Source organism: Choloepus didactylus, chromosome 17, assembly GCF_015220235.1.
Source record: "Choloepus didactylus isolate mChoDid1 chromosome 17, mChoDid1.pri, whole genome shotgun sequence".
Lineage (NCBI taxonomy): Eukaryota > Metazoa > Chordata > Mammalia > Pilosa > Megalonychidae > Choloepus > Choloepus didactylus.
The window spans coordinates 75,734,785-75,806,569 of record NC_051323.1 but is presented as its reverse complement, the minus strand read 5'-3'; the positions used below and the strand labels follow the sequence as shown (position 1 = coordinate 75,806,569).

The 71,785-nt window shown below is 46.9% G+C and overlaps 1 protein-coding gene and 1 pseudogene across 1 annotated transcript; both read right to left on the bottom strand.

Moving 5' to 3' along the window:
- Nucleotides 1-23,121: 23,121 nt before the first annotated feature.
- LOC119512355 lies at nucleotides 23,122-25,339 on the bottom strand (annotated as a pseudogene).
- Nucleotides 25,340-35,568: 10,229 nt separating this feature from the next.
- STARD7 (StAR related lipid transfer domain containing 7) lies at nucleotides 35,569-70,674 on the bottom strand. The gene is made up of 9 exons (XM_037807538.1): nucleotides 70,477-70,674; nucleotides 69,999-70,361; nucleotides 59,047-59,255; nucleotides 58,687-58,736; nucleotides 56,170-56,280; nucleotides 56,009-56,091; nucleotides 47,624-47,723; nucleotides 38,267-38,351; nucleotides 35,569-37,461 (listed from the first exon to the last, which is right to left on the bottom strand). Exons 2-9 carry the CDS (start codon nucleotides 70,304-70,306, stop codon nucleotides 37,277-37,279), a joined length of 1,131 nt encoding a protein of 376 aa, XP_037663466.1. The 5' UTR covers nucleotides 70,307-70,361; nucleotides 70,477-70,674; the 3' UTR covers nucleotides 35,569-37,276.
- Nucleotides 70,675-71,785: the final 1,111 nt, after the last annotated feature.

Genomic DNA, 71,785 nt, shown 5'->3' with positions numbered 1-71,785 from the left:
ATATAACGAGCTGTGGGAGCCTTAACTGTCCACTGGACACAAATGACCTCCCAGCGCCAGCACAGACGACAGGCTCGTCCCGTGCGGTCCCCACAGAACACGCCTCTGCATCGTCTCCTAAGTCCCCAGGACACGTCCCCACAGGGCCCCTGGGTGTCCCTGCCTGTCAGTCGGAGGGCGATGCCCCTGGGCACTGGGGGCTTCCGCAGGCACTGGGCGGGGGAGCCACCGGGAGGGCCCAGTTCATTTCCGCCACTTCCCAGCCCCTCCAGGCCCAGCCTCCTCCTCCTCCCCGGGCGAGGGCCACCCTGGGACCCGAGCAGAGGGTCCCGCACTCCTGTGTTCCCCCAGCTGGGCGAGGGGGCTGTCGGGTCAGAGGGGAGCCCCCAGGTCCCTGCTTCTCCCCAGCCTGGGTGGCTGCGTGCACACTGCCCGGCAGGAGGGACAGCATGGGGGGCCCCGGTACTGGGGATCCCTCGGGACACAGCACCCGGGTCTTGAACTGCAGCTGCCCCCCATGAAACTGCAGCTGGGGGCGTGACTCCCCGGTGTGGCTTGGCCAAGTCGAAGGCCTCGTCCAGGCCCAGGGGAGGGGAGGGCCTGGAGCTGGGGCCACCCCCTTTCCCAGGGGCACCCACGGCCTCTGGGAAGCAGGCGCCGAGGGCAGCACCCGGCTGTCCTCCCCGGGGACCCCTGGAAGGGGTCAGGGGCTGGCAGAGATGCTGAGCAGGCCGCAGGGGCAGCTAGAGGGGGAAGGCAGGGGCTCCGGGGCGCCCCGAGGGGAGGGGAGCTGTGGTGAGGGCCCCTCAGGAGCACCCCCAGCCGGCCCCAGACCTGGAGCCCCCGGCGTCCTGCCCAGGGATGCGGCTGGAACCCCCAGGCCACACACACAGACACACAGGCCCCCAGGCCCCCCAATCCCTGGCGGCTGCGACCGCACACGCGTCCACTCTCATGCTCATAAGGCGATTCTGTCCCCAGAGGTGTCTGTCCGGCTGGGGAGGGGGGTGCGGGCCGCGTCCCAACTCACCCCCTCATAGACGCGAGCCCTGGGGTGGGGCGCTGGCCTCCAGCGGGGCGGGGGCCCGGAGCCCTCGAAGCCCCCCGCGGGGCGCACGGGAGTGAGCGGCAGGGGCCGGCTGGGGGCCCAGGAAGGCGGTGGGGGGGCTCGAGGAGCAGCTGTGACGGAAGAGCTGGGGCGTGGGCCGGACGCCCCCAACACACACACCTCCCTGCCTTTGCGCCCCAGCCGGGGAGAGCGCTCTCCCCCTCGCCCTGCCCCAAGCTTCCCACTCCCCGTCCGGGAGACCCCCGCCCCTGCGGCCTCCCCCCCCCCACCAGGAGTTTGTTTCAACAAAGACTGACCTGGGCCGGCTGCGGGGTGGTCTGCGCACGGCAGGATGGGGCAGTGCCCAGGTGTCCTTTTTCTCCTCTGGAGACTCCGGAACCAGGCGGTGATATGTTTCTGCCGTGGTCCCTGGATCTTCCTCCAGCGGCCCTGAGAGCAGACCCCACCGAGACGGCTGCAGGGTTTCCCCACGGAGGGCTCCCCCCGTTTCCAGCCCACTGGATATAAAAATAAAATATGAAAGTCTAGTAATCCTTGAAGTGTGGTTCCAGTATGGAAATGTGCAAATGGATCCTTGGAGCAGACCAGAAAGTCCGGAACAAAGCAGGAGGTGACGGTGACGTGTCAACTCGACAGGGCAGAGATTGGACTGTCCAACCCAGATCACGCATCGTTTACACACGTCCATTCCATGTGGATCAAGTAACTTAAAATAAAACCAGAATACCCAAGTGTTAGAGGGACGTATACACCAGGACACGTTTGTCACTTTGGTGAAGGAAAACCTTAGGCAAAACGTAAACTACATGAGCCGCGTGGGAAAAAAACTGACACATGACAGCACGTCAATTTCACTCAGACTCACCACAACCAAAGGGAAAGGGCAAGTGAAAGACCTGGGAAATATGTGCCAACAAATGACGGACAAAAGGCTGTTCTCCAACAGCCACTGGGTTATTAGCAGGTGCCACAAAGCACGTGCCGGAGCCGCCGTGGGCACTGTCACCGGTGCCGGACACGCGGCCCTCCGGGTCCTCCGGGTCAGCGGGGCGGGGAGGACGGGCAGTGAAGGAACGAACAACACATCAGAGGCCGGTTACGGAGACAAGTAAAATGGGGAAGGAGGAGAGGGGGCGCGGGGAGCTGGGGAGAGGGGGGAGCAAAGATGCAAAGCCCCCCAAAAATCAATAAGAAAAAGTCGAACCACACAGTGGAAAAATGGGCAAAAACAGCAACATAAAATTCACAAATCAAGAAATTCAGATATCCAGCAAATACATGAAACACATGCTCTGCTGACTGGAACAGGGTGACACCGTCTCCCACCCTTCAGGTCGGCACGCGTTTGGGTGCTGGCTGGGACAGGCAAATGGCAACCCCAAGCCCTTCTCGTGGGCAGGTAAGTGGGCGATTCGGCAGGACCCATACAAAGGTCAGAAGCACATGCCCTTTGACCCGCAACCCCTCTTCTGGGTATTGACTCTGCAAAGAGAGACTTGTACAAAGATTTCCAATGCAGCATGGTTTGTCCTGGGGACAGGGAGACTGGAACACACAGTACATACAGTGTCTTTAGTTCTACCAAGTATCTGTTAAACAAATATATGTATATATATGTATATATATCTGCATGTGATACAGAGCAAGCCCCAAGCAAAGTGGCGAAAGTGGGTTGCAAAATAAGTTCACATATATGACACCATTTCTATAAAGATTTTTTAAAAAGAAAACTGTATATTCTACATACACCAAAATTGTATGAAAATGCTATAGGAGAGAAGTCTGGAAAATTACCAACCAAGGGAAAAGGTGTCTAATCACCAGGAAGCTGACACTGACCTTGGCCAGGGCGGGGGGCAGCGCCTCATTTCAGCTGGGCGGGAAGTTTGGGGTTTGCCTTCCAAGACTGAGGGAAGGAGCCCCCCGGTTTGCTGGTGGGGAGAGTGGAGGCGGGGGGGTGTCTGACAGAAAGAAACGAAGGTGTCACTGCTGGTGAGACGCCGGCCGGGGGGAGGTTATCGACGCCGAGGAGGGGGACGCCTTGAGAGGCTCGAGCAGGCCCGAGGGGTGGCCCTGCCGCAGTGACAAGGACCCGCGCCCGCAGGCTGCATCTCCCAGTGTCCTGGGCCGGCCGACCCCTGCTGGGGGGCCTGCCCCTCCCTCCCCGGCTCCTCCTCTGAGACGCCCCCAGACCTCGCTTGCTGCAGGAAGCCTTCCCAGATGCACGGCCACCTCCGCCCTCCCCAGGCCCCGGCACTGGCCGCCCCAGGCCCCCCTGAGGTCTGGGAGTGGGCTCGGACATTGCACTTTCCTGTCCTGTCTCGGCGCTGGCTGGACGGTGGCACGTGAGCAGGGGCCCCGTGTCCCCTTCATCTGGCCCTTGGGGACCAGGTTTCCCTGAGGGCGGGAGCTCTCCTTAATATTCAGCCGCGTCTCCCTCGAGGCCTGCCCCCCACCTGCCCCCACCACCCGGGAGTTTTCCCCCAAGGGGGGTCAAGATCTGCTCGGGCCAGGCGCCGAGGGTCAGGGCTGGGTGAGGCATGTGGGGGCGGGAGGCGCCCACAACTCCCACCGGCAGGGGCTTTCTCCAGGGAGCCAGCAATGCCGTTCCGGGGGCCTCCATCCTCACGCCCATCCCCAGCCCACAAAGGACACCACTGAGCCCCAACCTCTGGGCCTGCCCCACAGCTGGTTCCTGGGCTGGTGGGTGGGTACCAAGGCATACTGTGGGCTGGACTCCTGAGGGGCTGAAGGCTTGGCCTTGGTCTGCTGCCTGGAGGGGACGTCTCAAATGGGGCGAATGTCTGCTTTGCACGGGTTACAATGGAGCAGATCAGGGCCAGCACCCAGGGGATGGGCGGGGGCGGGGGAAGGGGCAGGGGTCTGGGGCGGGATCCTGGTTTCCCACCAACATGGCCCATGGCCTGGCACAGCCAGGTAGCAGCCTGAACCCACTTTCCTTGGGGGTCCTGGAGATTCCCAAGTTGGGGTGAAGGGGCACCCCCATCCCCCCAGGCAGGGGCCTCTCACCCACTTTTATCACACATTTGTCACTTTCCCTAACTGCAGGAGTCCTGGCGTCCACCCACGTTGTAGGCGGCAGCCGAGCGTGCCCAGGCCATCCCGGGACGGCCTCCTCCGGGCTCCAAGCCCGGCCCGACTGACGCGGCTCCCAGGGCTCCTTAGACACTTCCGGGGAGATGGCGGAGTGGGTGAGGCACAGCCCGCTTCTCCTCCGAGAAAGCAACTAGAGAGGGGCCGGAGGACGCCAGGACCGTGGTTCCAGGGTGTGACTGGACATAGAGCCCCACAGTACGTGGAGGGGATGAGGACAAACACGCGAGAGGGACAGCAGGCAACAGACGGCGCGTGTGTGGGGCTGGGGCTGCCTCCTGGGCGGGCAGCAGCGAGACCCCCGCCGGCACGGGAGTGAGCAGCGACTCTCCGCTCCAGAGCACCCACCCTGGCAGGCAGCTGGGGCGGGACCCTCCACAGTCACACCGAGGGGAGCGCCCATTAGGGAACCCGGGAGGCAGCATTTACTGTCCCTGGAAGTCCTGGGGGTGCAGCGGCGAGCACCCAGGAAAGCAGAGGCGCCATACCAGTGCATACCACACCCCAGAGGCTCCAGGGCACACAGCAGGCAGGGATTTGATCCGGCTCCTGCCTGCCTGCTCGGGGCCCAGGCATCAGCTCCAGGACCAGGATTCCCCAGAGCACACGGAGATTCCCTGCACTGATTGGTTCCCCACCTGGTTTACACTCCGCCCACTGCACAGATGTAGACAGAAGACCTACTTGAGGGGGCCACCTGCTGACAGGTAAGGGAAACTGCACTCCAGCAAGCTGTGCATTGAGTGCCACCTGCTGGTAGATAGGAAAACTGCACCCCAGCAAGCTGTGCCTTGAATGCCACCTGCTGGTAGAAAGGGAAACTGCACTCCAGCTAGCTGTAACTTTACCAAATTTTATATAAATGCTCCAAAAATCCTGCATTTCCCAAAACAACCTCATCAAGACAAGCAAATACCCTGAAGCCAACAGAAAATTACAAAAACACTTGAAAAATCTAGAAGGTATGAACAAACCAAATGAACAAATTAAAAAGCTGGAAGAGACACAATTTGGTACAATTAATTAAAGAACTATAAACAAATCTTCAAAACAACTTCAACAAGATGGATAAAGACATAAAAGAAATCAATAAGCCTCTAAAAGAGCATAAAGAAGAATTTGAAAGAGTAAATTTTAAAATAGCAGACCTTATGAAAATAAGACACTGTGGATCAAATTAAAAATATGCGGGTTGCTGGTGCTGAGTTCCGACTTGGCGGGCCGGGGCCAGGGGACCTGGCCAGCCCCTGGGGAGGGTAGTGGGCACGGGCAGTATTACCCTCCACAGCCCCCCGGGCCTGAGAAAGTGGAGCCGGCCACAGGCCCCATCTCCCCCACCCAAAATACAACCGTTAAGGGAAGCTTGCCAGAGAAAACCGCCCCCCTTATCTTGCCCGCCACCCCCGTTGCCAGAGCAACTCCCGCCACCGCCAGTGCGCATGCACCGTTGCCAGAGCAACTCCCGCCCCTTTTTCAAACGACCTCCGCGCCCTCTCAGAACCAATCCTAGCCTTTATCCCCTCAGCATTGCCATGTAAGGACCCCACACCCCTAACACCGACCCCGCCCTCTATGCCACCCTATATAACTTGTGCTCACCCCTAAATAAAGGCTTTTTGGTTCAACCCTCCTGAAGAGAGATTGTCTCGCGTTCCTCTCTCGCCGCCCTCCACACCTTGCACGCCTCCGCCGGGGACTCGGCCAAGTCCCCCGCCTCACCTTCGCCTCCGGGAAGAGCTGCCGCCGGTACCCCTTAAGCAACCCTGAGCGCAGAGGGTTCCGTGGGTGCCCGCCCCTAGCTGCGACCGCAAAAATATACTAGAGACACATAATAGCAGATTTGAAGAGTCAGAAGAAACGAGAAGTGAACTTCAGGACACAGTAATTGAATGTGAGCCCACAAAAGAACATACGGGAAAAAATCAGAAAATTTGAAATGGATCTCAGAGAAATTAAAGATTTCTGTTCATCAAACAATATCAGTTACAGATGGGTGATGGCTTGGAAGAAAATATTTGCAATGTCTAAAACTGGTTATTATATGCATATTATAGTTAACTTAGTAAATAAAATAAACACAAATTATTAAGGAATTCTTATCTGATTCTTACTTTCCTGGCTGCTGGAACAGACCCCCCACAATGGGTTGTCTGAAACAACAGGGATTTATTGGCTCCTGGGTGCAGAGGCCGAAGGTTGGCTTCCTCTCAGAGTTGGGACCTCCTGGCCGGCAGGCCCTGGGGTCCCTTGGCTTTTCCGTCACAGGTGATGCCCGTGGGCGTCTCCTCCTTCTTCCTCTGGGTTCTGTTGACTCTGGCTCCTGCTCTTCCCGGACGCCTCTCCCTCTGCGGCCTTCCCTAGAAGCTCCCAGTAACAAGGTGAAGACCCATCTGGACTCAGCTGGGCCACACTCAGGAACAAATTAAGATTAAGAACAAATTTTTCTGGGTGTACATAGCTCCAAGCTACCACAGGAATTATTAAAAATCAAGAAGAAAAATAGAGTAATTATAGAAAATTATCAGTGGAAAAATGGATAATTTAGTCATAATAGGCAATTCATTTATGGGATCACAGATCTAAATGTAAAACCTAAAACAATAAGATATGTAGAAGAAAGCATAGGAGAAAATATTTGCATCCTTGGCTTAGACAAAAGTTTCTCTGATAGAACACAAAAAGCATAAAACATAAAGGAAAATGTTGATAAACTGGACTTCATTAAAGTTCAAATCTTTGCTTGGTGAAAGACACCATAAGAAAAAAATGCAAGCCACAAACAGGGAGAAAATATTCCCAATACATAGACAGAGGACTTGGGTCCAAAATATATATACAACTCAAGAACAAAAAAAAGAGACAATCCAATTTAAAAATGGGCAAAGGATTTGAATGAACATTCTTCCAAAGAAGATATACGAATGGTCAACAAGCACATGAAAGGATGTTCAACATCATTAATCATTAGGGAAATGCAAATCAAAACCACAATGAGAAACCAGTTCACACCCACTAGGATGGCTGAATTAACAAGGTGGACAATAACAACTGTTGGAGTGGAAGTGGAGAAACTGGAACCCTCATACACTGCAAGTGGGAATATAAAATGATGCAGCTATTTTGGAAAAAAGTTTGGCAGGTTCTCAAAAAGTTAAACATAGAGCTACCATATTCCCAAGAAAACTGAAAACCTGTGTTCACGCAAAACCTTGTCTGTAAATGTTCATACCGACACAAAGTGGAAACACTCCAAACATCCATCACGTGATGAATGGATAACCAAAATATGACATATCCATACCACAGAGTATTATTATGCCATGAAAAGGAACAAAGTACTCATTCATGCTCAACCTGGAGGAACCCTGAAACGTGTTGCTGAGTGAAGGAGGCCAGTCACAGAAGCCACATAGTGTCCGATTTCACTTATCTCAAATGCCCAGAATAGGCAAATCTATAAAAACAGAGCAGGTTAGTGGTTGCTGGGGCTGGGAGGAAAGGGGATAGGGAGTGGCTGCTGATGAGTCTGGGGTTTCTTTCTGGAGTAATTACAATGTTCTGGAATTACACAGTAGTGACTGCACAACTTTGTGAATATACTAAAAACCATGGAGTTGAACACTTTAAAATTTAGGGTTAACTTTTTGGTAAGTAAATTATATCACAACTTTAAAAAAGAGGAGAAAAAATATAAATACTCTTAATATGTAATAAGAAAAAGACAAACAACCCAATACAAAATGGGCAAAAGATTTCAAATGACACTCATAGAAGATTTATAAATGGCCAGTAAGCACCGAAAAGATTCTCAACATCATTAGTCATTAGGGAAATGCAAATCAAAACCACAATGAGATACTATTTTACAACCTTTAGATTGGCTAAAATTAAGAAGACTGGCCATAACAAGGTTTGCCAAAGAGGTAGAGCAATTGAGCTCTCCTACGCTGCTAGCAGATAAATAAAATGATACAACTGTTTTGGAAAAATTTGGCAGTTACTTACAAATTTTTAAACACACTACTACCACATGACCTGGACATTCCACTCCTAGGTGTTCACCTAAAAAAACTGAAAGTGTCTGTCCACACAAAGACTTATACATGGATGTTCACAGCTGCTCTATTTGTAATTGACAGAAACTGGAAACAACCCCAACCTCTGCTAATGGGTGAAGGTGGTGCAGCCATTCGATGGAATAATGCAACAAGGATGATTCTCAGTATCATTATTGCGGGATACTGATTACGTGCTTCAACTTGGCGGGCCTGGGCTGGGGGACCTGATCAGCCCCTGGGGAGGGTGGTGGGCACGGGCGACAGCGCCCTCCACTGCCCCCCAGGCCTGGGAAAGTGGAGCCGGAGGCAGGCCCCATTTCCTCACCCAAAATACCACCGTTAGGGGAGGCTTGCCGGAGGGAACCGCCTTTTCCCCACCCCCTTATCTTGCCCCTGACACTCCCCATTGCCAGAGCAACTCCCCCACCGTCAGTGCGCATGCGCAGTTACCAGAACAACTCCCGCCCCTTGTCTATCAACCTCCGCGCCCTCTCCGAACCAATCCAAGCCTTCGACCTCTACAGCTACCCCGCCCTCTAATCGCCCAATATAAGCTTGTGCTCTCGCCTAATAAAGCTCTCTCTTAGTTTTCTTCTATTACCCTAAAAGAACCGTGTCCTGCCTGTTCTTTTTCGCCGCCCTCCACACCTTGCACGCCCCCCCGCCGGGGACCTGGCCAAGTCCCCCGCCTCGCCCTCGCCTCCGGGAAAGAGCCCCCGCCGCCGGTACCCTCAGAGCAAGCCTGGGAGCCTAGGATTTAGCAACCGGCCGCCACCCCCCCCCCAGTCGAGTCAACTGCGACCGCAACTGGCGCCCAACGTGGGGCCCCTGCAATTCGACGTCCTCTCCACGCAGCGGTCCCGTGAAGCCACTCGCTCGCCCGGACGCCTCTCCAGCTCTCCTTTTCCTCGCCTGCAAGGTAAGGGCCGCCTCTCCCTCGCCGCTCCCGGAGCCGCTTCTCCCTCGCCGCTCCGCGTCAGGGGCCGCCTCTCCCTCGCCGCTCCGGAGCCGCTCCTCCCTTCCCCACTACCCATTCTTCCGTCTGCCTCTCGTCCTTTTCTTCTATGACCCCCATTCCTCCTAACGCTCTCCCTCTTCCCCTCCATTACTTTGCTGTAGTTCTTTGTGCCTTTGTCTCTTTGTTTGGTGCCCTCTGCCTCTTTGCAACCGCCCCCCCAGATTGCTCACGCTGCCACAGGGTCCTGCTTTCTGCTCTCGCCGTCTCCTTCGGCCTTGCGGCCACGATTTATCTCATTTTCTTCACTCACTAATTAACCTCTCTTTTTTTCTTTTCTTTTTTCCTCTTTTCTTTCTTCGCTATGGGTAATCGTCTATCAGCACGACAAGCACCCCAGGTTCGTGCTTTGGCGGGTCTCCTAGACACACACCGCTGTAAAGTCTCTGTCCGGCAGTTGCAAGTATACTGGGACCTCCTGCTGCCTTTTAACCCATGGCTCACCACTTGCCATCTTTGGGACCCTGTTACTTATGATCACCTTATTGATCGGGTCACCAACGCCATAGAACATGAGGGCAAGCGCTTCCCTCCCGGTTTGCTCCCCACCTTAATAACCATCCGCTCCTGCCTTCAAGGCTCCTTCCCCCCTGATCGAGGCCCCATTAAAGCTAAGGAGGCCCTATCAACCCAGTCAACAGATTCAGACAGCGATACTAATGTGGACCACGATTCGGACACAGAATCCTTAGTCGAGCAGATTAACAACGCGCTCGACGTGACTCCCAAAAAACAAAATAACACTGCGCCATGCCAAGATGGCGAACTTCCTCCTTCTTCTTCTATCGAAGGGAGGAAATGCTCCGGCGATGACGTCAGCCTTAAGCTGGGTCAGAAGCCGCATGCGCTTTACCCCGCCCTTTCACAGGGCGGAGCTAGTCCGCCATCTTATGCCTTAGACCCCGCCCTTTCACAGGGCGGAGCTAGTCCGCCATCTTATGCCTTAGACCCCGCCCTTTCACAGGGCGGAGCTAGTCCGCCATCTTGTGCCTTGGACCCCGCCCTTTCACAGGGCGGGGCTGGTCCGCCATCTTGTGTCTTGGCCACGCCTACCGCGCCGCCATCTTGCGACGCTTGGGGCCTCCCACTTTCACCTCCCCCTTCGACAAGCTCCCCCACGGAGCCGCTGCCGGCAGCTGCCGCTGCTCCTCCCACCCTGCCGACTAACAACCCCTGGCTGCCTTCTACACCTCAAGGCAACCCTTGGGGCAACACTCCCTCTACCCCCACTCCCGCGCCAGGCCCTCTGCAAGCGCGTCCTCCTTTCTCTCGTGCTTTTCGCTGCTTTCCTCTTAACCCTACCCCCACCCCACAGAAACCGTATGACTGGTATCCCATTGACTCTGATACTATCAAGCAGCTTCGCAGGGCCGTCAAGGAGGATGGGTTAGGTAGCCCATATGCTTCCCAAATACTGCAGGATCTCGCCATGAACTATTGCCTCCCCCAAGACTGGGCCTCGCTTGCCCGTTCAATTTTTAACCCCGGTCAATTTGTTGACTAGCGTGCTCACTTCCAGTCAGAAGCAGCTAAGCAAAGTGAGCAAGACGCAGCCATTGAAGTCTATCATCCCCCCGAAGCCTATTTGGGCACTGGAGCGTTTCTAAATGCGTCTGCTTATATTAATGCCCCTGCTGCCTTCTGGACTGTCCTCAGAGGCATCGCATTACGCGCGTTTGCCAACTGCTCTGCCCGTCGACCTGACAACTTTACCAAGCTCCTCCAGAAGCCAAACGAACCTTTCGCCACTTTCGTTTCCAGGGTTGAAGAAGCCTGTGCTAGAAAAGTTACCAACCCCCAAGCCCAGCTAGCGCTCACCCGGGAACTCATTCTAGAAGGGACTAACTCCCCCTGTAAGCAAGCCATTCTCCCCTTGCGGGAAAAAACTCTTAATGACTGGGTTCTCGCCTGCAGTGCCTTTGACCCAGCTACCGCGTCCCTAGCCCAGGCTGTCTCTGGCGCTGTCACTGCCGCCTTAGCCGCCACCACCGGTTGCTTTAAGTGCGGGCGGAGCGGTCATTTTGCCCGGGAGTGCCCCAATGCGGAGGTCAAACGCCCGCCTTACATGCAGCGCAATGGGCGCCCTCCTCCCACTCCCTGCCCACGCTGCCAGCGTGGCTATCACTGGGCGCGCGATTGCAAGAGCAGGCCCAGAAATCTTAGCAAGGATAGCTTAAAAAACCTCTATTATCCATGGTGCCCTAACGGCAGTCAGCGCCAGGGCACTGAGCACGCTTTAAACTCCAAGCGAGGCGAGCCTCAGCCCCGCCCCTGAGAGGCAGCGTGCCGGCCGGTTCTAATAAAACTAATCACTTCACCGGCAGTAAAACGCTTCTCTGGACAGTCCCTATCACTCCAAAAAAGCCTACTCGTAAGTTAAGAATAGAGGGACAATGGTACACGGGCACGCTTGATTCAGGGGCAGAAGTCTCTTGCATGCCCGCTCAGTATGCCACCATGTGCATGGTTCTCGATGGTCCCTCGGTAGTGGGAGCCACCGGTACCTCTACTTCTCTTCAGGCCATGAGACCCATTAAGTGGGAAGATGAAGAGGGCCACTCAGGCACCTTCCGCCCGTTATTTCTGCACACCATAGACCAAATTTTATGGGGCCGTGATATCCTTGCCGCTTTTGGGGCAGTGCTTACCGCGCAGCCCCCCCAATAATGTGCGCCACTGCTCGTTTAACACCTCCAACGCCTGTTCCTCTGCAGTGGGATACCGAGGAACCTATATGGGTGAAGCAGTGGCCCCTTCCCACGCATAAATTAGTAGCACTCCAAGCCCTTGTCCAGGAACAGTTGGACACTGGCCACATAGAGCCTTCTACTAGTCCCTATAATTCGCCAGTGTTTGTTATTCATAAAAAGGCCACAGGGAAATTTAGGCTCCTCAATGATCTGCGGGAAATCAATAAGCATATTCTTCCCATGGGTTCCCCGCAGCCTGGCCTCCCCCATCCGGTGGCCATCCCGGCCCATTATCATGTAGCCACCATTGACATCAAAGACTGTTTCTTTTCCATCCCGCTACATGAGCGAGACCGCCCGCGCTTTGCCTTTACAGTCCCCGTCCCCAATCACGCGGGCGCGGCTAGTAGGTATCAATGGAAAGTCCTCCCTCAAGGGATGCGTAACAGTCCGGCCATCTGCCAAATGTATGTTAATCACGCAGTGGCCCCCCTGCGAAAGCGGGCCATGCTCATCCATTACATGGATGACATCTTGGTGGCCTCTGAGGACGCCGAGGCGCTTCCTCTAATCCTCAGAGACCTCACCACTAACTTAGCTGACCTCGGCCTTACAGTTCAGCCCGAAAAAGTTCAAATTGTGCCTCCATTAGCCTTCTTAGGATTTAGTATTGATAAAACCATTGCCCCGTCCGCTCCCCAGCTGGACATACCGGATCGGGTCACTATCACTGAGCTCCAACAGCTCTGTGGCCAGATCAATTGGCTCCGCTCTGCGTTGCCGATCACCACCGCGCAGCTCCAACCACTTTTTATGCTGCTGAGTGTCCCTGAAGCCCCGCCGCTAGCAATCTCTCGGCGCATTAAGCTCACCCAGGAGGCAAAGAAAGCCATTGCTGCCATTAACAAGGCGCTTGCTGCCTGTTGTCTCAACAGGTTTAGCACTAAAGAGGGCAATCTTATAGCACTCATCCTTCCTACGCCCGGCACACCCATGGGCTGCCTGTGGCAGGAAGGCCCTCTGCTTTGGGTGCACCCTGCTAAAAGCCGGCTTAGGAAAATTTGCCCCGCAGTGCGGCTCTGGATCAGCCTAGCTTCAGATCTAGTCACCCTGGCTGTTCATGTATTTGGAGCGCCGCCGGAAAAAATTGTTTGGCCCCTGGATGCAGGCCAAACCCGCCTGCTCATACGTGATAACCCGGACATGCACATCCTCTTAGAAGGATTTCAGGGGGAATTCAGCTGCCATTATCCTAGCCATCGACTGTTACAGGGGCTCGCCAAGCTTCCCTTCCGCAGCCCCTTCCATCCTTTCCCTTCCTCTGTACCCATCCCGGGTGCCACTACCGTCTTCACTGACGCCTCCAAAACCCGTTTTGCCTTCCTCTCTTATTCCCAGGACCACCCGGAACCCCGCCTATTCAGTTATGTCAACCTTCATTCAGTCCAAGTGGGGGAAATTATGGCAGTGTCATACGCGCTGAACGCCCACTGCAACCACCCAGTAAACATTTTCACAGACAGCCTCTACACGTATCAGGTCTGCCGAGTCCTCGCGTTTTCCACCTTTTTCCCAGGAGACTCGGCCATTGATAAAGCACTTTCTGACCTCAGAAGCATCCTGGAGCATCGACAGGATCCTTGGTTCATTAGCCACGTTCGTAGCCACTCAGGCCTTCCGGGGCCCCTGGCTAATGGCAATAGTATAGTGGACCAAGCGGTCTCAGCTCAGAATACCCAAGCTATGCTAACTCACACGGCTGCCCCTCCGGGGGATGCTGTTAACCAGGCCAAGTTATTGCATTCCAGGTTTCACTTTTCGGCTACGTCGTTGCATCATCTATGTGGCCTCCCCCTAGATACCTGTAAACATCTTGTCCGCAATTGTGCAACTTGTGCGCCCTTTGCGCCGCTTGGCCCCCTGCAACCTCAGGGAGTCAACCCACGAGGCCTAAAGCCCAATTCTAGATGGCAAATGGACGTAACTCACGTTCCGTCCTTTGGACGCCTCAAATATGTGCATGTAATAATTGACACCTTCTCGGCCATGTGTTATGCAGTCCCCCTTGCTGGGGAAACGGCCAAACACTGTATCAAGGCCCTGAGACAAGGAATTCTCTTCATGGGAATTCCCTGGGACCTAAAAACGGACAATGGGCCTGCCTATCGCAGTGCCTCCTTTGCGGCCTTTCTTCAATTATATAACATCACCCATCATTTCGGCATCCCCTATAATCCACAGGGGCAAGCCATTGTGGAAGCAGTCCATCGCCGCTTAAAGACACAAATTGAAAAAGAAAGGGCAATGCTCCCCCAGGCAACTCCAGGGGACCTTATCATAGCAGCCCTTATTCACCTTAATCTACTCACATTCAATAAAGAAGGGCTTTCGCCCCTACATAAACATTGGGGGCCCTCGTATAGGCCCACCCAGGCCCCGATGCTTTACTGGAAGGACCCAGAGAATAATGCCTGGAAGGGTCCCTCCCCACTCCTCGCCCAGGGGCGCGGGTTTGCTTGTGTTTTCCCAGATGATGCAGCACAACCAATCTGGATCCCAGGAAGAGCAATCCAGCCCGCCACCAGCGACCACGCGTCTCATGAGACGAGAACGCCGTCGTCTCCGCAACTTGGTGCATCAGATGTCAACAGTACATCTGAGCCTGGATCCCAGCCCGAGTGAAGCCCCAGAGAAACAAGAGATCAGAGAAATCATACGCCTCTATAGACAGGCAAAAGTCAGCCCCCTACACCTCCACAACCCTCACCCAAGCATAGCTTCCCTTCTAATGGTCATGTTGGCCCTCGCCTCTTCTACCCAGGCCAACCCCCACCAGCCTTGGAAGTGGACCCTCGCGCGTTGGGAGGACTCCAAAATAATTCTTTACATTACCACAGCAGGATCCCCCTCCTTTGTTTTTAAGGCCACTGATCTGTTCCCCCCTCCTAATCCAAAACCTATTGGTTATCCAGGCAGCCTAAATACACAAAATTATTATATGTGTCCATCTTCAAATCCTGGAAAATCATACTGCAATTCCCCCTATGAGTACTACTGTGCATACTGGGGGTGTGAAACATTAGCCACTGGCTGGAAACCTTCTGTCCCTGACAAATTTCTAAATCTTACAGTAATCCCTTATACTTGCCTAAACTCAGGCAATCGCTATTTCGACAGGTACCTTTGTCCTAAAAGGCTAATGCTCACCGTACAAAACCCTACCGATACGTCTTGGCTCATGGGTCGAACCTGGGGCTTCCGAATTTATCTAGCGGGGTCCAATCCGGGATCCCTTATTCTCATAAAAAAGGAAGCAGCTCAACATTCATCTTCGGGCATTGGCCCCAATAAAGTCATTAACCCCCTTTTTCCACAGCTCTCCAGCCGCACCTCAGCTTCAACCAGCCGCACCTCAGCTGCAAACAACGCATCGCCAACCCCACCACCCCAACCTTTTCTACCCCCTTCTCGTTACTCCTCTCCCCTCTTCAACCTTATCCAAGCGGCCTTCACCTCAGTGAATTCCTCCAGCCCTAATCTTACCTCTTCTTGTTGGCTTTGCCTCTCCACCTCCTTCCCCCTATATGAGCCAGTTGCCTCCAACCTCTCCTTTTCGGAAAACACAGAGGACAGCCCTTCGGAATGCAATTGGAATACCTCTGCCGTCCCTCTAACTTTTCATTCAGTCTCCTTTACAGGAAAATGCATCCGTCCTCGCTCAAGTAACTCTCCCAGCCTCATAGCTTGTGCCAGCTACTCCTCTCCCAGTAGCTCTGCCAAATTTCTTATTCCCCACAACTCCTCCCAATGGCTCTGCTCCTCTACAGGACTTACCCCCTGCCTTAACGTACTAACCCTCAATACAACTCATGAAACTTGCCTCTTGATTGTCCTCATCCCTAGGGTCCTATACCACAGCGAGGAAGACTTCTTCCTCCGCCTGGAAACAACTGCAGCTCCTGCCCCTCTGCAAAAGCGAGAGCCCATCACCGTCCTCACGATTGCCTCCCTCCTAGGTCTTGCAGGCGCTGGCACCGGAATCGCTGCATTAGCCAGTCAAGGCTCCGCTCTAACTCACCTCCGGGCGGCTGTTGACGAGAACATTCGTCACCTACAAGACGCTATTTCCCATCTTAAAAATTCTGTCAACTCCCTCTCTGAGGTAGTGCTCCAAAACCGCCGAGGTCTCGACTTTCTCCTCCTCAAAGAAGGAGGCCTCTGCGCCGCCCTAGGAGAAGAGTGCTGTGTATATGCCAATTCCACAGGTCTCGCCGAAGACAGCCTAAAGAAGGTCCAAGAGGGACTGGAACAACGTAGAAGAGACCGTGAAGCCACCAGTTATTGGTCCCACATCTTTACCCCCCTCCTCCCTTACCTCCTCCCTCTCCTCGGCCCCCTACTAATGATCATTCTAGCTCTCACTTTAGGACCCTGTATTATCCGTAGAATTGTTCAACTTGTAAGGAAACAAACAGATGCTATTTTTCCCTCGTTCGTGCAAATCCAGTACCAGCGACTCGCCACCTCTGACGCTCCCTACTCCGAGATGACAACCAACCCTCCGCAACCTCACCGCCACCGGTCAACCCGCCGACCGCGAGGCCCTTCTCGATCGCCTGGACATCACACCAACCTCGAGCTCCAGCTTATCTAAACCTCCAACTTTAAACCTCCCATCCTCGTCCATCCCGCAAGCAGCAAGGCCCCTGTCGAGCGCCCGGGCGCCACACCAACGCTGAGCTCCAGCTTTGCTGAGCTACCGTCAACCCTTTTTCCCCTCCCCAACCTTCCCCTTCCCTCATCCTTTGGCGGACCTCTCCGGTAAGCTTCTTCCTTTAATTAGAAAAGAAGGGGGAAATGCGGGATACTGATTACGTGCTTCGACTTGGCGGGCCTGGGCTGGGGGACCTGATCAGCCCCTGGGGAGGGTGGTGGGCACGGGCGACAGCGCCCTCCACTGCCCCCCAGGCCTGGGAAAGTGGAGCCGGAGGCAGGCCCCATTTCCTCACCCAAAATACCACCGTTAGGGGAGGCTTGCCGGAGGGAACCGCCTTTTCCCCACCCCCTTATCTTGCCCCTGACACTCCCCATTGCCAGAGCAACTCCCCCACCGTCAGTGCGCATGCGCAGTTACCAGAACAACTCCCGCCCCTTGTCTATCAACCTCCGCGCCCTCTCCGAACCAATCCAAGCCTTCGACCTCTACAGCTACCCCGCCCTCTAATCGCCCAATATAAGCTTGTGCTCTCGCCTAATAAAGCTCTCTCTCTCTTAGTTTTCTTCTATTACCCAAAAAAAACCGTGTCCTGCCTGTTCCTTCTCGCCGCCCTCCACACCTTGCACGCCCCCCCCGCCGGGGACCTGGCCAAGTCCCCCGCCTCGCCCTCGCCTCCGGGAAAGAGCCCCCCGCCGCCGGTACCCTCAGAGCAAGCCTGGGAGCCTAGGATTTAGCAACCGGCCGCCACCCCCCCCCCAGTCGAGTCAACTGCGACCGCAATTATGCTGAGTGAAAGAAGCCATTAAAAATAATACATATTGTACAATTCCATTTATAGAAAATGAATAAGCTACAATGACAGAAAGTGGAGCAGTTGTTGCCTGGGGACGTGGGAGGGGGTGAGGGAGAATTTCAAAGGGCACAAGGAAGCTTTTGTGGGTAATGAAATTTTTAAATTGTTATCTTGATTGTAATGATGATGTCACAGTGCAAACACAGGTCAAAATTGATTCAACTGTGCATTTTAAGTGTGCACAGTTTCTCGTACCTCAGTTACAACTCTAAAGATGGGAGAAGAAACTACTAAAGAAACAAACAAATATGTGAAGGGCCAGGTAAAATGACAGCTTGGAAATGCACATTTGCTTTTGCTCCCTCCTGAAACCCCACTTAAAATAACAGAAAAATAAACCGAATTTAAAGAAAACCCACAAGATCAAAGGAAAAGAACACAGGAAAAAAAATTTTTTTGGAAACCAGAAAGCAGATGGACAAAATGGTAAAAAACTTAGCAGAACAACAACAAAAAGTTAAATTCCAAGCCCGTAACAGGAGAAGCCTAGAGCCAATGCACTTCACACAGCAGAAGCCCCAAAAGGCCCAGCACCAGCGGGGCACCAGGCAAGGCGAGGAGAGGGGCTGGGACGGGAACTGGCTGAGCGTCTGGAAACACGCAGCCTCCCACCCCCAGGGAAGGTCACAGCCAACCGCCGCCCTGGGGTCCTCAGAGCACCCTCCGACGTGGCAGGAAGGAGCGGCTGGGAGGAAGCCCACCACGTCGGAGGAAGCGAACACGGACAAAAATCACTACCTTCCGCGATGGAGCTGTGGCCACCAGGAAATGAGAGGAGCCACCGCAAGGAGGGAGCACTCCGAAAACAAAAAGATCTCCTGGGCATTAAAAATAAAAAAGCAGAGATTAAAATTGCCATACCAGGGTTGGAAGATGAAGACGAAGGAAACGTTCAGGAAGCAGAACAAAAAGACAAAGGTTCGGAAAGAGGAGAAAACAAATACGAAATGAGAGGACAAGCTTGGCCGACTGAACACCGGAGTTACAGAAGTGCCAAGAGGAGAGGGAAAGGGAGTAATTCAAGAGAACTCCTCAGAGCTGCGGAGAGTGAATCTACACACTAAAAGGGCCCAGTCACGGCCCAAGGGGACACCAGGGACAGGGAGAAGGTCTCGGGAGCTCGGGGGCCCGCACGGGGGCTGCAGACACAGCCCACCCACCAGCAGCTGCGGCATCCTCAGCTTCACCCGAATTCCAGAGGGAAACGATTTCTGTGCTCAGCTGGATTATCCAACATGTGGGTGTCTCAAACTGTGTCCCTTCCGTGCCCCCTCTCTCCTCTGGTGCTCGATCATCGCAGGCGGACAGGGAAGGGGTCTGGGGTGGCGGTGGGGGGCCGGCTGGGCAGCCAGCGGCTCCTTGCAGCCCTCCCCTGGGGGCGAGTGCCTTGGGGTACCTGCTGCCTCTGAGTATCTAGGGGAGATCACAATTAGCAGGGAGGGTCGGGGTGACGCCACGGACCTCATAAATGAAAACCAAAGTTCTAACTCTAGGAAGCAAAAAGTTTTGCAAGAAAGAGGTAGTCCTGTGTGGCGGTTTGCTGAATAACATCTCCATGGTCGTAAGGATGTAAATGCTAAATAATGATGCAACTGAAATTAGATCTGACTGTTTGGGGAGGACGGAGGATGGGAAGGGAGAGGGAAATATAAAGCCTGCGGGTGACAATACAAGTGCATTGTTTGGGGGCCTGGAGGAAGGCCCCAATGCAGTCAGCTGGGGAGCGCTCAGGGCAAACACTGTGAGAACTGTCTGACTTTTTAAACTACTTGCACACAATACTTCTATACACAACTAAAAAGAAAAATGTCATGTGCTGATGAATTCAGAAACCGATGGGCTGGCCGCAGCCGATTCCCTGGGTGATGAGGGTTAGAGATGAGGCTTTCTCGAGGGCGGGTGGCAGTGCCCAGTGGGCCCCCTGCTGTGGGCTTTGCAGCTGTGACACCCAGGCCGTGTGGAGGCGCAGGCCGCCCCGCTGCAGGGCCACAGCCAGAGGACAAGCGACCCGCAGGGCCTCGGGGCTGCAGGCATGGCCAGTGCTTCTGAAAAGCCAGTTCTCAAAGTGGATTCTCAGCAGCTCTCCCCTCCTCTGGGGCATTCCCGTGGGGCAATCGGGAGGGATTTGGAAGCTATTTTCCAGCTTGTTCATTGTGGGGTTTAAAGATTTCCTCAAAATTGCTGCCAGGAAATTGCAGAGGAATGGAAAAATGCCTTGGCTCCCGGGGGACCAAGGTCCTAAACCGGGCCTGGGTGGGGCAAGGCGCGTGACTTGCGACAATTGAGACGAGTCCTGACCTCTCCGAGCTCATTTGTAAAATGAAAGGTTTGGCCTTGATGACTGAAGTGCCTTCCAGTTTGACACTACTGCATTCATCCAAATTCTGGGTTCAGCCCGTCCGGGGAAATGCAAACTGAACACACACCCCTGAATCCCCCAGGCCCAAACAAGCAGGCGGCCAGAAAAGAAATCGGCGCAGCTGCCCGGGAGCCCCCCGATGTTCTCAGGTGGGCCGGACAGCAGCGCCGGGGCCCCTCTGACCGCACGGCCCCCACAGCCCGCTGTACCCTGGCTTCCTGCGGGCCCTGTTTCTGGTGGAGGGGACACTGCTCGGTGTCACAGGCCCTCAGTCACCCCAGCCAGCTTTTTTACACACACGCGCCTTTCTCTGGAGAGCTGGTTAGACCCACGGAGTCTCTGAACTGTGGCTCCGGGACCAAAGGGGTGCACGGCTGACATCACCTCCCCGCAGGTTCTAAGGGAACCCCTGCCGTGCAGGGGACCCCCCACCAAGCTGGGGACTTCCCACTGAGCAGGGGAGCACCCACCGTGCCCCAGGCCTTCTCTTGAACTGCTGCTTCCATATCTTTTGACAAAAGGGCAGAGGAATTTGAGTCCCCAAAGAGTGCTCTTTCTTCCTCTCTCACCACCCAAACTTCAACTGAGTACTGATTTCCACAGAACCCACAGCCCCGAGGACCAGAAGCACCTGCCTGTGGGAACAGGGACTGGGCTTGGAGCGCGTGTGAATTCACACACCTCCTTGTTCCAAGAGAGCGGTGAAAGCAGCCTGCAGGAACACAGGGCACTCAGAAAGGAAAAGCCGGGGGAAAAGAAAATCAAAATAAAGAAAAGAAACTGTAAGCAAACAAGGGCAGGGACAGAGAGTGGAATCAGAAATGAGGCAAAAACACAGCGCACGCCCGAGTGTTCAATTCCTGACACCAAGCCCAAAATAGGGCTTCTTCCGAGAGTCCCCAAACCCACCGCGGCAAACGCTGCGAGAGGGTCCCCAGCTGGCTGGCCGGGGGTCCCGTGGTGGAGGGGCCCTGGGGCGGGGGCTAAAGTCATCAGGATTTTTTTTTCTGTGTTTTTTTAATTGTATAATTCATTTACACAGAGAAATCATTTGGCACAACCAATTTGCAGTCTTTTCCAATTTTTGTTTCCACTGGCCAAATGTATTTCACCTAATAGTCAAGATTAACTTGAATTGATCATCATCATTAACACACCGTGACTTAGGGTTTTCAACATATCCCCTTTCCCCCACTTTTATAGAATATGAACTCACTGTTATTTGTAACAGAGAGAAATTAAATTCTCATTTCACTTTCTCTATGTCTTCCATGTAACATTTTGCAGTAAAAGATTCACCAGCCTTTTCTCCATCTTATGAATAAATCCACCAAAATGATCTATCATTGTCAAATTTTCAACACATTTGCTTCTGAAAACCAAGGCAAATAAAATTCACTTCCTTTCAAGCTTTCTACAACTTACCACACACCTTCAAGCTTAGCTTTTAATATCTTCTTTGACATTCTGGCACAACCAGGCATTTTTACTTTAAGACAAAACTATTCTCTTATTCCTTTTTTTTTTTTTTTTGCCTTCCCTCTTGCTTTTCAGATGCTAAAACTTCCAGCTAAAATCTTAAGGTGGTTTTCTTTCAATAATCTGGAGTATACTAAGACATTTAATGTGTGTTCACCACCCCAAAATGCTACATTTTAAAAATTGCAATTTTCTTCATTGGCTCAAAAACAGTATGGCTTGGTTTCACTTGGTAAAGTTAACATGATTTAAGGGAGGGAAATACACGCACACACACACACACACACACACATACACATACACACACACACACACGCACGCATACATTTTTAATCAAGGAAGAAAAATATTTTAAAGACATGCCAATTTGAAAAGGTGTCAAAGTAAAACAAATACAAATACTAAAACCAACAAAAAATAATTAGCAGGTTAAATGGATAAAAATGAGAAATATGCAGTGAAAACAAGCTAATATACAGCATTCCAGCTGATAAAATAGAAAATTTTTTAAATGTTATGGTTTTTCTAAGGAAATTATGTTTCAATGTAAATTTTGAAATACTACAGGTGTATACCCATGTAGATTTTAGGTGCCCATGTTAAAATTTCAAATTCTGCATGCAAGATTTACCAAAGGAACACTGGTAAAATAATCGGTACTTGCGAAAGTCTAAGTTTTGGCAAATATTGTAAATATCACAATTGGTTGGTATTAGAAAGTCATGATGATCCAGAATTAGGAGAAAATCTATTTCATAAATATTTCATTTAATTAAAAATAACAGGCTTGCATGTTCTAAATAAACCCAGAAAATTTTATCTTGAACAAAGAAGACTGTAATTTAATAGTAATCTGTATACTTTTAGTTTCCTTTGGAGGAAAAAAAACAACAAAAAACAGAAAACAAGACTGGTATAAAGTAACCAATCCTACAAGGTTCCCATGCTCATATTACAAAAAAAAAAAAACAAAAACAAAACAAAACTATACAATTTATAAATTAACAGTCCCTCCACAGTTAACAGACAGAAATTTCTTTCTACCAGAGTCTTTACGTTTGCCACTTAGCTGGGCTTTGGCCCTTGCCCTTTGGAACCCAGACTGTGTTCAGAGTGTGTGCTGGTTTGGATGTATTGTGTCCCCCAAAACGCCATAATCTCTGATGCAATCTTGTGGGGGCAGACGTATTAGTGTTGATTAGGTTGGAAACCTTTGACTGTTTCCATGGAGATGTGACTCAATCAACTGTGGGAAAGACCTTTGATAGGATAATTTCTTTATTTCTTTATTTTTTTTAATTCAATTTTATTGAGATATATTCACACGCCATACAGTCATACAATGCGCACATTCAGCTATTCAGAGTAACATCACATAGCTGTGCGTTCATCACCAAGATTAATTTTTGAACATTTTCATTACCACAGACACAAACATAATAAGAATAGAAATTAAAGTGAAAAAGAACAATTAAAGTAAACAAGAACACTGGGTGCCTTTTTTCTTTTTTGCTCCCATTTTTCTACTCATGATTGAATAATTTCAATGGAGGTGTTACCCCACCCATTCAGGGTTGGTCTTAATAGAATCACTGGAGTCCTGTAAAAGTGTTCACAGACAGAAGGAGCTGCTGCAGCTGAGAGAGACATTTTAGAGAAGCCATTTTGAAACGTAACCTGGGAGCAAGCAGACCCAGCCACGTGCCTTCCCAGCTAACAGAGGTTTTCTGGACACTGGTGGCCTTTCTCCAGTGAAGGCACCTGTTGTTGATGCGTTACCTTGGACACTTTATGGCCTTAAGACTGTAACTTTGTAACCAAAAATACCTCCTTTATAAAAGCCAATCCATTCCTGGTATTTGGCATAATGGCAGCATTAGCAAACCGGTACAGGGTGCTTTCTCACTCTGGGTGTCTCCTGCTGTGCATGCACTGGAACTATCTGAATAACACTAGAAACTGCTGATGCCCTCTTGGACTTTGATGCTCAACGCAGAGAGTTGCTCTCTCCATTCTCTCGAGCTCTGGTGATCCTTACTCTGTGGGCCCGAGGCCTGCCGGAAAGGGGCAACAGCAGTTTGGATGCAGTTGAACCCCCGCTGCTGATGGAACACATCGTTGGCTTGTACAGCGTGAGACAGGCCTGGACGGGGGTCTTGGAAGCTTCGTGAGTTGCTGAAAGCCCCTGAAAGGATCCTCCCATTCCCACGTCTCATCCTGCAGGTCTTCTAAGAGCAGCTCTCAGACTGGGGTTGGTGGCCGGTAAAGTGACGCTCATTCCAGGTGACAGGCCGAATCAAAACCAAGATGTCTTGAAATAGGAAAATGTAAAGTTTATGTCTATTTTTATTCTTCAACTCCCCATGGCAAAGTGATACTTTGCTTGCTTAGAGTCTAGGATCCTTCCGCTTTTCATCCAGATACTCCAGTTTGTCAATGTAATATTGGCATTCTGATAAGCGTTTCTCCAAGTTGGTAACAGAGAGAACCCCTCATTTTATCAATACTGCTTCCTCCAGAAGCTGAATATTAGGGGGTCTTCTGGAGTATGTCTAAGAATTTAACAGTAAAGGGTATTTGACTAGGCAACTTTGAGGAATATCTAGGAAGCTCCAAAGATCTAACTTTCAACTGAAAAGAGACTCAAGACATCACTGGAGGAAGTCTTGGACTCTAGGATGTTTTCATCAAAAAGAGCTTTGGCTGCCAATTGGCTACCACAACAGGCCTTGCAGACACTCAAGCCTGGCACCCAGTCTACAAGAACGTGACCCATATGCTCCACTGTTCCATCAGGCTTGGCTGCTTCTACTATTCTTGCCAACTAATCTTCATGCGCAGGTACGTAAACATCCAAATCACCAAAAATATGTGTGTGTTCCTCTTCTGACATAACAAACAACTTGAACACGAGGCCATAGTAGACCTTTCTTGCAAGCTTGAGATCCTCAATTAAATCCTGCTCGCCTGGGGACATTTCATCCATTGCCTCCTGACGTTTTTCTCTGGTCTCCTCCATACTGACATCTAACACCTCTGACCACGTACATGATTTCTTCTGGAAGGTGTGGGGACAGTGGATCTGCCATTTGACTTCTGGGCAGAAGCCGGGATCTGTTGTCACCATGGAGGGTGAATGACTGTCTTGTTTGACCAAAGCATCTGCTCCATTTCTTACAGGAGAGATTAAGTGTGCCGAGGATGTGACCTGAGCTAGAGGGCGAACTCTTTCATTCTTGGCTCTTGTTCTCTGAAGGACTGGTTGTTAACATCTAGGATTTGACAGTCTTTTTAATAGGTGGAAGACAGCCAATCTCATCAAGTGCCACCATGCTTTACCAAGCATCCCTTAAGATCTTTAGAATTAATCTGCATCTGAGTCAGCCCTATAAGCAACCGCCTGAGTCCCATCATCTTCTCTTCTCAAACCCCTTGGCAGCCCACTCTCTTTCCTGTGGAGGAGCTAACTGCTTCCAGTGATAAGGATTTTTTAACGATGGGGTATAAGTTCTCAGAATTACAGACCCTTGGCCTGATGTTGATGCCAAATAAATTCTAGAATCCCTCATCATATGGCTGTTTGCACATTTAAAATGTCCATTTTATCCGTAATTAAAACAACACCAAATCATGATGAGACACCACTAAAATAACAAATTCCGGTAATATCCAGTGCTGGCAAGACTGTGGGGCAAAAACTCCTTCATTGCTGGTGGGAACGCAAAACTCACAGCCACTCTGGAAAACAGTGTGGCAGTTTCTCATAAAGTTAAACATATACTTAAAATATAATCCAGCAATACTACACCTTGGTATTCACCCTGGAGAAATGAAATGTATGTTCATGCAAAAAGCTGTACACAGGAGTTGGAAGATGGCAGCATAGGGAGGAGTAGAAGCTAGTTAGTCCCCCTGGAACAACTAATAAACAACCAGAACTAGTAAATAATTTTGAATAACTGCGGGGGGAATAAATGTGACTGTCCATACATCATACACCAACTTGGATTGGGAGGAATGCCCAAGATCACAGCATAAAATCTGTAAGTAAAAACTGCGGACCTGATGATCTTACTGCCCTCCCCACTACGTGGGACCTGACTCTCTGGGGTGTAAATCTTCCCGGCAACGCAGGATATGACTCCCGGGATGAATCTGGACCTGGCATCATGGGATTGAGAACATCTTCTTGACCAAAAGGGGGATGCGAAATGAAATGAAATAAAGCTTCAGTGGCTGAGAGATTTCAAATGGAGTCGAGAGGTCACTCTTGTGGACATTCTTACGCAATATATAGATAAACCTTCTTAGGTTTTAATGTATTGGAAGAGCTAGAAGTAAATACCTGAAACTATCAAACTCCAACCCAGTAGCCTTGACTCTTGAAGATGATTGTATAACAATGTAGATTACAAGGGGTGACAGTGTGATCCAGTGTATGGATGGATGAGTAGAAAAATGGGGACAAAAACTAAATGAAAACAGGGTGTGATGGGGGGGGTGATTTGGGTTTTCTTTTTTACTTTTATTTTTTATTCTTATTCTGATTCTTTCTGCTGTAAGGAAAATGTTCAAAAATAGATTGGGGTGATGAAGGCATAACTATACGATGGTACTGTGATCAGTTGATTGTGCACCATGAATGACTGTATGGTATGTGAATATATCTCAATAAAACTGAATTTAAAAAATAAACAAAACTGTGGACCTGAGCTGAGAGCCCCTCCCCAACAGCAGCCCAAACAGCAAAGACTAGCTGTGCTAGAGAGCAGCACTCTCTGAACAAGTGAATATACCTCAGCCCAGCTCCAACTGAGGTTTTAATTAACAAATGATGACTGAATACAAGCTATGAATCCCCAACAAGCAGACAGAGGCTGTTGGTGATGACTGTCCTTGGAGAGCTAGAGGACCTCTCTGGGAGGGAGAGGGAGCCCAGAGGACCAGGTGCTGTCTCTGGCCAATGGGTGGAATTGAGGGTGGCCATGGATTGGCCCTGAAGGGGTACTTTCTGTCCCTTTTTTGGCTCCATGGAGAAAGCCTCAGCCATTTTCAGTTCCTAGCACTCTGACCCAGACAAGGGTGGAGAGAGCACAGGCAGACAGACTATTCAAATGCAAGTGATATCTCCCCAGGGGGTGCATCTTCCCTAAGAGGAAAGAAGTGATGCCAAGTTCTACTACCTGCCTTCCATTCAGAACCAGACCCCAGAGCCTGGGGGAAAACAGCCATGGGCCACACCTCCTTACACCAGTCTGGAGTGACAGGCTGACAGGCGCCACCTGCTGGGCAGAAAAGCACAATGGCTTGAGGCCTCACAGGGTGCATCAGTCTTCTAAGACACACCCTCAGGGAAACTTGATACTATTGCCTCCTTCTGCGACCTGAGCCCTTTATGGTCTGGGAAAACTTGATTGGGGTAACCAAGGAAACCAGATGCCTAGACAACAGAAAACTACAACCTACACTAAGAAAAAACAAAGTTATGGCCCAGTCAAAGGAACAAACTTAGACTTCAACTGAGATACAGAAATTGAAACAACTAATGCTAAAACAATTAAAAAAGTTTAGGGAAGATATGGCAAAAGAGATGAAGCATATAATGAAGACACTGGGTGTACATAAGGTAGAAATTGAAAGTCTGAAAAAACAACTGGCAGAATCTATGGAAATGAAAGGCACAACACAAGAGATGAAAGACACAAGGGAAACATACAACAGATCTCAAGAGGCAAAAGAAAACACTCAGGAACTGGAGAACAAGGCACCTGAAAGTCTACCCACAAAAGAACAGATAGAGAAAAGAATGGAAAAATATGAGCAACATCTCCGAGAATTGAATGACAACACGAAACACATGAAAGTGGTGCATTTAAAGTTGTCCCAGAAAGAAAAGAGAAGGGAAAAGGGGCAGAAGCAATAATAGAGGAAACAATCAAGGAAAATTTCCCATCTCTTATGAAAGACATAAAATTACGGATCCAAGAAGCGCAGCGTACCCCAAACAGAATAGATCTGAATAGGCCAAGGCACTTAATAATCAGATTATCAAACATCAAAGATACAGAGAGAATCCTGAAAGCAACAAGAAAAAAGCGATCAATCACATACAAAGGAAGCTTGATAAGACTATGTGCAGATTTCTCAATAGAAACCATGGAGGCAAGAAGGAAGTGGTGTGATATATTTAGGATACTGAATGAGAAAAACCACCAACCAAGAATCCCATATCCAGCAAAACTGTTCTTCAAATATGAGGGAGAGCTTAAAATATTCTCTGACAGACAATGACTATTAGTCAACAAGATACCTGCTAAACTAAACACTAAAGGGAAACACTAAAGGGAGCACTATAGACAGAAAGGGAAAGACAGGAGTGAGATGTTTGGAACACAATTTTGGGAGATAGTACCTCAGCAATGTAAGTACACTGAACAGAGATGACTGTGAGCATGGTTGAAAGAGGAAGGTTAGGAGCAGGTGGGACACCAGAACAAAAGATGAATGATAAAGACTGGGACTGTGTAACTCAGGGAAACCTAGGGTGCTCAATGATTGTGATAAAAGGTGTAAATATGTTTTTACATGATGGAGAACAAATGAATGTCAACATTGCAAGGTGTTAAAAATAGGGTGGGACTGGGGGAAAAGACAATCAATGCAAACTAGAGACTATAATTAACAGAAACATTGTATTATGCTTCCGTTTATGTAACAAAGGCAATATACCAAAGCTAAGTGCTTATTCGGTGGTGGTGGTGGGGGACATAGGGGAGGGGTATGGGACTCTTGGCATTGGGGATGTTGTCTGACTTTATTTTACATTGGTTTAATGCTATCTTTCCTTTTGTTACTTCCTAGCTGCCATGTGCTTTTTTTTTCCTTTCTGTTTTTTACCTCTCTACCTTCTTTGACTCTTCCTCCTTCTTTGTGGAAGAAATGAAGACGTCTTTATATAGACAGTGGTGATGGTGGTGAATACATAAATATGTGACTATACAGGGAACCATCGATTGTTTACTTAGGACGGAATGTAAGGTGTGTGAACAAAACCGTCTTAAAAAAATGGGTTGATAAAGAAATCTTGAGGGCACTATATTGAGTGAAATCAGACAGACACATACGGACAAATATTGCAGGGTCTCGCTGATATGAACTAATTATAATATTTAAACTCATAGACATGAAATATAAGTTACCAGGATATAGAACAGGGTTCAAGAATGAGGAGCAGTTGCTTATTATGAGCAGAATGTTCAACTAGGGTGAACTTAAACTTTTGTAAGTGGACAGAGGTGATGGTAGCACATTGTGAGAATAACTAACAGTGCTGAATGGTGTGTGAAGGTGGTGGAAAGGGGAAGCTCAGTCACGTATGTCACCAGAAGGGAAGCTGGAGGTTAAAAGATGGGAAAGAATAAAACAGTGAATGTTTTGGTCGACAATGTCTGTGATTAACTGTACAAATATTAGAAATCTCTTTCATGAACTAGAGCAAATGTATGACACTTTAACTAGAAGTTAATGATACAGGGACATATAGGAAAAAATATATACCTATTGCAAACTATATACTACAGTTAGTTGTATTTTAACATTCTTTCATCAGGAAATGTACTATACCAATACTATGAATCAATAATGGAGGGGGGTGGTTAGGGGTATGGGAGGGTTTGAGTTTCCTTTTTTGTCTTTCTTTTCTGAAGTAATGAAAATGTTCTAAAAATTGAAAAAAAATTGTGGTGATGGATGCACAGCTGTATCACGGCACCATGGGCAACTGATTGTACACTTTGGATCTTTGGATAACTGTATGGTTTGTCAACAATCTCAATAAAAAAAAGCTGTACACAAAAGTTTGCAGCAGCTCCATTCATAATTGCTAAAAACAGAAGCAACCCAAATGTCCTTCAATGGGTAACTGGATTAACAAACTGTGGTCTGTACATCCATCCATCCATCCACATACACAGAGAAACACATATATATATACCACGGCATATGAGAAAGAATGAACTATTTCTATAGGCAACAACATGAATGAGTCTCAAAGACATTCTGCTGAGTGAAAAAAAAAAGTTTCAAAGTTAAAAACTGTGCCCTTCCATTTATACAACGTTCTCAAAAGGAAAAAACTACAGTGACAGATTGCCAATGATTAGGTGTGAGGGCAGGGCATGACTACAAAGGGGTAACAGGAGGGAGTTTGGGGTATTGTGCTGGTTTGGATGTATTATGTCCCCCCAAATGCCATTATTTTTGATGCAGTCTTGTGTGGGCAGGAAAAGTATTGGTGTTGATTGGGTTGGAAACTTTTGATTGGATGTTTCTGTGGAGATGGGATCACTCAACTGTGGGTGAGATTTTTCATTGGATAATTTCCATGGAGGTGTGGCCCCACCCATTCAGCATGGGCCTTGATTAGTTTAATGGAGCACTATATAAGCTCAGACAGAAGGAGCAAGCTTGTGACAGCCAAGAGGGACACTTTGAAGAATGCACAGGAGTTGAGAAGAGAGGAGCTGCAGATGAGAGAGTTTGAAGACTGCCACTGAAAGTAGACTTGTGCTCTGGGGAAGCAAAGAGAGGGCAAATGCTCCAAAAGCAACTAAGAGTGACATTTTTGAAGAACTGCAGCCTAGAGAGGAACGTCCTGGGAGAAAGCCATTTTGAAACCAGAACTCTGGGGCAGACATCAGTCACGTGCCTTCCCAGCTAACAGAAGTTTTCTGGATGCCACTGGCCATCCTCCAGTGAAGGTACCCGATTGTTGATGACTTACCTTGGACAGTTTATGGCCTTAAGATTGTAAATAAATCCACTTTATAAAAGCCAATCCATTTCTGGTGTTTTGCATTCCAGCACCATTAGCCAACTAGAACAGGGGTAATGAGAGATATTCCACGTCCAGTGTTGTGGAGGAGTCACAAGTTTATATGTGTGTTAACATTCACACAACAGTATACCCTGAAAAAGTAAATTTTACTGTTAATTTTTAAAGAATTAAGTTTAAAGAAAATTGTACACTTACACACACACACTTTTTTTCACGCCAAGCACTCTTTATTGCAGACTGAGAAAAAATTCTGACATTTTTGCCTTTTAAATGGAATCATCCAGGGTCCTTGGAAGTGATGCATTTAAAGTTGTGGGTAAGTATGCCTTATCGACAATTTGGTAAAGCCTGCCTGTTGTGTCCTTTTCTCCTTCCTCATCAAAACCACCTCTGAATTTAACAGGGCCCATGGCTGCTGAAGGACTCGCCCTCCCAGCTTCCCTGGCCGCTGGATGTGGTCTTGCCCTGGGAAATGCCCTTGGAGGCTGGCGACACCTTTGCTCCTTTCTCTGGTGGGACACAGACGCGATGGCTGGAGGTGGAGCAGGCCCACTCGAGGCCTCCCACGAGCCAGACGTGGCCCCTGTCCTCAGGGCACTCGCCCTCAGGGGACAGAGTGGTGGCCAGTGCTGGGCCCCACACTTTAGGAAGGACATTAGCAGACTACAGCACACACAGAAATACTATCAGGAGACAATAAAATAGCAAAAGCGCATTGAGTGTTGTTGGGGATTCAATCTTGTACCCTGCAAACGACACGTTCACGTTCATCTGCACTCCCGTGGGTCTGGATCCATTTGTACAATGTGGCCTCCCAGACTCTCTTCGGTGTGGCCGAACTGAGGGTAGGTCTCAATCCCGATGACAGAGGCCTTATCGAAGGAAGTAGGAAAACAGCAGAGGCTGGGAGTCAGAGAAAGCCACAAAAGGAGACCAAGATGACAGAACACCATGTGACAGGGGCAGAGATGCAAAGGAACCTCAAGGACTGCGGCTGCAGACTGTGAGATGGCATGGCCTGTGACTATGGACCTCTGGCCTCAAAACTGTGAGCCAACAAATGCTTGCTGTATAAGCCACCCCCTTGTGTGGCATTTGTCGCAGCAGCCTGGCCAACCGAGACAAGTGCTATGTCCCTGGCACCGTCCTCAGAGCTTCATGTGCATTATTTTATTTAATCTTGACAACAACCCGTTAATTTTTATTTCCCTTTTACAGGTAAGGACAGAGACACAGGTTCAGTAACTTGTTCAAGGCCACACAGCTCTTGACCCTGGCTCCAGAGCTCATCCTTCAGCCACTCCACCAGAGGTCCTCAAACTTTTCAGTGAACGAGTACCCCTGGGGAGCCTTGGTCCCACCCCGAGAAGCTGATGTCACTGTGATGCCCCTTCAGGGGAAGGCAGGCGGGAGCCTGGAACTGGCAGGACTGAAAGTGACCATACCAGCCCTGGACTACCATGTCCACAAGAAGGAACCGTCTTGTTTCAGCCTGCTGGGGTTTGTCCCTCAAGGCTGCATGTAACCCTCACTCCCATACACAGCAGCTTTAAGAAATGATAAAATGGGTTGACTGTAACAACACTCGAATATTACTACTTTCAAAACTTCATCCTGCCTTTTTAGGTGTGACAAGGCCCTTTAAAAGTGGATGACAAATTTACTTCAAAAGGTTTTTGAAGTGCATTTGTGGACCCGAATCTGCCACAAGGTTATTAAAGCAACGGCGTATATGCCTTGTGGTTTTTTAGATGATGCTCAATCAAGTATCCACTGACGATGCAGGAAGCAGCATATTTTCCATTAAGATCCCTCCCTTCCATACACTGTAGCTTATCTAATTTCCTAGAGACTGTCATTCTCAGATTTTATGAAGAGTATTTTCATTTGAGAATTTTCAGACTTCTGTCCCACCGTGTTGGGTAGAGACTGATTACTGCCATTAACTTATTTTTGGAAACTGTTATTTAAAAGATGTCCCCAAGAGCAACCCCCTCATCCCTTTATAATAAACAGTGTGTCAATGGTAGTGGTACACTTCCCTAAGTTTTCAAGAGAGAAAGGATATTTCTGCTTTGGATACACATAAAAAGAATCAAACAATGAATAAAAGAAACAAAGCTCAGGTGACTGTCACCCTGGATAATGGAGCTGGGGTGGGGGGTGGGGGTAAACCACATAAAATTTAACAGGGATGGACAAAAAGAAAGCCTAAGATCCAAGTTCCAAAATCAGTCAACCAATTCAGGGGAAGGAATCTAGCATGACAGCATTTAGAAGAAACTAACCTAAATTTTAGGACATGATGCTGCCAGTCTTTGGAGAGATCAAATATAGGTCTGCCCATGGTTCTGTCACTTCCTGTGTGACGGAGCAAGGAAAGTACTTAAACCCTGTATTCGTTTCCTAGCTGCTAAGACAAATACCATCAAATGGGCTGGCTTAACAATAGGAATTTATCGGTTCAGTTTCAGAGGTCAGGCTGGTCTCCTCCCAAGGCGGCAAACCCTCTGGTTGGCTGGCAATCTCTGGGTTCCTTGGCTTTGCCATCACGTGGCAATACCCGTGGGGAGGTCTGCTCTCTTCTGTTCAGGCTGCCGACCCCCAGCCTCCTCCCCTTCCCGTAGCTTCTCCTTCTGTGTTCCATTTCCTGTGCTCATAAGGACTTCAGTGACTGGATCAAGGCCTATCCCCATTCACTTGGGCCCACCTCAGCTAGTTACATCTAAGGTCCTATTAACAAATGAGCTCACACCCACGGCTTGTGGGGCGGGGGGTGCTAATGCATCCCCGACACCCTCTCACACCATCTCATCTATAAAACAGGGACAGCAGTGTGTTCACAGAGTTGTTTAGGGATAACAGGAGACTGAGCGTGAAAGCGTGCAGCACGTGGCTGTGGTGGCTGTAATCAGCTAACCCCTTGCTCAACATGAGCCAACAGCGTGACCAGACTGATGACAAGTTAATGACCTCTTTCACCATGTCAGCATGCAAATGGAGGGAGATGGCTGACTGCTTTTGACATTCAACCCCAGCACTTGGCTCTGGAGGCCACCAGTGTCATTTATCCATGTGCCACTGTTACTGTGGTAGGTGGGATGGCCTTAGGGTTTTAAAAACGCAGGTGCAAGTGTTCAGGGGTGCAATGTCAGGATATTTACAACTTCCTGTCAAACGGTTATGACAAAGGGGACAGAGGAAAAAATAAAACATAGGAAGATGTTAAATCAGTCACTGTAGGGGAAAGTGATACAGGATGTTCTTTTATTATCCTTTCAACTTTGCAGAATATAAAAAATTTTTCAGAGTAAATTTTTTTTTTTTGGGGGGGGTGGGTTTTTTCACAGGAGAAGCTGCTGGTGACATAAAGCCTGGAAGAAGCTTAGGGGCATGTGAGTTCTGTCTTCAGGAATTTGAAGCACTATCCCACGGGAGCTTTCCTGCATTGCTCCGAGAACAGAGCTCTGACCCCTGGTAACCTCAGGAGCGGCAGGCTTGGTCTCCATATGAAGCCAGAGCCGCCCACGGGGCACCTACTGCTCTCACTGACGGCGTGACTGCCTGTCGGTGGAAGTGCCCACACTCCGGCTGGCAATCTCGTCAGGAGGCTGTGCGGGCACCTCCGCGGCAGGGCAGAGCGAGGACACCTAAGACTCACAGCACACACCCTGGACAGGATGTCCCCAAGCAGAGCTCTGCTTTCCAGCAATTAGCTAGGAGCAACCTGGAGGAGTAAGAATTGCTCACACTCCCTGCTTTCCCAGTACCAAACTCCAACCCAAACTGGCTCAAACAAAAGGGGAAGTTCCGCCACAGGCCCTATCGACTGCAGCAGCTCACACAGTATCTGCAGAGTTGGGTGTTTAGTTCCGCCTCTCAGGCTCTGCTTTCCTGGGTCTGTTCTCAGGCGAGCACTCCCTTCCAGTCCAGGCCGACACCCTCGGCTCAGCGCCCTCCGCAGCTTCTCTCACCGAGCAATTTCCACAGGAGCCCCAGGACAGCTTCCTCCATACTACACCCATGCTCCCCTAGGAGCTTCTCCCTCCTCTGCTCAAACAAGCTGAGCTGAGCTAAGCCGTGACCCTGCCCCAAGTCAGACAAAATCCGACAGCTTTTCTGCTTGCTAATGCCTTTCCTTCAGCTACTCGCACCCCACACTGGGGAGGGCGACAGGAGGCAGCCCCAGGACTGTGGGCTCACCCATGCAGTCCACCCACCCTCCTGCTAACGAGGGGAGGGGGCTCCGGGGCCCAGGGTCACTGCACTCTGGGAATTACGTGCAGGCCTGACCCCCTGGCCTTTCCTGCTGTATCGTTCTCCTGTTGCACAGTGCTATCAGCTCTTCTGCAACGCAACGTGCATATTCCTCAAAGTCCCTGTGCTGCACAAAACCACACAACAAACACCACAGAGCTTATGGAGAAACCAGGCTAGGTGCACAACACTCCAAAATCTGGTTAGTAACACAAAGAAATGGCAGCACAGCTTTATACACGTTAAATGGTTAATACAGAGAAACTACAATAAATATAGTGCTTCACCTTGAAAAGAACCTGCAGTTTGTGGGAGACCACCACCCACCCACTCTGGTCCCATACCCACTGACCTGTGATGGAGAGGAACACAACAAGTGAAATAGGAAGAGAAAAAGGGCAGAGAAGAGAGGAAAAATACAAGAGATTGAAAAGGAAGAGAAGCTGGAGGGGGCGCTGCCAGGGCTGCAGACTGCTGGCCGTGAGCTGGAAGGAGGGCTCTCTGAAGCTCCAGGCAGGGCCGGGAGGCACCCACTGCCCTCGTGGGGTGGGCACACCTTGTGTGTTCCCATGTGGCTGGATTTTGCCGGGCAAAATCACACATAAATGAACTTGAAATCCATGTTACGCTCAAAGTGTTCTCCAGTATATCCACTGCATTGAAACAAATTTGCATTTTCAAAACCAGTATCCTAGCAGACTTCCAAGTCAGTCCAGCCCTGTTTCCCACCACGCAGAGTGGGTTTTGAGCTCACCCCCTCCCCCTGACAAGGACTCCGTTGCACTGTGTGTTGCTCGAGTCCCCTCCCTTCTCTCCTGACGCACTCAGAAGTTTTGCTGTCTGCAAACCTCTACTACTATTCCCTCCCACCCAACCCTTCTTTAAAAGCAAAGGGTGTGGGTCAGCAGATCAAGACAAGGGCGTGGGAATAGGGGCTTATTTTCAGCTGCCGCACTGGTCACCTGCAAAAGGGCTCACAGTCTGGACAAGGCTCAGCACTGCGCCAGCCCCTAACTCCCAAGCCCGATGCCCCCCACGCTCTCACTGAGCAGAAACCCTCTTCTGATTGGGAAGAAGGAAGCCAAATACCCTGATTTCCCCAGACAAATGCTCTTTGGTACTAATCTTTACGTATTTATTCACACGTTTGATAAAAATGTCACAGTTAGGAGTGAGATTATGACGACACATGACTATACAGACGGACCGTAAGTAGAGTCAAACCGCCGCGAATCAGAACACGGAGCCACACCCGACTCCTCAGTACCTGCCACACACACCCCCTCGTGCACACCCACCCACGTGCCAACAACCGTGGGTGCCCAATTTGGACATGACCCAGGAGTGTTCTGTAAGGACCTGGGGATCAGAAGAGAGAAATGACCATGGAAAAGAAGACGGGCCTCTCAGTACATCTCTCTGCTCTGCCAACGACTCAGAGAGGGCAACAGATTGAAGCACTGGGGCAGTCACTTCCTTGGCACAAAATTTAACAGGCAATAAGAAGGTCAAAGAGAGGTTTAAGTTAGTTTCAAGTTTAAGTCCCTTTTTCAGGGCCACAAAAGGATAGCAAGCAGGGACAAAAGGAAAATCCTGCCTTTTAAATTCTAGGAAAAAAAGGAAGGGAAGCAGATTTAAAACTGATCCCTATTCTCAACAGACTGTGGCATGACCTGAAGGAAAACCAGCTAAGCCAAGCTGACACCATCTGACTATGACCTCTTAGGAACAGCACAGCTTATTTTTATTTTCAGCTGTGAAGGGAGGAGGAAAACCTTTTCAGAGAAGCAAGAGGGTCATAAATCACATCCCCATCGTGTTAGTATTGGGGCAAGATCACATCTACCCTCTCCCCATCGACCTATGGCTCTGGGGGCTTGGAGGGAGGCGTGCGCCCACTCCTCTGCCTCCAGCCTCTGAGAGGACGAGTCCTCAGCATCGAGGCAAACCTGAAGTGTGAAAAGTAACACTGGAATCAAAGAAATCCCATCCAACTCCCTAATTCCTTCTTTTTGATACAAAGATTAAAAACACAACACTAAATATAAATGTGCTGTTTTCAGCATCTCCACTGATCCTTCTAACCACTGAAAACACAGAAATGCCTGAGAGGATTTGCTTCCAGTGCTCTTGCTAAGTGGGGCAAAGACAGGAAGGAGGCAACGCACCACCTGAATACGGTGTGTGCATATAAAACAGCCGGCCGGGTGCAGAGGACACCTCCACGGGTTAGGGTGTCAGTGGGTGGTAGTGACATCTGAGAAGTGAGGAGGGGTATTTCCTGTACAAATGTTATGTCCCTAGAGACTGAAACGAGGGAAGGACAAGGCACTTACACTGCACAGTGACCCTTTACATCCACCACACCCACAGCCTGTTACCAGGAAAACACCCCAAAACCTGTCCTTGAAGACTCAACCAGCCAACGCTTTCCAGTTGCACATTCAGAACTGAAGGAAATCCAAAGCATGGCAGAACCGAGTGGGAATTGGAATGTTGGCAGAGGAAACTACTCAGAGGAAGCAAATGGAAGTTGTCCCCTTCTGGCTTCAGGTGAGAAGTTTGTTCTGGATTAGCTCAGTGAAATACTGAATTTCAAAATGCCTGGCCTGAGACTATGACGATGTCCCCTGCATGCCTTCTTCTTCTCCATGTTTTGATCAAGAGCAGTAGGGCTCTGAATGAAGTCAGACACCAGTCTCTAAATTATCTTGCTCTGGTGGTCACAGCAGATACCGTCTAATTCACGGCCTTGTCCCCGTTCCGTAGCAAAGTGATACGGGACTGAGACGGGGTAGAAGCAGCCCATGCCGCCTTCTCCCGAAGCTCTCAGGCATACTCGATGCGGGCAGGGCCCCGACTGCCCTCACTCTTCCTCTCAGAGGGCTGGGCAGTGGACTTGGCTTCACCACCCATTTCCAGAGGCTTAGCCGAGATGTAGTCCTTTACTTTGATTTCCATATTCTTGGCTTTCAGAGTGGCCGTGTGCAGCTTCTCCAGGAAATCAGGCATGCCTGTTGGTGGAGGTGAAAATGTGGTTAGGCTGGCACACAAACAGCAGGATCAAAGTCAGAAGGACTCATTTCTTTGATGGAAGGGAGCTAGTTCCTCTTTATGAGAGAGATCACAGCCTGACTGACAACCTGTGAGCAGCAGCTGCCTCCCAGAATTTATAGGGAGTGAAAATAAGCCATGACCTCTGATTCTTTGACAAGTACTGATCAGGCCAGACAAGTCCCCAAAGACTTTCTTTTTCTAGTTGTCAGTGGGGCACAGCCTAAATTGCTGCCAATTTTATTTAGACAAACGTCAAACAGAAATACCCCATCCCTCTCCATTCTCCCCAAGACAAGCTGCCTATAGATGACCAGAAAAAGAAAGTCACACAAGGATGCTTTTTGAGGCAAGCAATGGGAAGGGAAAGGTACAGCTACAGCTGTGGGAGTAGCCTTTGCCCACCACATTTTCTGTGCCAGATTTTATGGTCCAAATACTATCTAAAAAGGAATTTAATAATAATTTTTAAAAAGTACTAATGTGCACAGTCCATGTTTAAGGCATTAAAACAAGCGTTCTTAGAATTAGAACTCTTCTCTGGGTCCAAGTTTCTTTCTGGGACCCTATAATCTCCTCCCTCCACCCCCCCAGCTGGAGGCTTCAGTGTCTTCACAGTATTCAGGAAGGGACTCTCAAGGACAGTTCATTCTCCCCAGGAGGGCTCCACAAGGCAAGCACCAGTCTTCCTGCTGCCACTAGGTAGCCAGAGAAAAACCGATGCTCGGTCCAGGTCCTGACCCCTCCTCACACGTCCCCACTCACCACTGGAGACCATCCAGCTAACGCAGTAGCGAGGAAACACAGTCTGCGGATTGTCACTGTAGGTCAACAAGTAGTCGAAGCCGTTCTGGAAAAGGGAAGAAAGCACAGGTGAGCGTAACTGAACGAGTCACCTCAGCCTCAGTGCCCGGCACCACAGAATAACTGCGCTGCGACTCTGGGGCAGGAGGGCTATCGTTCTACTCGGTGCAGAGGAGTCACCATGGCAGCCCGGGATGCTCTCCTCGGAAAGCTCCTCATGCAGGCCACGGCTGTGTCTGGGAGCCCGGCCCTCGGTGCCACAGCTGGCAGCCCCTGAGGCAGGCGGCTCACTGTGCCGGGCTGGGCTAACAATGCGGTGATGCTGAACCCTGCTTTCCCTCTGGTTCTGCAAGTCTGGCACGTGCTAAGCAAAGGGTGCCTGTGTGACCAGCCCTGATGAAAACCTGGGTGCTGAGTCCAAGGGGCCTTCCTGGGCAGAAACCTCGCACGCATTGCTGCATTTCTGCGCTGGGGGCGGAGTGTGCTCTGTGGTCCCTTGTGGGGGGGGGCGTGTGGGAAGCTGCAGGGGGACCCTCCAGACTCCACTCCTCCTTCCCGTAAGATCCGCCCACGTATCTTGACTCTGTCCCTGTCATAAATGTTAGCCACAGCGCAACTGCCAAGTCCTATGAGTCCTCTGAACAAATCTCCAATCTGGGGGTGGTCTTGGGGACCCCAAAACATTCCCCCAGTGTTTGCAATTTAATGGTATTAAGACTACTACTACTCCTACTACTAAGACTGACAGCAGCAAACACTTCTCCAGCTTTCTCTATGTAACAGGAGCAGCTCCACTGCCTAAACCACCTGCAGCCAGGTACCGTCGTCCCCTCTGACGGATGAGGAGGCTGAGCACAGGCTGATACATAGCTGCCCAAGGTCACTCGCACACTCAGCGAGAGCAGGTAGACCAGAAGACCGATGGCAGTGCCAGGGGCCCCCCGTCTTTTCAGAACGGAATTCTCATGGTCTGATTCCGGGAAGGACACAGGTATCCTTACCCCATGAGAGGTCTGAACCAAAGAGGAGCCACATGACGGGGTAGGAGATAAACCTTCATGTCCGCCCCGTCTTTTAAAGTAGACTGGTTCTAACTCCAGGGTGGCAGAGCTCTCTGGAAGCTGCTGCTTTAAACTATGGCACCTTCACAGCAAACTTCATTTTCTCCTTTTTTCTGCCTAATGGATTGTTTCAGTTTTTTATTTATTTCCTCGACATACAGCTGAATGTTTGCTATGTGCCTGGCACTGTGCTAGGTGCTACTGAAGAAACCAAAAGGCACCAGTCGTTGTCTTTAGGAACTTCAGACGAATAGCATAATAAGATGTCGGAACAGTTACGGACTGAATTCAGAGGAGAAATTGTTGGGGCCCTTCTTGACCCCCTAACACAAGGCACTCTCAAGCCGGTCTGGGCCCCGTTCGTGGGTCCCTGGCCTCTGTTCTGGCTGAGAAAGACCGAATTGGGAATGTTCTCCTTGGGGCCACCTTTCCTCCCAGCATCTGCCCTCCAGGCAAAAGCAGACAACGAAAAGAGTGTAAAAAACTACAGAGGCTGGGACAAAGGCCGGCCGGTTTCAGATACCCAGGAGAGGGAGGTCCGTCTCCTGAGAAACAGAGGTGACAACCAAACTCCTGTCAACAAGGGACTCCAAAACAACTAACAGGCAAAAGTTGAGGACAAAACAGAGATCTAGTAGGACAGGGAAAACCATGCATATGAATTCGCCTTGGGAAGAGCTTCCTGATAAGAGGGCTGAAGCTAAGAAAATCTCTGTCTTATCACCATCTGGTTACAAAACCAAGAAACAGACATCCCAGGGAGTAAATCCCAGAGTTGACATTTCAAAATATTAAAATGTACAGTGTGCAAAAGAAAGCAAGACAAACAAACAGGAAATCAAAATGAGGGCCTACCCAAAGGAGAAGGGTTACATGAGAACAAGGGCTGATGCACAGTGGGGGCTCTGGCAGCCCCTAGACGCCCTTGGAGCGGGGTGTGCCCAGGGGTACAGGGAGACAGGGGTGCCAGGAAGATGAAGACATTTGCACAATGATGTTCATAGCGGCATTATTCACAACTGCCAGAAGACAGACGCAACCTAAGTGTTCCATCAACTGATGAACAAATAAAATGTAGTATATACAAAAATGGAATATTATTCACCTGTAAAAGGAAATTAAGTCCTGACACATGCAACAACGTGGATGAACCCTGATCGTGTTGAGTGAAATAAGCTAGACACAAAAGGACAGATACTGTGTGATCTCACTGATTTGAATCAATTAGAATAAGCAAACTCATAGAATCAGAATCTAGAATATAGATTGCCAACGGACAGGGTACAGATAGAGAATGGGAAGTTAAGGCTTGTTCTGGTTTACTAATGCTGCTGTAATGCAAAATACCAGAAATGGATTGGCTTTTATAAAGGGGGTTTATTTGGTTACAAATTTACAGTCCTATGGCCATAAAAGCGTCCAAACTAAGGCATCAACAAGAAGATACAGTCACAGAAGAATGGGTGGTGGTGTCCGGAACACCTCTGTCAGCTGGGAAGGTACATGGCTGGCATCTGCTATTTCCAGGTTGCATTTCTTTCTCCAAAATGTATCTGGGCTTGTCTCTCTCAGCCTCTTTAGCTCCTGTGCATCTAACCAACTGGGGTCCTCTCTTAGTTTCTCCAGAGCAAACTTGGGGCTAGCATCTCTTAGCTTAGCATCTCCAAACATCCTTCTGTCCACATCTCCAAATACCAGCTTTCAATGGCCTTCTCCAAAATGTCTCTCTCTCTTATAGGACCCCAGTGATTTAATCAAGACCCACCCAGAATGGGCGGAGTCCATAGCTCCATGGAGATGATTTAATCAAAGGACCAGCCCACAGCTGACTGATTCACATCTCCATGGAAATACAGTCAAAAGATTAATGTCTGCCCTCACAAGACTGCATCAAAGAATATGGCTTTTGGGAAGACATAATATATCCAAACCAGTACAAGGCTCAAAATGTACAGGGTTCCTATTTGGAATGATGTTTTGGTAATGAATGGTGGTGATGGTAGCATAACATTGTGAAAGCAATTGACAGCACTGAAATATATATCTGAATATGATTAAAAGGGGAAATGTGAAGATTGACTATATATGGTAACAATAAAATTTTTTTTTTAATTCATGGACTGCACTACACAGTGAACCCTAAGTTAAACGGTGGACTTTAATTTAATTAACAGTACAATTACAAACACGTGCGATCATCAACTGTAACAAAGTTTCTACACCAATGCAAGGCGTTGGGTTGCGGTGATAAATGGGAATCCTGTATTTTATGCATGATTGTTCTGTAAACCCACAACTTCTCTAACAAAGAAATTTTTTTTAATGAAGTAGAAATTAAGACATTTACAGCTAAACAAAAGCTGAAAGAAATATTAGCAGAAGCCCTGCCCTACAAGAAATGCTAATGGGACTCCTTCAGGCTGAAATAAAATGACACTAGACAGTAACTCGAAGCCGTAAGAAGAAATAAAAAAATCCAGGTAAAGGTATCTACATAGGTAAATATAAAATCCTGTATTAATTCAGTTTTTCGTTGGTATCTATTTCTCCCCCATAGGACTTAAAAGACAAATGTGTAAAACAGTAATTAAAATCTATGTCAATGAGCACATAGTAACCTGAGGCAGTAACGATATAAAGGGGGAAGGAAAGAACATTGGAATAGAGCATTTGTATACTATTGAAACTAGATTGCTACTAGCCAAACGAGGCTGTTATTAGTTTAACATGTTAACTGTAATTTAAAGGTAACCGTTAAGAAAATAACTAAAACACACAGAGAAGAGGAAAGAAGAAGGGAATCAAAATAGTACACTACAAACCAACTAAATACAAAAAAGGCAGCAATGGAGTAACTGAGGAACAAAAAACATGCAACACAGAGAAAACCAACAGCCACATGGCAGAAATAAATCCTTCCTTACATGCTACAACATGGATGAACCTTGAAGACAGCCTGTTGAAGGAAACAAGCCAGACACAAAAGACAAATATTGTATTATTTCTCTTATATGAAAGACTCAGAAAAAGTAAATTCATGGAGACAGAAAGCAGAACAGTGGTTACCAGGATTGGGGTATGGGGGAAATGGGGAGTTACTGAGTAATGGGTACGAGTTTCTGTTGTTTGGGATGATGAACATGTTCTGTAAACAGTGGTGAAAGTTACATAAGATTGTCAATGTACTTAATGTCACTAAACTGTTCACTTAAAAAGGTTTAAAATGATTTTTATGTTACATATATTTTACCATAATTTTAAAATAAATAAACACAAAGACACACAAACACAGAACTCCAACCAGTTTCTACTAAAAGGAACCAGGGCTCCCTAACGAATGCTAATTTTCAGGTCTGGGGCTAGAAATAAACCAGATGAACCGGGAGCAAGAAGGCCTCCAGGTCTTGCGCCAACTCGGACAGGCTCCCAATGGCCCAAAATGGGACAATCTGAACATCAGAAGAATAACTATAATGGATTAAAACTAACTAAATATGTTTAAAAACTGTGAGTTTCTAATATTTTCTTTTTTATTACAAAGAAAAAAACCCAAACCCTAAACTTTACCTTTGGAGAATGCCTAGTTGAAGGGACAGAGGGACAAACTCACTACTTTGAAAACCAGTAAATAAAGGAAATTAATCAAGCTTTTCTCTTATTTGCCTTTCCTATATGAACCACAGGAAACCAAATAGTTGCTGAGAATATTTTTCTCTAAAATATTCCAGGTAATAAATGAAATAAATGAAGAATGAAGATATTATAAAATCAACATTTTTAACTTCTTGTGAAACAATGGATCTAAGCGATAGTAACTTCTCAATTCACAAAGGAACAATCAGACATCATTGCCTCCTGATAAACTCGGCTTACCCAAAACAAACAAAAAGCCTGATCTGTGCACACCTCCAGACCCCACAACCAACACCCAGGCACACAGGGGCCGGGAGCTACAAGACCCTGTGGACAGCGTGGGTCACAGCCACCAGGCCCGGCACAAAGAGCCCTGCTTCCCAACCAACTGCAATACTTCAGGGGACAACAAGGAGAAAGCAGGAGGGGGTGACTGATTTACAAGAGACTCAAGACACAGAATTAACCACTTCCAGTGCCTTCCAGTTGCCTCCCCATGTATGGTCAATGTAATTGGCCCCTTATGTAACCAGTCCCCAACCTCTACCTTCCTCTCTAATCGTGAGACTCTCAGCACACCTGGGGCTCACTACTGTCTTTTTCTTTGCTTGATTCCTGTCTTCTACCTCCACTGCCCGTCTTGATGTCTTCTACATATCCACAGTCTGCCTCTTATCAAGGCCCAACTCAAGTGCTACCTTTTTCTTAAGAGATTACCATAGATATACTGAAAAGTTACATTCACAATTCCCGTTGTAGCCCCACCGCAGCTGAAGGAAGTATTTCTCATGTACCTACTAAATGCAACACACTCTGCATTTAGCTGTTTCATGGTCATTGTTTCCAGAGGCAGAAAGGCTGGAACCCAGTCATTATTTTTTTCAAATAGGTAATACAAAGACAAGGTCCAAATTTCAAAAGTCAAACACAACATAAGGGAATAAAGTGAAACTTAATACACTCAAAGCACAAGCAACGGAAGAAAAAATAGATAAATTGGAACTCCTCAAAACCAAAAGCTTCTGTGCCTCAAAAGACTTTGTCAAAAAGCTAAAGAGGCAGCCAATGCAATGGGAGACAGTATTTGGAAACCATATATCTGATAACAGACGGATATATATATAATGAAATCCTACAACTCAACAACAATAATACAAACAGCCCAATTATAAAATGGGTAAAAGATACGAAAAGGTATTTTTCCAAAGAGAACATACAAATGGCTAAAAAAAACATGAAAAAATGTTCATCTTCATTAGCTATTAGGGAAATGCAAATCAAAACCACATCAGATAACCACCTCACACCAGTAAGAACGGGTGACATTAAACAAACAGGAAACAATAAATGCTGGAGAGAATGTGGAGAAACTGGAACTCTTATTTACTGCTGGTGGCCTGTATAATGGTACAGGCGCTGTGGAAGACAGTTGGGAGGTTTCTCAGAAAACTAGATATCAAATTACTCTACAATGCAGTAATTCCACTTCTTAGTATATACTCAAAAGATTTGAAAGCAGTGACACAAACAGACATTTGTACACCGATGTTGACAGCAGCATTATTCACATTTGCCAAGAAATGGAAACAATCCAAGTGCCCTTCAACAGATGAGTGGATAAACAAAATGTGGTGTATACATATGATGGAACACTATACAGCAGGAAGAAGGAACAAGGTCCTGAAACATATGACAACATGGATGAACCTTGAAGATATAATGCTGAGAGAAATAAGTCAGACACAAAAGGAGAGATACTGCATGTTACTACTACTATGAACTCCCCGAACAATGTAAAATCAATGCCTTACAATGTAGAATATTGGGGACCTAATAATAGAAGCTAATGAAGAGTGAATGATCATCTAATGTGTTCAGATATGTTAATGACGGTGAATTCAAAGATATGGGAATGGATAGGGATGATAATTGTTTGTTAACAGGATTATAAGTATCAGAGCTGTACTGAAGGTGAATAGGATTGAAAGGGGTTGTTTAAAGGCGTGTATCCACAGATCAACACCACAAATATAGATGGGTGCTTGCATGATATACTTCTAAGGTATGACACTGGTACAGAGAGTTGACAACAGAAGGGTATGTGGGAAAAATCTACCTATAGCATACTAGGGACCATAATTAATAGGAATACTTTAGTACCACACAAACACTAGGGACAAATAAGGGCTGAAAAGAGCTACAAGGTGTTTTGGGTCATGAGAATTGTTTAAAACGGAGAGTGATGAGGACTGTACAACTAAGTGATGATAATGTGAGCTGTGGAAGGATTATCATGGCTATAACATATACTATGTGAACTTAGGAACCCCCTACTTTATAAGTCAAGCCCTTGTTTCTGAGGCTTGCTCTTGTGAAATTTATGGTTGTACAGCAGAGCCTAAGCCCACCTATAATGCCTAGGAGTCACGTCCAGAGAATATCTTTTGTTGCTCAAATGTGGACTTTTTCTTGCTAAGCCTAACTCTGCAAATAAATCCATCACCCTCCCCCTGATGTGGGATAGGACACCCCCCCCCCCCCAAGCAAGTGAGTCTCCCTGGCGATACGGGACACTGATTTCAGGAATGAGCCTGACCCTGGCATCGAGGGATTGAGAAAGAGTCAAGAGGCTGTCCTGGAGGTTACTCCTATGCAAGCTTCACTAGATATGCCAAATGACCGCAGTATGATAAGCCCAAGTCAACAGTGGTCCCGAAAACCCTAAAGAATACCCAGATCCCTAAGTGAGACTCTATAAAGTTTTAATAACTAGGTTTATTCTTCAGAAACTTAAATCCTTCAGAGAACTCCTATGACAGCTAAGTCCCAAAACCCAGAGGCAATAGCTTCTTTATGAACATCAACCAGATGTGTCCCCTTTTCGCATGAAGGCAACACTCCTTTTCAACATGAGCAAGTTGTGGTCATTGCCTAATGTCCCCGAAGTTCGGGAAAGTGATTAAACTAGAGGAAGGGGTAGCAACCGACAAGATGGAATTTAACAGAGGATTATGAATACTGAATCTCTATATAATTTTCTTTTTCTTAGTTGCTAGGGTATTACAATGACTAGAAGAAGAGAATTGAAATGGCGGAACTGTAACCCATAGCAATTTACTATGGGTTGTGGTTAAAAATGTTTTAAAGATCTTAGTTTAGAAGACAGAAAAGAAGTGAGGCTGCTATCACTGTAATCCAGTTCTCTCCCTCTCATTCACTCTCACACACACACACACACGTACACATGTAATCATCCTTTGCAATTTTTTCTATAGTACTTGTTTAATTGTAATTTGAAAGTTATCTTTTTGTATGTATGTCATTTCACAATAAGGAAATAACTGAAACTATGGTGCTGTAACTCTTAACATTTTTGGAAATTTCCTATATAACTACTTGTTAAATCATACTTTGAAAGATACCTTTTTGTGTATATGTTGCGTTTCACAATAAGGAAACAACTGAAACTATGGAACTGTAACCCATAACATTCTTTGAAATTTGCTCTCTACTTATTAAACTGCACTTGGAAAATTGTCACTTCTATGTATATACGTTATATTCTACAACAAAAAATATGATTTTAAAAAAAAGTAAAACTTAGGTCTTCCTCCCACACTGTCCCCAGCTTAACCCAGTATATCCTTCGTAAAAGTAACCATTGATAGCAGCCTCACTTCTTTTTTATCTTCTAAAATAAGATCTTTAAAACATTTTTAACCACAACTCATAGTAAATAATCTTTTTTAACATTGTAATCCAGTTCTCTCACTCTGTCATTCACACACACACACACACACACACGTACACATGTAACCAAACAAAAGTTTCCTGGAATACCCTTACGGTGTCAGATACACTCAGTTTGTATTCTATTCTCTTTTTCTTTTTTTTAAAGCCTGTCATAATCCACTAAATTAATTTTATCTTCCACTAATGAACAACAGTCCATGGACTGAAAAATACTGCTCTAAAAATAGCACAGAAGTAGACACTGGTCCCCCATTTAAAAAAAGTCAAACACTATTTTGATTGCGATCAACCACTGTTTGTCATATTTGTAAGTCCCTCCTCAGATGGTAAAATAAAATAATTTAATGAGAACAACAAAACCATACTAGAACACAGTCCATACGGCTCTGAAACAAACAAATCTGATCAGGAGAAACAAAGTCATTATAAAGTGAAACAAAACCAAGAACGGCAACCACTGGCGTCAACACATGTTGCATCCATCCAGCCCCCCCACTTGTCAGACAAGGCCAGCAAGGTCTGAAGTGCACTGCCCATTGTAGCGAAAATCTGACGGAGATGTTTGCTCTAATAACTGAAGAATGTTCCAATGATGGGCTGATAACCATCTCCCAGCAAAAGAGACCTGATGGACTGTCATCAGGTCCTGGGGACCTTCCAAGTGAATCACCCTTCAGCAGAGGCTCAAGTGTGGGTTCCTCATCTGGGAACTTGCAAAAATGCAACTCTGCACCCCAGACCTGCTGAATCCAAAACTTTGAGATGGGCCCAGCAAGCTCTAGTGGATTCTGACGCACACCATGTTGCCCTACAGTGACTCGCCCCCTCCCAAATGCAGATGAAAGGCATTCTTAGATGACGTAAAACTCACCTCATCAAATGACTTGTGGGGACGGATAACCATTTGGGATTCATATGATCTGACCCTGACGAATTCTGGAGACTCGGGCACACTGGGGTGCTCCACGGCTCTGATAAGGAGAGAGGTTGGGCAAACTTTTGGTAAAGTCTATATAGAAAACAATACAGGAGCTGAGATAAGGAAAAGACCTAAAAAGGTGGCTCTAATTTTTCAAGTAAACAAAACAGTGGAGTCACCAAGACAAACACAATCTAAGTTCTAAAAATGAAGCGAGCTCCTAGGGTGAGCCATGTCTCACCAGGCTTTGTGCTGAGGAAGCCAGAGTTGCTTTTTTTTTTTTTTTTTTAATTTTTTAATCATCATTTTATTGAGATATATTCACATACCACGCAGTCATACAAAACAAATTGTACTTTCGATTGTTTACAGTACCATTACATAGTTGTACATTCATCACCTAAATCAATCCCTGACACCTTCATTAGCACACACACAAAAATAACAAGAATAATAATTAGAGTGAAAAAGAGCAATTGAAGTAAAAAAGAACACTGGGTACCTTTGTCTGTTTGTTTCCTTCCCCTACTTTTCTACACATCCATCCATAAACTAGACAAAGTGGAGTGTGGTCCTTATGGCTTCCCCAATCCCACTGTCACCCCTCATAAGCTACATTTTTATACAACTGTCTTCGAGATTCATGGGTTCTGGGTTGTAGTTTAATAGTTTCAGGTATCCACCACCAGCTACCCCAATTCTTTAGAACCTAAAAAAGGTTGTCTAAAGTGTGCGTAAGAGTGCCCACCAGAGTGATCTCTCGGCTCGTTTTGGAATCTCTCTGCCACTGAAGCTTATTTCATTTCCTTTCACATCCCCCTTTTGGTCAAGAAGATGTTCTCCATCCCACGATGCCGGGTCTACATTCCTCCCCGGGAGTCATATTCCACGTTGCCAGGGAGATTCACTTCCCTGGGTGTCTGATCCCACGTAGGGGGGAGGGCAGTGATTTCACCTTTCAAGTTGGCTTAGCCAGAGAGAGAGGGCCACATCTGAGGCATTCAGGAGGAGACTCTTAGGCACAAATACAGGGAGGCCTAGCCTCTCCTTTGCAGCAACCGTCTTCCCAAGGGTAAAACTTATGGTAGAGGGCTCAACCCATCAAACCACCAGTCCCCTATGTCTGTGGTCATGTTAGCAACCATGGAGGTGGGGTAGGCGAATACCCCTGCATTCTCCACAGGCTCCTCAAGGGGGCACTACATCTTTTTTTTTTTTTTTCCTTATTTGTCTTTTTTCTTTTTTTTTTTAACTTTCCCTTCTTTTTTAAATCAACTGTATGAAAAAAAAAGTTAAAAAGAAAACAAACATACAATAAAAGAACATTTCAAAGAGACCATAACAAGGGAGTAAGAAAAAGACAACTAACCTAAGATAACTGCTTAACTTCCAACAGGTTCCTACTTTACCCCAAGAAAGTTACATAATATAGCAACATTTCAGTGAACTTGTTCCTACTACATCCATCAGAAATTAACAGACCATAGTCATTTCTGGGCATCCCCAGAACGTTAAATAGCTTATCTGTTCTTCTTGGATTATTGTTCCCCCTTCCTTAATTGCTCTCTACTGCTAGTTCCCCTACATTCTACATTATAAACCATTTGTTTTACCTTTTTCAAAGTTCACATTAGTGGTAGCATATAATATTTCTCTTTTTGTGCCTGGCTTATTTCGCTCAGCATTATGTCTTCAAGGTTCATCCATGTTGTCATATGTTTCACCAGATCGTTCCTTCTTACTGCCGCGTAGTATTCCATCGTGTGTATATACCACATTTTATTTATCCACTCATCTGTTGAAGGACATTTGGGTTGTTTCCATCTCTTGGCAATTGTGAATAATGCTGCTATGAACATTGGCGTGCAGATATCTGTTCGTCTCACTGCTTTCCGACCTTCTGGGTGTATACCGAGAAGTGCAATCGCTGGATCGAATAGTAACTCTATATCTAGTTTTCTAAGGAACTGCCAGACTGACTTCCAGAGTGGCTGAACCATTATACAGTCCCACCAACAGTGAATAAGAGTTCCAATTTCTCCACATCCCCTCCAGCATTTGTAGTTTCCTGTTTGTTTAATGGCAGCCATTCTAACCGGTGTTAGATGGTATCTCCTTGTGGTCTTAATTTGCATCTCTCTAATAGCTAGTGAAGCTGAACATTTTTTCATGTGTTTCTTGGCCATTTGTATTTCCTCTTTAGAGAACTGTCTTTTCATATCTTTTGCCCATTTTATAATTGGGCTGTCTGTACTATTGTCATTGAGTTGTAGGATTTCTTTGTATATGCAAGATATCAGTCTTTTGTCAGATACATGGTTTCCAAAAATGTTTTCCCATTGAGTTGGCTGCCTCTTTACCTTTTTGAGAAATTCCTTTGAGGTGCAGAAACTTCTAAGCTTGAGGAGTTCCCATTTATCTATTTTCTCTTTTGCTGCTTGTGCTTTGGGTGTAAAGTCTAGGAAGTGGCCTCCTAATACAAGGTCTTGAAGATGTTTTCCTACATTATCTTCTAGGAGTTTTATGGTACTTTCTTTTATATTGAGATCTTTGGTCCATTTTGAGTTAATTTTTGTGTAGGGGGTGAGGTAGGGGTCCTCTTTCATTCTTTTGGATATGGATATCCAACTCTCCCAGCCCCATTTGTTGAAAAGACCATTATGGCTCAGTTCGGTGACTTTGGGGGCCTTATCAAAGATGAGTCGGCCATAGATCTGAGGGTCTATCTCTGAATTCTCAATTCGATTCCATTGATCTATATGTCTATCTTTGTGCCAGTACCATGATGTTTTGGCAACTGTGGCTTTATAATAAGCTTCAAAGTCAGGGAGTGTAAGTCCTCCCACTTCGTTTTTCTTTTTTAGAGTGTCTTTAGCAATTCGAGGCATCTTCCCTTTCCAAATAAATTTGATAACTAGCTTTTCCAAGTCTGCAAAGTAGGTTGTTGGAATTTTGATTGGGATTGCATTGAATCTGTAGATGAATTTGGGTAGAATTGACATCTTAATGACATTTAGCCTTCCTATCCATGAACATGGAATATTTTTCCATCTTTTAAGGTCCCCTTCTATTTCTTTTAGTAGAGTTATGTAGTTTTCTTTGTATAGGTCTTTTACATCTTTGGTTAAGTTTATTCCTAGGTACTTGATTTTTTAGTTGCTATTGAAAATGGTATCTTTTTCTTGAGTGTCTCTTCAGTTTGTTCATTTCTAGCATATAGAAACATTACTGACTTATGTGCATTAATCTTGTATCCCGCTACTTTGCTAAATTTGTTTATTAGCTCTAGTAGGTGTATCGTTGATTTCTCAGGGTTTTCTAGATATAAGATCATATCATCTGCAAACAATGACAGTTTTACTTCTTCTTTTCCAATTTGGATGCCTTTTATTTCTTTGTCTTGCCGGATTGCCCTGGCTAGCACTTCCAGCACAATGTTGAATAACAGTGGTGACAGCGGGCATCCTTGTCTTGTTCCTGATCTTAGAGGGAAGGCTTTCAGTCTCTCACCATTGAGTACTATGCTGGCTGTGGGTTTTTCATATATGCTCTTTATCATGTTGAGGAAGTTTCCTTCAATTCCTACCTTTTGAAGTGTTTTTATCAAAAAGGGATGTTGGATTTTGTCAAATGCTTTTTCAGCATCTATTGAGATGATCAATTGATTTTTCCCTTTCGAGTTTTTAATGTGTTGTAATACACTGATTGTTTTTCTTATGTTGAACCATCCTTGCATGCCTGGAATGAACCCCACTTGGTCATGGTGTATGATTTTTTTAATGTGTCTTTGGATTCGATTTGCAAGTATTTTGTTGAGGATTTTTGCATCTATATTCATTAGGGAGATTGGCCGGTAGTTTTCCTTTTTTGTAGCATCTTTGCCTGGTTTTGGTATTAGATTGATGTTAGCTTCATAAAATGAGTTAGGTAGTCTTCCATTTTTTTCAATGTTTTGAAAGAGTTTGAGTAAGATTGGTGTCAGTTCTTTCTGGAAAGTTTGGTAGAATTCCCCTGTGAAGCCATCTGGCCCTGGGCATTTATTTGTGGGAAGATTTTTGATGACTGATTGGATCTCTTTGCTTGTGATGGGTTGGTTGAGGTCTTCTATTTCTTCTCTGGTCAGTCTAGGTTGTTCATATGTTTCCAGGAAATTGTCCATTTCCTCTACATTATCCAGTTTGTTGCCATACAGTTGTTCATAGTATCCTCTTATAATTTTTTTAATTTCTTCGGGATCTGCAGTTATGCAACCTTTTTCATTCATTATTTTGTTTATATGGGTCTTCTCTCTTTTTGATTTTGTCAGTCTAGCTAGGGGCTTGTCAATCTTGTTGATCTTCTCAAAGAATCAACTTTTGGTGATATTTATCCTCTCTATTGTTTTTTTGTTCTCTATGTCATTTATTTCTGCTTTAATCCTTGTTATTTCTTTTCTTGTATTTGGTTTAGGATTGGTTTGCTGTTCATTTTCTAGCTTCTTCAGTTGATCCATTAGTTCTTTGATTTTGGCTCTTTCTTCCTTTTTAATATATGCGTTTAGTGCTATAAATTTCCCCCTTAGCACTGCTTTTGCTGCATCCCATAGGTTTTGGTATGTTGTGTTCTCATTTTCATTCGTCTCTATATATTTAGCAATTTCTCTTGCTATTTCTTCTTTAACCCACTGATTGTTTAGGAGTGTGTTGTTTAACCTCCAGGTATTTGTGAATTTTCTAAGTCTCTGATGGTTATTGACTTCTAATTGTATTCCACTGTGGTCAGAGAATGTGCTTTGAATAATTTCAATCTTTTTAAATTTATTGAGGCTTGTTTTATGTCCCAGCCTATGATCTATTCTGGAGAAAGTTCCATGAGCACTAGAAAAGTATGTGTATCCTGGTGATTTGGGATGTAATGTCCTGTAGATGTCTGTTAAATCTAATTCATTTATCAGATTGTTTATGTTTTCAATTTCCTTATTGGTCTTCTGTCTGGTTGATCTATCTATAGGAGAGAGTGATGTGTTGAAGTCTCCCACAATTATTGTGGAAACATCAATTGCTTCCTTTAGTTTTGCCAGTGTTTCTCTCATGTATTTTGTGGCACCTTGATTGGGTGCATAGACATTTATGATTGTTATTTCTTCTTGCTGAATTGCCCCTTTTATTAGTATGTAGTGGCCTTCTTTGTCTCTCAAAACATCCCTGCATTTGAAGTCTATTTTATCTGCGATTAATATTGCTACACCTGCTTTCTTTTGGCTGTAGCTTGCATGAAATATTTTTTTCCATCCTTTCACTTTCAGTTTCTTTGTGTCCCTGTGTCTAAGATGAGTCTCTTGTATGCAACATATTGATGGTTCATTTTTTTTGATCCATTCTGCGAATCTATATCTTTTAATTGGGGAGTTTAATCCATTTACATTCAACGTTATAACCGTGAAGGCATTTCTTGAATCGGCCATCTTATCCTTTGGTTTATGTTTGCCATATTTTTCCCTCTCTCTATTAATATCCTTTATTGTACCCATACCGAATCTCTTTAGTACTGAACCTTTCTCCAAGTCTCTCTGTCCTGTCTTTGTTTCTCTGTCTGTAGGGCTCCCTTTAGTATCTCCAGTAGGGCAGGTCTCTTGTTAGCAAATTCTCTCAGCATTTGTTTGTGAAAAATTTAAGCTCTCCCTCAAATTTGAAGGAGAGCTTTGCTGGATAAAGTATTCTTGGCTGGAAATTTTTCTCACTCAGAATTTTAAATATATCGTGCCACTGCCTTCTCGCCTCCATGGTGGCTGCTGAGTAGTCACTACTTAGTCTTATGCTGTTTCCTTTGTATGTGGTGAATTGCTTTTCTCTTGCTGCTTTCAGAACTTGCTCCTTCTCTTTCGTGTTTGACAGTGTGATCAGTATATGTCTCGGAGTGGGTTTTTTTTGGATTTATTCTATTTGGAGTTCGCTGAGCATTTATGATTTGTGTATTTATGTTGTTTAGAAGATTTGGGAAGTTTTCCCCAACAATTTCTTTGAATACTCTTCCTAGACCTTTACCCTTTTCTTCCCCTTCTGGGACACCAATGAGTCTTATATTCGGACGTTTCATATTATCTATCATATCCCTGAGGTCCATTTCGAGTTTTTTCAATTTTTTTCCCCATTCTTTCTTTTATGCTTTCATTTTCCATTCTGTCATCTTCCAGGTCACTGATTTGTTGTTCAACTTCCTCTAGTCTTGTACTATGAGTGTCCAGAATCTTTTTAATTTGGTCAACAGTTTCTTTAATTTCCATAAGATCATCCATTTTTTTATTTAGTCTTGCAATGTCTTCTTTATGCTCTTCTAGGGTCTTCTTGATTTCCTTCATATCCCGTACTATGGTCTCATTGTTCATCTTTAGTTCTTTGAGTAGCTGCTCTAGGTGCTGTGTCTCTTTTGGTCTTTTGATTTGGGTGCTTGGGCTTGGGTTATCCATATCGTCTGGTTTTTTTCATATGCTTTATAATTTTCTGTTGTTTTTGGCCTCGTGGCATTTGCTGAACTTGATAGGGTTCTTTTAGGGTTTGTAGACCTATTGAAGTCCTTATCTCTAATTTATCAGATCTACAGCTTCGTGGAGTACACTTTCTCTAACTAACCAGCAGGTGGCGTCCACGAGCCACCTGTTCTCCACAAGCCAGATCTCCCCTGCTTAGCCTTTTTGGTGAGTGGGGGAGTGAGTCTTGTGGGGCCCAATTGGTGTACCAAGCTTGCGTGTGTAGTTGGTGTTGCCTGCCCTGTATGTGGGGCGTGTTTCTGGGCAGTCGGGGAGGGGGGGTGGCCCTAACAATCAAATCTCCCTGATGATCCTAGAGTTTTAAAGCTGCTGCAATAGTCTAATCCTTCAGTTCAGTCCTGCCACAGTTTGTCTCTGCCACTGACCCACAAGTCTTTGGTATTGGCGTATGGCTCCTGAGACTTGCAAGTGGGCCCCTCTTCCAGGCTGTGCACCCCGGGTCCTCTGTTGAGGGATGACTGTGCTATGTCACAGGTGAGTGCTGTCCCCCCAGGGCAGTTCTGGGCTGCTGGGCTGTGTAGGGAGGCTCCCAGTCTGCTCAAATGATGGCTGAATGGGGCTTTGTTAATTCACACTGCTCCACCTTCCCAGCTCTGGGACATTCAGCTGAGGTTGCAGGGAAGGCTAATGTCCACGCCCAGTTTTGTGGTGTGTGCCTGTTATTTGAAGCACTTCCGTCACACTGGGTTGTCTGGGGCAGCTCTGGGCTATGGGGCTGGCGATGGGCAGGAGTGTTTCCTGTCCACCAGGATGGTGGCTGTGAGCAGACACCCCCCTTTTCTTGGGAAGTTGTGTTGTTTAGTGAATTTTCTCAGCCACTGGATTATTGCCTTTTGTCTCAGAGCTCTCTTAGTTCTGCTCTTGACTTGATGTGCCCAAATTGCAATTCTTTGAAGCTTTCTGTATTGAGCTTCTTAGAGTAATTGTTTTAGAAAAAGCAAAAAGGATTTAAAAAAAAAAAAACAAAAAAAAAAAACGGCCCTCCTCAGAGATCTAATGGGTTATTGAAATGCTAATAGACAAAGCAACCAGGGCCATTAAGGAAAGGTGCACAGGGCAGAGAGATCAGCTTTGCTTCGGGATTTGCATATGCGCCTCAAGGCCTGAGCTCCGCCCTTCCCCTTTCTGTGTTCACCAGAACTCCAAAAATCCTCTGCTTTTATTTTGGAGTTTTTCGTGTTGTTTTTTTTCTATGCCTGTCTCCTCTCTGCTGGGCTGGCTGCTCTCAGAGTCTCTGGTGTCTGGTCTCAGTCTATCTATGGTTGGAGTTTGAATCAGTAGAATGAGTTTTCGATAAGAGCAGCCACTGCAGTTCTCCCTTCTCCTTCCCGGAGCTGACAGCCCCTCCTCCCCCGGGACTGAGCCTGGCAGGGAGGGGCGCGGGTCCCCTGGCCGCAAAAACTTACAGATTTCGCTGATCTCAGCAGTTCCACGTTTTCATGAGTGTTGTATGAAGTATGCCCAAAGACAGATTGCTCTGTGGTGTCCAGTCCACGCAGTTCCTGGCTTTTTACCTACTTTCCTGGAGGAGTAACTAAAACTTACAGCTCACCAGTCTCCAGAGTTGCTTTTTTAAAGAATTACTCAAATTAAGGAGCATGAAGCAATGTTTTTAACTGAAAACTTATCTCCCCTCAACCTTCCTAGACAGCCACAGACCACTCACCTTCCACGTGGGATGGATGGAGTGCTGGCTGCAGGGCAGCCCAGTGGGAAAACTCACAAAGGCACCAAGAACATGCACTCCCACCACCGCAAACGAACGAAGGCCACATCTAAAGGGACTCAGAGCCACAGCCAACCATACGTACCGGGACACCAACACCATCACGTTGTTTTCCTGGTCCACACTGTACCGCCGAACGTAAACATAATCCCGTGAGTACATCGGATACTAAGGAAATGGAGAGCCTGTATTAGCTCTGCATCATATGGACTTGACAAAAGAAAAGCCAGAAGCAGAGATACTCACAGGAAAGTGGGTCACCCAGTGGAGAACCTCAGACCCACTAACCGCATCTCTCTCCACCACCTCCAGCTTGATTACCAGGGCGTCCCACTTTTTTCTATACTCTGTGTCCAGCTGCAGAAAGGGAGAAGAGAATGAAGCTGAAGCCCCAAGAGATCCAGAACAAAGTGGCAGAAGGCTCTCAGGATACACGGGCCTCTAACCTAACAGCCTTAACATGAGGTAACAATGACCCGACCTGGGTTTGTTCACTGCAGATGATCCTTTTAAAAGAGGTCAGATCATTATATTGAAAGTGAATCTTAAAAAGGACAAACCAAAGAAAAGAGTAAAAAAATACTGTAATAGTTATATGAGGGGAAAATAGATGTATAGATGAAATAGATGTATTAGAGTGGGACAATTCTAAAAAGCTGTAAATAGACAAAAATTCCCAAAGTATGCGTTGGATACATCACATAAAGAAATGGATACAGCATACTCTTTTAAAATGCTGGCATCCAACATGGCAGGTGAAATCACTGCCCTCCCCCCGTACGTGGGATCAGACACCCAGGGGAGTGAATCTCCCTGGCAACGTGGAATATGACTCCCGGGGAGGAATCTAGACACGGCATCACAGGATGGAGGACATCTTTTTGACCAAAAGAGGAATGTAAAAGGAAATGAAATAAGCTTCAGTGGCAGAGAGATTCCAAAAGGAGCCGAGAGGTCACTCTGGTGGGCACTCTTACGCACAATATAGACAACCCTTTTTAGGTCTAAAGAATTGGGGTAGCTGGTGGTGGATACCTGAAACTATCAAACTACAACCCAGAACCCATGAATCTCGACAATTGTAAAAAAATGTAGCTTATGAGGGGTGACAATGGGATTGGGAAAGCCATAAGGACCACACTCCCCTTTGTCTAGTTTATGGATGGATGAGTAGAAAAATGGTGGTGGTGGTGGGGGCAGCCAGTGTTCTTTTTTACTTTAATTGTTCTTTTTCACTTTAATTTTTATTCTTATTATTTTTGTGTGGTAATAAAAATGTTCAAAAATTAATTTTCGTGATGAATGCACAACTATATAATGGTACTGTGAACAACTGAATGTACGCTTTGTACGACCGCATGGTATATGAATATATCTTAATAAAACTGAATTAAAAAAAAATGCTGGCATCAACAATAATGTAAGCATTTCAAATTATGGCAGACATGATCATACACATCCAAACCAACAAAAATTCAACGCAACTTGACAATTTCAGTGCCCAGGGGAAAGCGGGTACTTGAGTATTACTGGTGGGTGTTACAGTCGACAAACTAGTTACTGCGAGTCCAGCAACACAAAGGAAAATCCAGGAAGGAGAAAAAAAATTATTGTGTAATTCTGGGTGATTCTACCCCTACTTTTTCATTTTTATTTTAAATACCACTCCCCTCCCAGGAGGAATGTTTTTTATGCTATTTCTACTCTGGCAACTTTTCTGTTAGTTTGAAATGATATCCAAATAAAAAGTGGAAAAAAACTCAAAACATCTCCTCTGCAAGGACACTGTTAAGGGAGGAAAAAAGGGCAAGACTTGCCATTGATTAGTTTCACAGGTTGCTACACTTTTTAAACTGACTCCTACAATGTGACTTCTCCAGCCTGGCTTCTCTGGCTCAGCGTGATGCTTCTGAAAACACTCCATGTTTACTGTGTACAGCCGGAGACTGCTTCTTCTCACAGCCAAGCAGCGCTCCACTGTCTGAAGAGACCACAACTTGTCCATTCATCTGTTGATGGACACTGGGGTTGTTTACAGTCTTTGCAGTTATGAATACTTATGGGGAAAACGACTTCAAAATACCTAACTGCAAATAACCGTCATCAACTCGCCCAGCAGAAAAGTATTCTGGAGTTGGGGAAGAAACAAAACAGGTACCGGTGGAAGGACACTCAGGCAATTGGTGCTGACTGTCTGCAAGGGGCCTCAAATAGGTGCTGACCCATGCTTAATAAAAGCAAGCTAAAGAAACAAAGCTTAACTAACTCCAAACTCTAAACAGAGCCAAAAATGTGGGAAATAAAAGGAAGCCTGGTATGATTCAGGTGGGCAAGTTGGATTATGAAATAAGCTCAAACCGTCTAATCTAAGTAACACACAAAACAGCCGCACCACATGCCAGGCAAATTATTACAAGGCCCAAGGAAAACGGCAAGGAATTTTCGAAATTATTCTACATCTTTATCATAAAAATGATTTTTAAATTGTTAAATATGAAACAATAAAGTCTTATAAAATATCTTAAAGCATTCAAATCCATTCCTCTCCTTTATCCTTCCAACAGTCTCCTCCTCATGGGACAGATGAAGAAATTACAAGCTAAACGTTTACCCAGGTGCTATTTGATGTGGGATGAGAGGAAGAGAGATCCAGAGATGGATGGATAGAAGCGAATGTCATCTGACTCAGAGAAATTATTCAACAGGACAGTGGCAACTGGCTCTCTACACTTAGAGGTTCAAAATCTGAGAAGAAAAACTCACCTGAACATTGAAGAACTGCCGGGGTGTCACATCCGTGTAGGTTCCAAAAACTAGAACGACAAGAAAGAATGAGGGGCCGCTCCCCACTCTCCCACCACTCACCCCACGCCCATCCCTCAATGACGTTTCGTTCGGCAGCACTGACAGGCCTAAAGGCAGAGTCAGACACGACAGGTCAGGCTGGGACAACAGAGCAAGACAAGACAACCCAGAGCAATGGAGACCGACACCCTTGTCATTGCGGAGAGGAAAAATCACACCCAAAAATCACGGCATGTTGAGAAACAACAAGAAGCGAGCAATTTAGGGAGGTACGAGGACAAGAAGTCCCACGCTTCAAGGCAGCCGAGCGCGGCTCACCTCGATACTGGTAAAGGTGGGTGCCTGTAATTGGGCGCCGCCACAGCTTAAAATGTTTCTTATCCATCACCATTTCCCATGGCTGCTCTTGGCTGTCCGGATTTTCATTCCCTTCTGTTTGGGATTTTGTTTCTGCGGGATGGCACTCAACTCCGGAGCTCTGAAACATGCGTGACATTTCCTCCAACCGTTTCATCTCATCAATGGATCTGAAACGGAGAGAAAGATTTTTTAAATGTTGGCCCAAACTTTTAAGATTTTCATTTGTCATTCTTTTGTAAAGGCAAATACTGTCAAGCAGAAATACAGATAAATAATCCTTTTTGGTAGTTGGGTATTGGTTTAGAATATGGGCAATGTACTTGTTCATTTGTTCATTTCCACTGTTTTTTTATGCTAACAATACTTGGAGGCCTAATTTACATACAATAAAATATGTAAATCTTCACTGTCCAGCTCAATGGATTTTGACAAAACCACAACCACATAACCATCTCCCAAATCAAGAAGGAGAATATTTCCAGCACCTCAAAAGGTTCCACCTTCCCTCGTACCCCATATCGCTTCCCAATCAGTCACCCTCCCACAGGCAACCACTGTCCTGACTGCTATCACCACAGATTAGTTTCACCAGTTCTTAAATGTCATAGAACCGTATTCTAGTGTGCATTCTTTAACTGGCTTCTCTCACTCAATGTTTTTGAGTTTCGTTCATATTGTTAGGTATATTAGTTTATTATCATTATTCCTTAGTATTCCATTATTTGAAAACACCTGTTTATTTGTCCATGCACATGTTGATGGACATTTGCACTGTTTCCATTTTTTGGCCCTAATCAAAAAAGCTGCTCAAGAACATTCTTATACAAGTCTGTGTGGCATATGCTTTCATTTCCCCTCGATAAATACAAAGGAGTCGAAGAGCGTATAGTGTTGCCAAACAATTTCCCAAAGTGGTTATACCATTTTACACTCACACCAGTAATGCTAAAGAGTCCTGGCTGCTCCACATCTTGCTGAAACTTGGTACTGTCAACCTTTTTCATTTTCATTTCAAATCTCTGTTCCTTGCCACTTACCAAAATGTCTAAAATGAAAAACTGGGGAAAAAAACAAAAAACAAAAAACCACCCTGAATGGGAGAACCGTTATGTGAACTCAAATGCTCTCTGCTGCATCATCCAACTAATGGTGACTGAGCACATACTGGGTTGAACTAGCACAGTGCCTGGCTCATAAGGGCACTGAATGAGTATCTGGAAAGCAACCACAAGGGAAGCAAAACAAGGAAATGGCCTTTGACCTCAGCAAGTTTACAACAGAATTGTGGAACTCGGCCTCACAGACCAACCCAAAGGGGGAAAAAAAAGAAAATTTAAGTGGGGAAAACAGTGCAACATTTAAAGTAAGAACTAAAACGTTAAAATATTCTTGAAAACCAACAAATATCTCATTAAAATTCTGAGTCTCTTAGTTGAAAGGAAACCAACATTTAGAAGAATGTAAATTCTTCTAAAACACTTGCCTGAAAGGAACCCAGCTTGTAGGACAAGTCCTTACAAATGCTTCAAGGGCAGCTAGTTTTTTAATGTAATTCCTGTTATATGCCTGATTTAGCCCTTTGCACACAACGAAAACTCAAAACCTAAACACAGCTTAAAAGGGAAGAACTAGACTCCCTCTGGCACCTGGACACATTCCAGAGGACTCGTTCTAAAGCACCGGGTTCCCCGTAGGGTTACAAGGCGCTTGTGTCCCCCATGTCCTGCTCACGGAACCACGAGGACCGCCACTCTCAGGGAGCTACTTACACAGGAATATCCCTGACACTGTCACACATTCGAGGGGGAGGGGCAATGGCTGAAATTTTTTTGCTTGTTTCCCATTAAGGTATGTGAAATTTTCCCTCTGTCACTCCTCCCATGTGATCATTTTATAAGTCACATGTTTAAACACCCAAAACTGAGCTTCACCATTAAAGAAAAGTCCAACATTCTGCCCAATGAATTCCAGGCCAACCCGGGCTCTCGGACCCACCGTGAAGGGAGTGGGAAGCCGGCTCACACGACGGCTAGGGCGTCCAGTGCGTGGAGAGAAAGGCGAGTGTGCTTGAGCGCAACTCAGAGACACGGCCTCACCCAAAATGGAGTGCACCAGCAGCTCCCAGGCCGCCCGCTCAGGCAGGGGGCTACCGCACAGCACCTCCTCCTCGGGTAGGAAGGAGAGCACACAGCACCGGGGACCACTCACAAACGAGGTCGGCTCATTAACTGAGCAAGGTGTTTCTGGTGTTTGGGCCTCGATCAGACTCTTCCAAAATGACCAGTTTAATGTCTTTCAAAGAACAGTGAAAAATCTTACATAAACAGTCTATATTCTGCGAAAATTTTAAGAACCCCAACTCGGCAGGTAAACTCACTGCCCTCCCCACTAAGTGGGACATGACTCCCAGGGGTGTAAGTCTCCCTGTCAGTGTGGAATGTGACCTCCGGGGATGAGCCTGGACCCGGCAACGTGGGACTGAGAAAGCCTTCTTGACCAAAGGGGAGGGAACTGATACAAAACAAAGTTCCAGTGGCTGAGAGATTGCAAATGGAGTCAAGAGGTCATTCTGGAGGTACTCTTAAGCATTACATAGATATCCCTTTTTAGTTTTTAGTTTATTAGAATAGTCAGAAGGAAATAACTTAAACTGTTGAACTGCAACCCAGTAGCATTGATTCTTGAAGGCAAGCGTGTAACTATACAGCTTATAGGTATGACCATGTGACTGTGAAAACCTTATGCTCATACTCCCTTTACCCAGTGTATGGACAAATGAGTAGAAAAATGGGGACAAAAAGTACATGAACAATATGGAGGAGGGGACTATGGGTTTTGGGTGTTCTTTTTACTTTAATTCTTATTTTTATTTTTTGGAGTAATGAAAATGTTCAGAAATTGACTGTAGTGATGAATGTACAACTATATGATAAAACTGAAAAACTGGACACTTTGGATGATTGTATGATGTGAATATATTTCAATAAAATTACATTTTTAAAAAAAGCTTATATGACAGCTTCTCATGGCATGAATTTAAGACAGTATACAGAGTAATGAATAAAAAAATTTGGGTTTGTGAGTTCAAACCCCACCCCAATGCTCACTACCTAGAATATTAAATTACTTAACCAGTCCCTATTTATTTTTAATCTGTGAAATGGGGATACTAATAGCACCTACCTCAAAGGCTGGTTGTGAAGAGTAAATAAAGATTAAATTAGATGTAAAGTGTTTAGTACCTAGCACATAAGAAGTGCTCTAATGTTAACTATAAGGATAATAATAATCAACTAAGGGTACACAAAAATCTGAATTCATCATCTTCAAATATGTATATATATAAACCGGCAGAATTTTCTGAAGGATAATTGACAAAACTTTAGACTAAAAAAGCATGCATACTCTTTGCCCCAGCAATTATACTTCTAGAAATTTATGAAGATGTGTATAATGGCTATATATAAAGAATGATTTTACCTAAGCATTGTTATTTGTAATGGCAAAATATTACAAACAGCTTATTCTTCCAACAGTGAGATCAGTTAAAGAGGCATAAATATCATGCAGACATTAAAAATGATGCTGCTTCTAAAAGAATACCTGATACAATAGAAAAATGTTAAAGATATATTATTAAATGAAAAAATTTGCAAAACTTATGTACAGTAAACACGCTTATGAAAAATCTTCAAAAATCTGGAAAAAATTAACTAAGATGTCAATGGGTATCTCTGTGTGAAATAGCCATTAGACAGCATCTGTTTTCTTTTTTTCTTATCCATACCTTTCTAAAGTTTTATTATGAACATGTTTTCCTTTTTAAAATAGAAATAAAAAGTTATTTTTAAAAAAGTACACTGGTATTGAGATATAAGCCTAAATTGACAAGCATGCACTGTACTAAGAAATAATTTCTTATTCTTTCAGATGTATTTTTCATCAAAAACTGATCTGGGGAGACAACATCACCAGGTGATGGAAAAAGCCATGAAACCCAAAAATTTCGAGCCAGTCAGAATGTTACCAATCCAGGGAGGAGAATATGTATCAATGGGTTAATGAGTGGAGTAACCACAGAATAAAACAAAGTCACAGTCTTCTGTATTCAGGCTTCATGGTCTGATGTTGGGTGCACATACATGACCATCCCTGAGCCACAGAAAAGTGAAATTATAGCCAGATGGGAACCACAGGTGGAGAAGGCCTTCCTTCGTCCAGCTGCTGAAGGGACCCTCAACACAGCTCTAAGGACCAAAGCATATGACCCCATGATGAAGAGAAATGGAATAAACAAAAGTAGAGAACTTAAGGTGGAGCTGCTGGTCAACGCAATTATAGGAGTTCTGGTACTGGTGAGTGCTATTAGAGGACCTGGATCACAGAGGAAGTAAGTGGTCAATGATCCTGGATCCACAGAAGGACATCTGGGAAATGATGCTGACAGGAATCAGGAACCAGAGGAATCCAAGTACCCAGTGGCTGACCACAAGATTGGTGCAGAGACATCCAGTCATAATGGCCGGATAGTGGAGAGGCCAGCAGATGGCAAGATACCGATCAAATGTCTCACTGCCAAGTAAAACATTCCGTAGAACCCAGGGAGAAGAAAAAGAACTGGAGAAAGCACCCAGAGAAGGAGATGACCTTGGTGTCAGAAAGGAAGTTGGCCAACATGTTGGGGACAGTGGAAGTGACACACCAGATCTCCAGGAAGGAGAAGTTGGAGAGCAGGATGTACATGACCACGAAGTCTCTGATTCCAGCGCACAGCACAGAAGAAGCTTCCCCATGAGGGTCGGGAGGGAGACAATAGAGAAGAGCACAAAGAGCAGAATCTGTCCCTCCCCGGGGCAAGGGAAGCCCAGGAGGATGAAACCAGTGATGGTGCCGGAATTGTTGCCAGTTGTTGAAGATTTTCACGTATCTGTGAGCTGTAAACAGACTATCAAATACTGAAAGACAGTGTAAAGAGAGATGGAAATCTAGATAATATATTTAAGCCATTCTAGGAAATGCAATAAACACATTTCAATAGTTCTAATTTTATCTCATCCTGAAATACTGTACTGGGATAGTACTGTACCGGTCTATAATAAATGTACAACTTAATAGATCATTATAGAGAAAACTACATTGTAACTACCACAGAGGTCAAGAAACAGAATATCAGTTGTATTCTAGAAGCTCCTTCAGGCTCCAGCCTAATCACTATCTTCTGCCTCCCTGTGCTTCCAGCTGTAATACTCTCCTTTTCTTTATAGTGATAACTTCCTTGCTTTCCTTTATAACTTAATGACCTAAATATGTATACTTTATATAAATGTAACCATATTGTACGTAGTACTTTGTGGCTGGCTTCCTTATTAAACATTAAGATGTGAAATTATGTTGTTGCATGAATCTGTAGTTTGTCTTTTTTTTTTTTTTTACTGCTCAATAGTATTACACTGTAAGAATAAACCACTACTTATTTAACCATTCTAAAACAAAAACAAAAACAAAAAACTCATCTCAGAATGCACAACTATGCGACGATGCTGTGAGCCATTTGATTGTACCCTTTGGATGGATTGTATGATGTGTGAATATAGCTCAATGAAATTGCATTAAAAAAAAACTGATCTGGTTCACTTAAAAGCTTATTTAAGCAGTTAAGAAGTATCTACCTCCAACTAAAAAGGTAATTAAAAATATTTGAAAAGTGTCTTTATTATGCCATATTTGGAAAGTTACTATTAAAAAAAAAACCACTACAAATGATTACATCCAAACAAAACAAAACACTAAAGTATTCAAAATGTTTTCCTTCAATAACCAATCATGCAAAATAGCATGAGAAATTTTGGAATCCAGTATGACACTAACAAAATGTTCTGTTTATATTCCATTAGAGGCTAGAAAACTGCCTTTCCTATTTTAATTTCTAGTATTTTTTTTACACTTAAAATGCAGTATTCCCCAGGGGGAAACCTTTCCACACTGCAGCAGAGATAACAGCCTGGTAAACTGGATGAACACTTCAGTGGTGAATAAATCCAAGCACTTCACAAGCTTCAGCTAGGGTATGATGACATCTTCTTTAAAAACTTAATTATGAAAACAGTAGATTCTCTTTGGAGAGCACTCTGGCAGTATGTATTGAAGCTCAAGACACATATATTCTTTGACCCAACAATTTCACTCACAAGTCTGGACCACACACAGACTCTTACACATAAGCCCAAGAGACATGAAAGAAGCAGAGCCCGAAATAGCAAGCCAACAAATAAAAGCAACCTAAATGCCCATCAACACTATGCATATTTTTATATATTCAAACAGATCACTAAAATTGATAATGAATTAAAGCTACCTGCAAACAAAGAAAAAATATGAAAAATTTACTATGAATAGACGAGCAAGTTGCAGGATAGTTAAGAGTATATTTTTGCATCGTTTTTGTCACTGAGACATAATTCCTTTTAGAGTTTACAACTCAGTGTATTCACAAAGTTTACAACCATCACTGCTATCTAATTCCAGAATACTTTCTTCACCCCAAAAAGCACTCCCTCCCCATCAGCAGTCACTGCCCTTTCCCCTCTTCTTTTATCCCCTGGCAATCATGGATCTATTTCTGTGTCCATGATTTGCCTGTTCTGAACATTTCATAAAAATAGAATCATGCAATGTGTGACCTTTTGGTCTGGCTTCTTTCACTTGGCACAAGGTTTTCAAGGATCACCCATGTTTTCCTGGCATACTAACATTCTCTGGTAGGGCCACGCCATTGAGTTTATCCTGTCATCAGCAGGGCTGGTCTGAACATGCCCTGGGCAGTCAGAGCACAACTCCCCATTCCAGGGAGGTCAATCTGAGGCCCCCGGTGGGGGACACAATGCACAGGCACTGGGTCTTTTGAGATTAGTCTCAGCCATCCCCGAGGGTGCTGAGGGGCCATCCAGGCTGCCTAACAGACCTCCCAGGCAGCTCCGGGCTGGTCTCCAAGGGCCACCCTTCCCATTGATTCCTTTCTGGCCGACATCTGTTAGTACCAGTTACTCTGTCTGCAGCCAAGAGCCCACCAGTACAAAGAAAGTTTCCAAATTTGCATTAAATGTTGAAAAACTGGATTGTCTGCTGCCACTGCAGACAGTACAGAAGTAAAGAACCTTAGAATAGACAATAAGATCTTGCAGAGGAGAAAGCAAAAACAAAAGCACGGCTTGCCCTGGTCAGGGAACAACGGGGGCACCGTGGGCACGAATGACAGCCTGTCCCGGAACTGGAAGCCTGCCATTCCGTAAGCACCACACCTGAACGTCGCTCCCACGAGAGAAAACGGGCAGGAATCTGTTTCCATCTGTGCAATGTCTTGTTAACTGAAAGACTCCTAAAGGTTCCAAAAAGATGCATGACCACAGGCAGTATTTTCTAATGGCCGTCTAAGACTAATAGGCACAGTGCTCTGACCCACCGCTTAATTAAGCACTCCTATATAATTAAAGGTCACTGATGGCCTTGAGTTAAATTGTGAAACTAAGTCCCTGAAGGGAGATGGGAATGTCTTGTAGAGGCATAACATTCTTTTCTTTGAACAGCACACCACCAATGCACAACTGCACCATGAAATGTAAAGTGTCAATACAACTCCCTCTCACCACACTTCTCTTTAGCCTGCTGTGCCAAATCCTGCTTGAATTATCCAAGAGACTGAAGTAATAAGAACAGAGGAAAGAAGGACAAAAGATTATTTCCAAATCAGTAACAACCTGCCAGTTAGCAAGAGGAGCAAGGAAAGAAGCCAATGCTTCCATTTCCCCAAAACTAAAATCATTTCAGTATTTGAGAAGGGCTGGACTGGGAGCCATGGAGACTGCGGCATATAACCCTGAAGAGAGAGTAATTAGGATAACCACGTCCGCTTCTAGCAGCCTTGCCCTCAGCCTAGAGCTTGACAGAAGGCTTCAAAATGATCCAAATGAAGTTATCTCTGCATTAAGTAATTTCAATGAGACAAGTGCCTCATTCCATCAGACTCACTCCTCAAATCCCAAGCTATTGTCAGAGTAAGGACTTTCAACACTGATATGGGATATGCCTAGAAATAAAAGATAAACTAACTCACTGCAATTCTGAGCCCACCGTTCAATGGATAAGTAAGTTCAAGTCAGCTTTTTGTAGTTCTGATGACCTAAGAAGGGTATGGCAATAAGATACCCAAAAGTGACAGTGCCAGAAATAGTAATTCCTTTAAGCCAAAAGGACTTTATGTTGATCATTTATCTAGTTAATAACATACTGAAATATTAAAGTATTTTAAATGCCCCAGGAGACAAAAATAGGGGAAACGGTCAATTTTCTTCATGAAACTTATTCACTCAAAATTCTAGAGGATTGAAATGTAACTTAAAGGGGGGGTAATGGAACATTTTTTCCCCTAGCACTTCATATTTCTTAACTTCCTTCCTCTTTTTGCCGCTGCCTTTTTTTTTTAACATTCCAAAGCAATAAAAAAAGTTATTTCTGTAATTTTTCTATTAAGATTTGCCTCTGGCTCTAGCTGGCACCAAAAGCAGTGACGGAGAATTATTCTGTTTGGTGGCTTAATTGAAGCCAACTGGGTAAGGAAACTAAAAGACCCGACTGCCACCCGGCCCCCAGCAGTGAGTCGACAACACTCTGTACAAGCCATTTCCTTTCTCAAATATTCTTGCTATTGCTATTAATGAGAACCCACTCGGTAAGACGTTCTTAAGCACAATAGAATAGAAAGCAAGGTTATAACTTTTCATTCCAAAAGGAAACTAATCCAGGAATACACACGTCAGTTAAAACACACAGAGAGATATCCTGCACGCCCCACAGTTATGCCAAGATGGTAACATCAGAATGAATTTACACAAAGACAAGCTGGTACAGAAAGAACACAGGATAGCCAAAGGCTTTGATTTCAGGGGCCAGGTTACAGTCATGCTCTTCGTCTATTAACAATGAAAGAAGTGCACTTGCAGATACACTCAGCTGAGCACCACCATGGAAGCCATCCCAAATCAGCCAGCAAGGACAAGAAGTCCTACACTAGCCACAACAGCTTCAGCAACGATTATTTCAAAGCAAAGACAATAATCACCAGACAAAAAGGATATCCAGAATATCCTCTTCAGTAAAACAGAAAGAACAAGCTGTCAGAACAAAGACCTAAGGAACCGCTGTCTAGCCAAGATGTAGCTGAATAGCATGTCACATGTCTCCCTATCAAGGTAGCAAATACTAAAAACAAAACCAAAAACGATCCTCGGGGGGGCAACTTGATCAAATCTTAAGTATTAGAAACACAATTCAAGCATGAAATGGACAACAAAGTGTTCAGTGAAGGCCTTTCGATCACAGCCCTGAGGAGGGCCAAAAGCCTTCAGAGCTTGCTGCCTGGCCTTCGTCCATGTTTCTGAAGGGCCGAAGCTGGTGGCCTGGGGATCACGCCTCTCTTGGAGGATCAGAATCGAGTGCCTGAACTGCACCCAGGTGCAGAGACCGCCAGCAAGAGCGTGGGAGAACGATACCTGGCTGGGTCACGGACCCGCAGACCTCTCCCACGTGCGGGTCAGCTACAGACCCAGATGTTTCCCACACTCATTTCCTAGCTTGCTTTTTCCCTCTTAGCTCCTGCAAATAGGAGAACTGGAAAACAGAGGCTCTGGGACACATCCATAAAAACACATGAAGTGAGCCAAAGAGTGAAATCTACCACCTGAGTCCCAACACTGTCGGACCCCCGCCCCCAAAACAGCACCCTCCGTGCCTTTCGGACACAGCAGCCTCTGTTCCTCTTCCTGTGTCCCACACAGATCCAACCGGGGATTTTCACCTCAAACTTCACCACCGTGGAACGTCAAGTATTTCATTGTCAAAAACAGAATAATCCAAATCCAAAGTTACTGGCAATTTCTCAGATTAAAACAAATGGACAGGTGGGGTTTTTTTCTCATTTCTGTTAGTTTTCTTTTGCTCCTTGTCTAGGTGGTGACTTTAACTTGCATTCACAAATCATCTTCCCTGCTAGGAAAAGTATTCCCAGTCTTTAAATAGCCTTACATTTACCCACAACTCACAGCGGGCACAAACAGCTGCCTGGCCATCAGGTGTTTTGCCTCCCAAGAGGCCACAGGGTCAACTTCTTCACTGCGGTATTTCCATTTTAAACCTAACCAAAAATGTGAATAAAAGGTTGAAAGGGTATCTCCCTGTTGGAAAAAGGTCTGGAATAAACTTATCAGGGACTTATCAGGAAGAGGGGGCTGTCCCAGGACCCTGAAATCGGTCTTAGGGAAGTTTCAGAGCTGGGGATGGGGAGGGGGGTGGGCAGGCGAGCAGTGAAAAGCATTGCTAAAAAGCACATTCGGAGACAACGTGTACGGCCGAAGAGCCCAGGCAGGGTTCCCCTTGAGCTTCCTTGAAAACTACAGATTAACAAATCCAATCAATGGCACTGCGCTTCCCACGCAGTTCTGATGACAGCGCGGAATCAGAGCCCAACGAAACAGTACTCCACGTTCTAATTAAAGAAACCAAAAACCCTGACCTAATTCGTACAGGTTAAAACGTCTGGGCTACCGGGTTTGTCCAAGGAGGGCAAAACCCCTGCCAGCCTCCCAACCCGGCCACGGTGCGCGTCACGATGACCAAGCCTGGGTCCCTGTGGACCCGGGTGGGGGTTTCGCGAGTCGCAGGGCGACATGCTGGTTTCAACTCGCGCCTGCACGAGCGCGGCTCCCTCGCCCTCGCTAGCCACTTGGTCTTCCCCACGCGCTTTCTTCGGTGCCCCCCGCGCTCCCTACGCAGGGTCCCGCTCCCGCCGCGCGCCGGGCAGAAGGACGTGACCGCCCAGAGGGAGCCACCCGCCGCCTCGCCCCCGGACCCCTCCCCACCTCTGCAGCTCCTCCTCCTGGATCCGCTCCTCGTCCCACGCGAAGACGCCGGCCAGGGCCGCCATCAAGGCCGAGGCATGGCCCGGGCAGCCGCGCAGCCTGCGCCACAGCCGGCCGAGCAGGACGCGGCGGGAGCTGTCGGAGTAGAGGCGGCCGTAGAGCTGCCCGATCTGCTGGGCGCGCCGCACGCGCAGGCCCGTCACGAAGCGGCACTGATTGGCCAGCAGCGCCAGCAGGCCGCCGCCCCGCGCGCCCGCGCGCCCCGCCAGCCAGGCCGCCACCGCGGCGGGCGGCCTCCGCGGGAACATGGCGGCCGCGTGCCCGGCGGGGCCTCCCGCGAGCCGCCGCTTCCCCTCGCGCCCGGAGAGGCCCCTCCCGAGCCGCCGCTTCCCCTCGCGCCCGGAGAGGCCCCTCCCGAGCCGCCGCTTCCCCTCGCGCCCGGAGAGGCCCCTCCCGAGCCGCCGCTTCCCCGCGCCCGCCCGGCTGCAGGCGGCCTTCCGCAGACCCTCTCTAGCTGGCCGGCGCGGAGCCCGTCTCCCTGTCCCGAGGCCAGGAGCCGCCCTTCATCTCCCCGCGGCCACAACTGAGGAAAAGTCGGTCGCGGCGGCGGCCGTGCAGGAGGCGGGCCTGGTCCCGGGCCGCGAACCGGCCAGCCCCTCCCCTCCGCCCTCGCTGGGGACCCCGGTGCCGGGCGCGCGGCGAGCGACAAGGCGAGGGCCCTGGAGGCGTCCCGCGGCCGCTGCGCGCGCCTTCCACCCGCAGCCCGCCCCGGGCCCTGATTGGGCGCGGCCCGGAGCCCCCGGCTGCTCATTGGTGTCGCGCACCGTCAGTCCGCCGGCCCCGCCCCGCACGCGCGGCCGTTGGCTAGCAAGGTAGGTGGCACGGGCCAGTCAAGGGCGCCGGGAAGCGCCCCGCGGGCCCCGTCGCCATCTTCCGCCTCCCCGGCCCGCTCCGCTGAGGGAGCGCGGCGCCGGCCGCCGCAGACCCGCAGAATGGATTCCCGGGGGCAGGCGCCCCGCTGCCGGCCAGGGTGGCAGCCCCACGGGCGTCCGGTTCTGGTTCTGGGCCCCAACGCGTTACAACGAAAGCGCCGCAGGCCTCCGGGGAAACCCTGGGCTCGGCCGTGTGCCGGTTTCTCTTCCGTGCTGACATCGAGTCCCTCACTGACGAACCAGGAAAGTTCCTCCGAAAGCCTCCTGGTGCGCAGGCCTTCGCCCGGCTCCGAGCGTCCGGAAGTCTTTGCCCGTAGCTCGGCGTGTGAGCAACGTTAGCTGCTCCCAAGAAGCGCGGACGGGTCTCCAGAGAGCGGGAGCGCCCCGCGAGCCCCCGGGCGGTCGGGTCGGTTGGTGTCGGGGTGTGTTCTCCCCGAAAGCGGGGAGGGGAGAGGGGAACACAGCAGAGGACGGTGCCGGGTGCTTCGCGGCGACGCCGGGCTCGGGGCTGACCTCCGCGTCCCCGCTCCGCCCGCTGCGAGGGGCTGCGCGCCCCGCCGGCGTGTTTCCATCCGAGGCGAGTGCGTGTTCGGGAGCGAGGCTCAGCGCGGCCTCCCGGGTGCCCTTCTGTGCCCTCGCGCGGCCGAGGCTGGGTTTCTGCAGGGGGCTGGACACGCGCTGTGCCCTCTCTGCAGCCCCCGTCGGGCGCCCCCCGTGTCTCCCTCGCCTTTCCTGCGGTGCCCTTTTCCTTCGGGCTCGCCCCTGGCCTCCAGCCTGCGTCCTCTCCGACCCGCTGGCGAGAAACTTTTCTTGCTCGTGTTCCCCGGAACAGGTTTTAAAGGCTTTATTCCCTCT

Coding starts and splice junctions, on each gene's coding strand:
- STARD7 (XM_037807538.1), bottom strand. CDS start 70,306: ATGTTCCCGCGGAGGCCGCCCGCCGCGGTGGCGGCCTGGCTGGCGGGG. Junction 56,281..58,686: donor GGCAGTTCTTCAATGTTCAG/GTGAGTTTTTCT, acceptor CCCTTTCTGCAG/CTGGACACAGAGTATAGAAA. Junction 37,462..38,266: donor TAGCTGGATGGTCTCCAGTG/GTGAGTGGGGAC, acceptor CTCCACCAACAG/GCATGCCTGATTTCCTGGAG.